The sequence below is a fragment of the Mauremys mutica genome, chromosome 12, assembly GCF_020497125.1.
Source record: "Mauremys mutica isolate MM-2020 ecotype Southern chromosome 12, ASM2049712v1, whole genome shotgun sequence".
NCBI lineage: Eukaryota > Metazoa > Chordata > Testudines > Geoemydidae > Mauremys > Mauremys mutica.
The window spans coordinates 1,450,819-1,507,621 of NC_059083.1; the positions used below are offsets into that span (position 1 = coordinate 1,450,819).

General features: G+C 60.7%; 6 protein-coding genes across 12 annotated transcripts; 5 read left to right on the top strand and 1 right to left on the bottom strand.

The window, feature by feature from the left end:
- Nucleotides 1–254: 254 nt before the first annotated feature.
- LOC123346552 (zinc finger and BTB domain-containing protein 22-like) lies at nucleotides 255–7,025 on the top strand. Its single transcript, XM_044984016.1, is given in 3 exon segments — nucleotides 255–356; nucleotides 3,742–4,508; nucleotides 4,511–7,025. Coding segments are annotated over 2 exon segments (1,527 nt in total). The 5' UTR covers nucleotides 255–356; nucleotides 3,742–3,760; the 3' UTR covers nucleotides 5,290–7,025.
- Nucleotides 7,026–8,200: 1,175 nt separating this feature from the next.
- On the top strand, nucleotides 8,201–13,152 carry LOC123345775 (heme-binding protein 2-like). The gene is made up of 6 exons (XM_044982823.1): nucleotides 8,201–8,265; nucleotides 8,450–8,525; nucleotides 8,776–8,893; nucleotides 9,410–9,543; nucleotides 10,176–10,339; nucleotides 12,956–13,152. The coding sequence occupies exons 1-6, from the start codon at nucleotides 8,201–8,203 to the stop codon at nucleotides 13,029–13,031; spliced, it is 633 nt and encodes a 210-aa protein (XP_044838758.1). The 3' UTR covers nucleotides 13,032–13,152.
- A 565-nt stretch (nucleotides 13,153–13,717) lies between these two features.
- On the top strand, nucleotides 13,718–20,227 carry LOC123346527 (TAP binding protein). 2 transcript variants are annotated; one of them, XM_044983978.1, is made up of 8 exons: nucleotides 13,718–13,862; nucleotides 14,825–15,031; nucleotides 15,868–16,143; nucleotides 16,932–17,276; nucleotides 17,808–18,143; nucleotides 18,306–18,395; nucleotides 19,652–19,683; nucleotides 19,803–20,227. In XM_044983978.1, the coding sequence occupies exons 1-8, from the start codon at nucleotides 13,817–13,819 to the stop codon at nucleotides 19,812–19,814; spliced, it is 1,344 nt and encodes a 447-aa protein (XP_044839913.1). In that variant the 5' UTR covers nucleotides 13,718–13,816; the 3' UTR covers nucleotides 19,815–20,227. The 2 variants fall into 2 exon arrangements, with proteins under 2 accessions (XP_044839913.1, XP_044839914.1); XM_044983979.1 differs by having other exon boundaries at nucleotides 13,738–13,862; nucleotides 14,849–15,031.
- Nucleotides 20,228–23,451: 3,224 nt separating this feature from the next.
- Nucleotides 23,452–41,068, top strand: RGL2 (ral guanine nucleotide dissociation stimulator like 2). Of its 5 annotated transcripts, none has more exons than XM_044983538.1 (19): nucleotides 23,455–23,640; nucleotides 24,145–24,358; nucleotides 26,339–26,407; nucleotides 26,784–26,959; nucleotides 27,464–27,526; nucleotides 27,600–27,781; nucleotides 28,014–28,153; nucleotides 34,180–34,521; nucleotides 34,777–34,880; nucleotides 35,005–35,089; nucleotides 35,491–35,568; nucleotides 36,959–37,033; nucleotides 37,415–37,447; nucleotides 37,746–37,867; nucleotides 38,434–38,526; nucleotides 38,682–38,814; nucleotides 39,087–39,332; nucleotides 40,088–40,202; nucleotides 40,336–41,068. In XM_044983538.1, the coding sequence occupies exons 2-19, from the start codon at nucleotides 24,242–24,244 to the stop codon at nucleotides 40,524–40,526; spliced, it is 2,364 nt and encodes a 787-aa protein (XP_044839473.1). In that variant the 5' UTR covers nucleotides 23,455–23,640; nucleotides 24,145–24,241; the 3' UTR covers nucleotides 40,527–41,068. The 5 variants fall into 5 exon arrangements, with proteins under 5 accessions (XP_044839478.1, XP_044839473.1, XP_044839475.1 ...); XM_044983540.1 differs by having other exon boundaries at nucleotides 27,636–27,781; XM_044983542.1 differs by having other exon boundaries at nucleotides 23,459–23,640; nucleotides 34,180–34,395.
- A 202-nt stretch (nucleotides 41,069–41,270) lies between these two features.
- On the bottom strand, nucleotides 41,271–44,802 carry PFDN6 (prefoldin subunit 6). 2 transcript variants are annotated; one of them, XM_044983544.1, is made up of 5 exons: nucleotides 44,658–44,802; nucleotides 44,480–44,573; nucleotides 41,959–42,029; nucleotides 41,752–41,876; nucleotides 41,271–41,461 (listed from the first exon to the last, which is right to left on the bottom strand). In XM_044983544.1, the coding sequence occupies exons 1-5, from the start codon at nucleotides 44,760–44,762 to the stop codon at nucleotides 41,341–41,343; spliced, it is 516 nt and encodes a 171-aa protein (XP_044839479.1). In that variant the 5' UTR covers nucleotides 44,763–44,802; the 3' UTR covers nucleotides 41,271–41,340. The 2 variants fall into 2 exon arrangements, with proteins under 2 accessions (XP_044839479.1, XP_044839480.1); XM_044983545.1 differs by having other exon boundaries at nucleotides 44,480–44,562; nucleotides 44,657–44,728.
- A 5,975-nt stretch (nucleotides 44,803–50,777) lies between these two features.
- B3GALT4 (beta-1,3-galactosyltransferase 4) lies at nucleotides 50,778–55,802 on the top strand. Its single transcript, XM_044984014.1, has one exon. It carries the CDS (start codon nucleotides 50,810–50,812, stop codon nucleotides 51,860–51,862), a length of 1,053 nt encoding a protein of 350 aa, XP_044839949.1. The 5' UTR covers nucleotides 50,778–50,809; the 3' UTR covers nucleotides 51,863–55,802.
- The last annotated feature ends 1,001 nt before the right edge of the window (nucleotides 55,803–56,803 follow it).

Consider the following 56,803-nt stretch of genomic DNA (forward strand, 5'->3'; position numbering starts at 1 on the left):
TGTGGGGGGGGGGTCTGGGCTGCGGGGGCACTAAGGGGGAGAGGCCTGGGGGCAGGTGGCTCTGTGGGGGGGGGTCTGGGCTGCGGGGGCACTAAGGGGGAGAGGCCTGGGGGGCAGGAGGCTCTGTGGGGGAGAGGCCTGGGGGGCAGGTGGCTCTGTGGGGGGGGAGGGGCTGGCCTGTCCCAGCCGGGCGGGTGGGGGCGGGGTTAGCTGCGGAGGCCCCGCCCCTTGCCGGCCCTGTCTGTCACGGAGGAGGGAGTTAAAGAGCAGGGGGAGCTGTCGAGGCCACTTTCTCCCAGGGAAGGAACAGAGCCTGCGCAACGATGGTTCCTTCAAGGCCCGCCCGGCATTTAAAGGCAAAATTGCGGTGTCGGTCGACGTTGGCGGAGCGGCGCCTGGGCCTGCCCCTTTAAGAGGACGGGGTTAATGAGCGCCACACCGCGCGCGGGGCGGGTTGGACCGCGTTAAAGGGGAGGCCCGGGTGTCGGCGGATAGTGTCCCCATGGCAGCCTGAGAGCGACGGCGCTTGCCCCTTTAAGCCAGGCAGGGGCGGGGCCGGGGGCTGGGGGGAGGAGGGTGAGGAACAAGATGGTGGCGGTGTCCTGAGAGCCCTGGAGCGCGAGCGGGCGGGTGAGCGCGGGGGGGCGAGGGCCTGGGGGAGCGGGGGTGGGGGGGGTGACATGGGGGAGGGGCCCGAGGGGTCTGTGGACAAAGGGGTGGGGGGATTTGAGGGGGTGACATGAGGGGGGAGGGGCCCGAGGGGTCTGTGGGGGGACACGTGGGGTGGCCCGAGGGGCGTCTGGGCAGAGAATCTGGGGGATCTGGGGGGGTGACGTGGGGGGAGGGGCGCGAGGGGTCTGTGGACAAAGGGGTGGGGGGATTTGAGGGGGTGACATGAGGGGGGAGGGGCCCGAGGGGTGGGGGGATCTGTGGGGGGACACGTGGGGTGGCCCGAGGGGTGTGTGGGCAGAGAATCTGGGGGATCTGTGGGGATGACATGAGGGGGGAGGGGCCCGAGGGGTCTGTGGGGGGACATGTGGGGTGGCCCGAGGGGTGTCTGGGCAGAGAATCTGGGGGATCTGGGGGGGTGACGTGGGGGGAGGGGCCCGAGGGGTCTGTGGACAAAGGGGTGGGGGGATGTGAGGGGGTGACATGAGGGGGAGGGGCCCGAGGGGTCTGTGGGGGGACAGGTGGGGTGGCCCGAGGGGTGTCTGGGCAGAGAATCTGGGGGATCTGGGGGGGGGACTTGGGGGGGGAGGGGCCCGAGGGGTCTGTGGACAAAGGGGCGGGGGGAGCTGGGGGGGTGACATGAGGGGGGAGGGGCCCGAGGGGTCTGTGGGGGGACACGTGGGGTGGCCCGAGGGGTGTGTGGGCAGAGAATCTGGGGGATCTGGGGGGGTGACGTGGGGGGAGGGGCACGAGGGGTCTGTGGACAAAGGGGTGGGGGGATTTGAGGGGGTGACATGAGGGGGGAGGGGCCCGAGGGGTGGGGGGATCTGTGGGGGGACACGTGGGGTGGCCCGAGGGGTGTGTGGGCAGAGAATCTGGGGGATCTGTGGGGATGACATGAGGGGGGAGGGGCCCGAGGGGTCTGTGGGGAAGGGGCAGGGGGATCTGGGGGGGACATGGGGGAGGGGCCTGAGGGGTCTGTGGGGGGAGGGGCAGGAGGAGCTGGGGAGGGACATGTGGGGGGAGGGGCCCGAGGGGTCTGTGGGGGGAGGGGCAGGGGGATCTGGGGGGGACATGTGGGGGGAGGGGCCAGAGGGGGCTGTGGGCAGACGGGCGGGGGATTGGGTCACTGTGCAGGAGGCTAGTTCCCTTTGAGGTTGCAGCGGGTTAGGGGCAGGGTAGGAGATGGAAGGAGGGCTGGACAGTGGGCGGCTGGGAAGTGAGCTGTGGGGGGGTATAAGGTGGGGGGTCTGTTGGGGAGGAGGCAGACCCTGAGTGGGGGGGAAGCAGCTCTGTGCGGGTTGAGATGGGCTGTGTGAAGTTTTCAGGAGGGAAGTATAAGGTTGGTCGGAGGTTGTGATCAGGTGGTGCCTGAGAGTTGCGGGATTGGGAGAGGTTATGACCTGAGGGGTGGGGGGGTGTCAGGGGCAGTTATGAGTTGGGGGCTGGGAGCCAGGCAGGGGCTCGGGGGTTACTTTATGATAAGGACATAAGAGCGACTACACTGGGTCCGACCAATTATCCATCTAGCCCGGTGGCCGGTGCCAGATGCTTCAGAGGGAATGAACGGAAAGGGACAGTTATCAAGTGATCCATCCCCTGTCGCCCACTCCCAGCTTATTCAATTTCTCCACCCCGTTCACGATTGAATAGACCTCTGCCGTACCCCCCCAGTCGTCTTTTTTCCAACGGTCCCAGTTGTTTTACTCTCTCCTCATACGGAAGCCGTTCCATCCCCCTGATCATTTTTGTAGCCCTTCTTTGTACTTTTTGCAATTCCAATATCTCTTGTTTGAGATGGGGCGACCAGATCTGCCTGCGCACCATGGATTTATAGAGAGGCAACATGACCTTTTCTGTCTGGTTATCTATCCCTTTCCTAACGGTTCCCAACATTCTTTACTGGTTTGGGCTGCCACTGCCCATTGAGTGGATGTTTTCAGAGAACTATCCACAACTCCAAGATCTCTCTCTTGAGGGGTAACAGCTAATTTAGACCCCATCATTTTATATGTATAGTTGAGATTATGTTTTCCAGTGTGCATTACTTCGCATTTATCAACATTGAATTTCACCTGCCATTTTGGTGCCCAGTCACCCAGTTTTGTGAGATCCCTTAGTAGCTTTGGATTTAACTATCTTGAGTAATTTTATATAATCTGCAGATTTGGCCCCATCACTGTTCACCCTTTTCCCCGAGGTTTGGGGCTGCAGGGATGTGTGGGGGTCATGGGCTGGGGCAGGGGCTGGTAGGGTTAGGCTGGGGGGGATATGGAGAGGTATGGGTGGGAAGGGGAGCTGGGCATGGGTTGGTTATATAGTAGGAGCAGGGATGGGTGGGAGATTGCGGTTTTTGGTTGGAGGGTTATAATGGGGGCTAAGGGGAGGGTGTGGAGGAGAAGCTGCAGTTTGGCAATAAGGGAGGTAGTGCTGAGGGAAGGGGGGCGGATTGTGATGGGGAAGAGGGGGGCTGGAGGGGGCTCAGTGTGTGTGTGATGGGTGCCCCACACACCCTAGTCTCTCTCAGAGTGCCCTGGTTCTGCTCCTACAACCTGGAAACCTCGTCTCTTTGCCTGGGGCTCCCCCTCCCTCACATTCCCAGACACACTTGTATTTCACTGTTCTTTTCAAACACGCTGGACAGCCCAGACAGACCTTGGCCAAGTGCTGGGGTGGGCTGCGGGTGGTGGTGCTGTGGAGGAGTTGGGGGAAGGTCTTGTCTGAGGGGCGGATGCCAAGAGGGGCCGGTATGGATTTGCAGGGGTTGGTTGGTCCCAGAGGCAGAGTTCATGGTGTTGTGTTGGGAATCGCTCTCCCCTGGGGGGTTGGGACTGGGGCACAATTGTCCCCTATGGTCCATTCCACAAAGGGTTAAATGTCTCAGTGAATCTCCTCAGATCCTGGGCCTGCCCTGCTCCCTGTGCTGGGGTGGGTCTGGATCACAGGATTTGGGGCGGGGGCCCACAGACAGAAGGCCCCCTCCCTGCCCCGGGGATCTTTGGAATGCAGCATATGAGGAAGGAGGGGGGGATCTCCCAGCACCCCACAGCTCTAATCCTCTGTCTCTTGCAGGCAGTGCATCCCCGGCACCATGGACCCGGCGTGCAGTGCCATTGTACACGTGGACTTCCCTGAGATCACCAGCGCCCTGCTGGAGAACCTGAACCAGCAGCGGGTGGAGGGCAAGCTGTGTGACATCTCCATCCACGTGCAGGGCCGGGTGTTCCGGGCCCACCGGGCCGTGCTGGCCGCCTCCTCGCCCTACTTCCACGACCAGGTGCTGCTGAAGAACATGACGTCCATCGTGCTGCCCAACGTCATGGACCCGGGTGCCTTCGAGACGGTGCTGGGGTCCGCGTATACCGGCAAGCTGAGCATGGCCTCAGATGAGATCGTCAACTTCCTCACCGTGGGCAGCGTGCTGCAGATGTGGCACATCGTGGACAAGTGCACGGAGCTGCTCAAGGAGGGGCGGGGCACCGCCGGCCCCTCACCTTCCTCCTCCTTCCGTGCCCACTCCAGCCGCACCAGCGAGAACCAGTCACCCAGCAGCAGTAACTACTTCAGCCCCCGGGAGACGGGTGAGGGGCCGGAGCACGGGCCTGCCAAGTATGCACTGCGAGGGGCGGCAGGTGGCATAGAGCGGGACGGATCGGAGGGGCCAGACGAGGAGGTGATCTTCCAGGCCGAGAAGGGTCCCTCCCGCTGCCCCGAGCCCTTCTCCGGCGGCAGCAAGTTCATCCTGGAGACGGATGATGACGTGAGTGACAGCGGCGGGGATGGGGGCAGTGGTGGGGGCGGGGGGCGGCGCCCAGCCTACGTGCAGCCTAGCATCATGCCCAGAAGCAGTGGGTGTACATCAAGAAGGAGCGGTCCCAGGAGGACTTGGTGCTGACATGCGAGGAGGACGAGGACCCGGTGGAGGTGGGGCCGGCCCCCGGTGAGCCCCCCCTCAGCATCAGTGATGTGCGTACGCTGACCGAGCCCTCCGGGGCCAAGCTGGAGGAGCAGGTCAACTTCTGCGAGTCCTCAGAGGACTTCCCCTCGCCCTACGAGGGGCTGGAGGAGGGCCCGGGCGGCGGCGGTGGCAGCTTTGCCCAGCGCTCCCTCATGCCCATGGACATGCAGGGCAACCAGATCCTGGTCTTCCCCCCGCAGGCCCCCGTGGAGCACGGGGCTGTGCAGCTGGCAGCCGGCTCGGGCGATGGCAACAAGATCTTCATGTGTCACTGTGGCAAGGCCTTCTCCCACAAGAGCATGCGTGACCGGCATGTCAACATGCACCTCAACCTGCGCCCCTTCGACTGCCCCGTCTGCAACAAGAAGTTCAAGATGAAGCACCACCTGACCGAGCACATGAAGACGCACACCGGCCTCAAGCCCTACGAGTGCGACGTCTGCGCCAAGAAGTTCATGTGGCGAGACAGCTTCATGCGCCACAAGGGGCACTGCGAGCGGCGCCACCGCCTGGCCGGGGCCGGCGGGGGACCCAAGAAGGAGCCCGTGGTGGCAGGCAGGGCAGGGGAGGGTGACTGGGCGGTGCTACGGGAGCCCCAGGCTGCCGGGAGGTCTCCGCGCAGTGAACTGGGCTTCGGCGGGGGGAGCGGGGCCAAGATGTGAAGTGGGGGAGCAGGTGGCGGATGGCCTCCCCCGCCCTGCACATGGACACCCCCTCCTCCCTGACAGACCCTGGGGCACAGACATGCCACCCCCATCCCAGATGCACAGACTCGCCAGTTACTGGATTCCCCACCTGGAGCGGCCCGGGCTTCCCAGGATGCTGTGGGGCAGGGACGGGGGAGCCGAGGAGCCAGGACACTCTGGGGGTGGGGTGAGACAGGAAGCAGTGATGATTGTACAGACTGAAGTCTCTGTCGGGGTCCCGGATAGTGAATTCTGTGCCCGCACCCCCCCTTCCGGGGCCAGGTGGGGGCTGGATTCCTGGGCCGTGGCGTTGTGGGTCCATAGCTGTGTACCCTCGGTGGGCCTGGACTCCTGGGTCCCTGAGGGACTCTTAACACTAGCCCACCCCCCCTTGTTGGGTGGGGGGTACCTCCCTCGCCCACTAAGGAGACTGGTGGGGGGGGTGTTTGTGAGGTGCGGTCCCTCTGTGCTGTGTGTAGCAGGCTGACCTGTGGGTCGGTGAGACTGTCCTGTCCCTGTCTGTCTGTCTGTGATTCTCTTTGGCTTTCTCGTATGTGTAATGACTGATGCTGAGCTGGAACCTGCAGCCCCCGTGCTCTATCCCTTCTGGAGGATGGGGCAACCCCCACTCTCTCCTCAGACCACCCTCACCCCTCCTCCCCGGGCCAGGTCCCCCTGGACCCCAATTTATGGCCAAAGGGCTAGTGTGATCCTTGGAGGTACAAACAGGGCAGTTGTGGGCAGGACGTGATTTTACCTTGTACCTGGCCCTGGGGCAGCCGCCACTGGGCTCCAGTGCCCAGGTCTGGGGCCCGCGCTCCCACACAGGTGGGGATATGTTGGAGAGGGGCTGGAGGAGAGCCCTACGAATGCTGAAAGCTGCAGGGAACAGGCCTTGCAGAGATGACGAAGGGGTGACTGGATCCCCACCTGGGAACAGAGCTGTGATGCAAGGGCCCTTTGGCCCAGCAGCTGGAGTCTGGAGACCAGGGAGGGGAATGAGGCTGGGAGCAGCTGCCAAGGGGGGCATGTTCCGACCAGGATGGGATGGCTGAGAGAGCTGCTCCAGTGCCGGGTGGGTCGCTGGGCTGTGTTCTGTGGGGGGCAGGCGAGACCTGGCCTGGGTATCTATGAATATCCCCTCCTGGGGGCAGGGCCAGTGTCCCTTCGCCCTATAGTAGGGGTGGGGTCCCCTGCGCCTCTGTCCTCCTTCCCCCCCACCCAGTCCCTCTCTGGGACAGCACCCCCCCCTTCCATCCCAACTGCCCTCAGGACAGCATCCTCTGCTCCCTTTCCTCCATCTCTCCCCTCCCTGGACAACATCCCTCTTTATCCCCCTCCAGGGACTGCTCCCCCTTCCTCCCTGGTACAACACCCTCCCCCCACTCCCTAAGCACAGAGCTAACCTGAATATAGGTACGACGCCCCCTTCCCTGCCAAGGGCTGGGGGTGAATGACCCCCGGCCCCACTGGGGGGGCATTCCAGGGGGAAGTGCAGGCCCCAGTGGTAGGAGCACCTGATGTTTGGTGTGTGATGTAGTAATTCCCCCATTACAAACTGAACGGGCATAGGGATCCCTCTAATGCACGGCACCCCCCACCCCAATGCTGGGCTAGTGGGGGAAGTCACTGGATTGGGCCTTAGGACTCCTGGGTTCTCTCCCCGGTGCTGGGAGGGGAGTGGGGTCTAGTGGGTTAGAGCAGGGGGAGGGGCTGGGAGCCAGGACTCCTGGGTTCTTTCCCCAGCTCTGGGAGGAGAGTGGGGGCTGGTGGGTTAGAGCAGGGGAGGGGGGCTGGGAGCCAGGACTCCTGGGTTCTTTCCCTAGCTCTGGGAAGGGGGTGGGGGCCGGTGGGTTAGAGCAGGGGGGAGGGGCTGGGAGTCGGGACCCCTGGGTTCTGTCCTGTTGTGGGAGTAAGCCCTTCCCCCACTCCACCTCTGTGCCTGTTTTCCCCACTGCAGCCTGGGGGTGAGGAACTGGGTGCGGCACTTCTGCCTCTGCTCAGAGTGGGGCTCCCCCATCCCCCTCAGTTCCTGTCTCGTTCAATTCTTTTGTAACTTGATTCTTTGTTGGTTTTTTAATGTCTATAAATATTTATTGGTCTGTTTGATGCCTGACTCCTGCTTCTCATTGTGTGCCAGTGCCCCCCAAATGGGCAGAGGGACCCTCGGGCAGTGCTCCTCCAGGAAAGCACCCCCCAAAATGGCATGAGGACCGCCCAGCGCCAGGCTTGCGAGATGGGGCACAACCAGGATCCCTCACACCACACTGCCCTCTGGTGCTGGGCTGGGGAGACTGCGTATTTGCACCCACAGCAGTCTCCCCTCCCCCCCCCACGAGGCTGGGGACAGTGGGTACAACAGGGCCCCCCACCGCACAGCGGCCCCTAGCACCAGGCTGGGTTTTGAGGTTCCGCTCTGTTCCCGTTGCTGGTTATATCACACACACACACACCCCGTTACACAACCCCAACCACATGCCTGATTCCCGGGCCAGAAGGGGCTGGGCATGGGGTTATGTAACCTGCCGTGGTGGGGGGGGTGAGGAGGGGGATAAAAGCAGCCCCGTCTCTGCCTAGTGCCCAGACGCATGAGAAGAGCTGGGCCACACCCCAAACTCTCCACGCAAGAGTCTGCAGGGTGATGTAGCAGCTGGGGGCATGGGGAGAGGGAGTGATGGGGGGGGTTCAGAGTCTGGGTGTCTCGGGATTTGGGGTGCACCTGGGAGCTGATCCTGATGGGCTGGGGGGACTGATGGGTGCAGGGACCTACAGGCTGGGCAGGTTGTGCCCCAGGCTCTCTGGTCTTGGCAGCAGGGGGTGGGGGTGTCGGGGGGGGGTTCATCACCAGCCTGATTCTCTCCCTGCAGCTTCTGCCACAGCGCCCCCCATGATGCTGCTGCTCCTGGTCCCGCTCCTGCTCCTGGCCCTGGCACGGGGGGTCTGGGGAGAAAGGTGAGTGGGGGTCTCTCCCCACACTGCAGAGGGTGGTAGAGGGAACATCCCCAAACCCCTTCCCCAATGCCTCAGGGGATGGAGATTGATCCTTGCACAAACCCCTGGGGGCAACAGCACCCCCAGTGTGATGGGGCCAATCCTAGGGGGGCTGTACGCCCTGACTCCCCATCTGGTTCTGCAGGGAGAAGCCTACGTTCTGCGGGGAAGTCACCGAATGTTTCACCTTTGATCTCATCTGCAACAGCTCTGACTACGAGGTGAGGGTCAGTTGTGGGGGGGAGGGGAAACCTGCTAAAATACCCCCTCCTGAGATGGCCAGTTCCCCCACCCTGGGGCTGGACTGGCGCCTGTGCCCCATAGCGGGAAAAGGACCCGCGTCTCATTCCCCACCCTCTGGAGCCAGCCAGTCCCCCTGAAGCTGGGAGGGAGGGGGTTGGAGGGATGGAGCAGGAAGCGTGGGAAGGAATTGACCCCCCGCATGCTCCTGTTGTCCCCTGCCCCCCCCAGGCCCGGCTATACCCCCCCTCGGCCTGGGTCAGCACCCGCGTGAACAACACGTACACAGCCGCCAAGACCACCGGCTTCTGGCGCCTCTTCCGCTACATCCAGGGCTGGAACCAGCTGGGTAAGGTGACCCCCATAACCCCTCTGCCCCCAGCCTCAGATCCCAACCCCTAGAGAGTCCACAGCTCCCTGACCCCCACATGTAACCCCCCTCCTAGAACCCCTAGAGCACCCACAGCCCTGCTCCACCCATAGCCCCCTCTCCCTCCCAAGTCCCCCAAACCCCACAGCCTTCTCCCATGGGGTCCCTACAGGCCCCCACCCTCATAGTGACTCCAAGAGCCCCCCTCAACTCCATTGCTCCAGATAGCCCATAATCCATCCCTCAGAGACCCCATAACAACCTGAGAAACTCCCTCCAAGGTCCCCAGGGGCTAAGGGGAGGGACGTAGGGGATTGGGCCACCCCCCGGATCTCTGGGGCTGCTTCATGTTTAATGAGCCCTGGTAGAACAGGGACAGAAGAAAAGGGGGGTGTCTACCCTTCCCCAGGAGCTGGCTGCAGTTGAGGGGGGCTGGGGATTGGTTCTGGGGTGGGGGGATGTGGATTCTGAGCAAACATGGCACAAACCCGGCAGGTGCGAAGATCCCGATGACGTCACCAGTTCTGACCCGGGTGGACCAGGCTGCTGGGGAGACGCAGGAGTTCACCATCTCCTTCCTGCTGCCGGCAGCGTGGCAGGGCGACCCCCCGCAGCCCACCCAGCCTGTTGTGAGTGACCCCACTCCCCCCACATTGCTCCCCACTGACCCTGCTGTGACCCCCCCACGGAACCCACTGAGTGACCCCACTCCCCCCACATTGCTCCCAACTGACCCTGCTGTGACACCCCCACCCCCACATTGCTCCCCACTGACCCTGCTGTGACCCCCCCACAGAACCCACTGAGTGACCCCACTCCCCCCACATTGCTCCCCACTGACCCTGCTGTGACCCCCCCCACACATATTGCTCCCTGCTGTGACCCCCCCACGGAACCCACTGAGTGACCCCACTCCCCCCACATTGCTCCCCACTGACTCTGCTGTGACCCCCCCACGGAACCCACTGAGTGACCCCACTCCCCCCACATTGCTCCCCACTGACCCTGCTGTGACACCCCCACAGAACCCACTGAGTGACCCCACTCCCCCCACATTGCTCCCCACTGACCCTGCTGTGACCCCCCCCCCACAGAATCCCCTGAGTGACCCCCCACCCCCACATTGCTCCCCACTGACCCCGCTGTGACCCGTCTACACACACACACGCACTCCTACCCCAGCCTGGCTGGGGCTGACACCCCCTCACACACACACCCTGGCCTGGTTGGGGCTGACACCCTCTCTCTGTGTCTGGCCCAGGTTTTCATCGAGCGGTTCCCTGCTCTGCCCACCTACGTTCGCTCCTTCGGGGGGTGGCTCACGGACGCCAATCGAGGGACCCACATCCGGGCCCTTGATGCCTCTCTGGGGCGGGACGCCCGGCACTTCGACCGCTCCTGGCACTACTCTGCCGGCTACAACAGGTGGGGGGAGACCTGTCTGCTGCCTCCCTGGGGTGCTGGGGCAGAGCAGGGGCCAGTGTTCCTTGGGGCGCAGCAGCAGGGAAAACCACGAGGGAGCAACTCAGTAGGGGGCGCTGTGCTGTGGGGAGCAGGAGGCTGGGCGCTTGGCCCCAAACCCAGGGCCTTTGCGAAGGGGTGGGCGGTTGGTGGGGTGAACAGATGTTCCGATTTTACAGGGACAGTCCTGATATTTGGGACTTTGGCTTATATAGGCACCTACTCCCCCCATCCCGATTTTTCACACTTGCTGTCTCATCACCCTAGGGGTTGGGGGCTGCCCTGAGCTCCCCCCACCATCCTGCTGGCACAGAATCATCCATGCCCCTAGATGTTACACCAGAAGCTGGGGTCCCTAGGGAGCAGGTTTACAGGGTACAAGCGGCAGCTGGGAGGAGTGTCAGTGTGGGGCCCAGTTTACCTGTTTACCACAGGGACAAGTTTAAGGGTTACACTGGGAGCTGGGGGGGGCCTAGGGGGCTGGGTTTGTCAGTTACCCCATGAGTTGTGAGTGGTGTCACTGGGGACACCAAGTTGACCTGTTATGCGAGGATCTGGGGGAAATGGGGTTCTGGGGGGTGGGGGTAGGTTTATTTGTTAATAGAGTTGTGGGGGGCACTAGAAGACAGGTTTACCTTTCACACCAGACTATGGGGATGGGATGGTTTCTGTGGGGAGGGGACAGGTTTCCCTGTCCGGGCAGGAGTTGGGAAAAGGGGTGACTAGGGGGACAGGTTTCCCTGTCTGGGCAGGAGCTGGGGAAAGGGGTGACTAGGGGACAGGTTTCCCTGTCCGGGCAGGAGCTGGGGAAAGGGGTGACTAGGGGGACAGGTTTCCCTGTCTGGGCAGGAGCTGGGGAAAGGGGTGACTAGGGAGACAGGTTTCCCAGGAGCTGGGGAAAGGGGTGACTAGGGGGACAGGTTTCCCTGTCTGGGCAGGAGCTGGGGGAAAGGGGTGACTAGGGGAACAGGTTTCCCTGTCCGGGCAGGAGCTGGGGGAAAGGGGTGACTAGGGGACAGGTTTCCCTGTCCAGGCAGGAGTTGGGAAAAGGGGTGACTAGGGGGACAGGTTTCCCTGTCTGGGCAGGAGCTGGGAGAAAGGGGTGACTAGGGGGACAGGTTTCCCTGTCCGGACAGGAGCTGGGGGAAAGGGGTGACTAGGGGGACAGGTTTCCCTGTCCGGGCAGGAGTTGGGGGAAGGGGTGACTAGGGGGACAGGTTTCCCTGTCTGGGCAGGAGCTGGGGAAAGGGGTGACTAGGGGGACAGGTTTCCCTGTCTGGGCAGGAGCTGGGGGAAAGAGGTGACTAGGGGGACAGGTTTCCCTGTCTGGGCAGGAGCTGGGGGAAAGGGGTGACTAGGGGACAGGTTTCCCTGTCCGGGCAGGAGCTGGGGAAAGGGGTGACTAGGGGGACAGGTTTCCCTGTCTGGGCAGGAGCTGGGGGAAAGGGGTGACTAGGGGGACAGGTTTCCCTGTCCGGGCAGGAGTTGGGGAAAGGGGTGACTAGGGGGACAGGTTTCCCTGTCTGGGCAGGAGCTGGGAGAAAGGGGTGACTAGGGGACAGGTTTCCCTGTCTGGGCAGGAGTTGGGGAAAGGGGTGACTAGGGGGACAGGTTTCCCTGTCTGGGCAGGAGTTGGGAAAAGGGGTGACTAGGGGGACAGGTTTCCCTGTCCGGGCAGGAGCTGGGGAAAGGGGTGACTAGGGGGACAGGTTTCCCTGTCCGGGCAGGAGCTGGGGGAAAGGGGTGACTAGGGGGACAGGTTTCCCTGTCCGGGCAGGAGTTGGGGAAAGGGGTGACTAGGGGACAGGTTTCCCTGTCCAGGCAGGAGCTGGGGAAAGGGGTGACTAGGGGACAGGTTTCCCTGGGAAAGGGGTGACTAGGGGGACAGGTTTCTCTGTTTCACTGGGAGATGGGGGCAGTGAACGGTCATTGTGGGACAAATCTACCTGTTACACGGGGTGTGTGTGTGTGTGTGTGTGTGTACATTTACCTGTCACAGCAGCAGCTGGCGGAGTGGGGGAGTGTTAGTAGGGGACCAAGTTGGGGGGAGGGTAGGAGAGCAGATTTCCCTGTTACACTGGGGTCTGTGGGGGAGGACAAGTTTGGAGGGGATATTAGAGAGGGTGCAGGTTTCCCTGTTACCCCAGGAGCTGGGGGGAGATTAGTGGGGGGCTGGTTTCCTATTACAGCATGTTCTGGGGGTGGGGAGGGATAGCTCAGTGGTTTGAGCATTGGCCTGCTAAACCCAGGATTGTGAGTTCAATCTTTGAGGGGGCCACTTAGGGCTCTGGGGGGTCAGGTTTCCCTATTACAGCAGGTTCTTGGGGACAGGTTTCCCTGTTACCCCTGGAGCCAGGGGAATTAATGGGGGCCTGGTTTCCCCCTTACAGCAGGTTCTGGGGTGGGTTGGGGGGGGGAGGTTTTCCTGTTACCCCAGAAGCTGGGGAGGGGGGATTGAGAGGGCAGGTTTCCCCCTTGTAGCTGGTTCTGGGAGGGAGTCGGGGGCAGATTTCCCTTTACAGTGGGTTCTGGGGGTCACCCCAAGCCCTGACCCACTCTATTGTTCCCATATCTCTGCAGCCCCATGAAGCTGTTCGACCGCCACAATGAGGTCTGGCGCCTGGCGTGGGGTGGCCTGGGCTGTGCCCCAGAGTGAGCCTCCCAAGTGTCACCCACTGTCATCGCGGCCCCACCAGGAATGAGAAATCGAGCTCTCTATTCTGCCCCCATGATAGCACTCCCAGTGAGCAGCCCCCCTCATCTCCCAATAAATCCAAGTGACCAAGGCTGGCCTGTGTATGAGGCATGAATTCTTGTTGCTCCCCTGGGGGGTGGGGGTGCCCCCGGCAGCTTCCCTAGTGGGTCGCCAGAAGGGGTCACGCACTAGGGTCTGTGGTAGCCCTGAGCCCCAAAGAGTCTGACCTGGGTGAGCAGAGAACCGGACCTGGCCTGGGAGGAGAGAAGAAATGGGGTATGGGGTGGGGGGAGACAGCAGATGGAGGACCTAGAGGGGATGGGAGGAGGGGCAGGGTGCATACAGAGGGACTGGCCAGGGAGGGGCAGAGGAAGATGGGGGACAGTGGAGAGGGAGGGGGCGAGGGCAGAGAGTTGGGGGCGGGAAAGGAGGCGCTGGGGGGTGGGGCAGAGGAAAATGGGGGCAGTGGACGGAGGGGGCGGGGGAGAGGGAGCTGGGGGGCGGGGCAGAGGAAGATGGGGGGCGGGGCAGGAGGCGCTGGGGGGCGGGGGAGAGGGAGCTGGGGGCGGGGCAGTGGAAGGAGGGGCGGGGCATAGGAAGGGGCGGGGCGGGGCCAGGGCAGCTGGGCTCCAGCCGGGGGGGGGCGGGGCCGGGCTGGGTCTGTCTGACCCGCCCGCTCCCCGAAAGTGAAAGTGGAAGCGCGGGGCGGGGTGTCGGGTATTTCCACCCCTGCCTCGCCAGCCGCCATGACTTCGCTCGCCCCCGTGGGGGCCCTGGCCCTGCTCCTGCCCGGTGAGTGGGGGGGGGCTCTCGGAGCGACCCCCCGTCGGTCCTCAGACCCCCCCCCTCTGCCCGTCTGTCCTCAGGGCACACCTGTCCCCCCCCCCCCCGCAAGGGCAAACTGCCCCCTCCGGGACACAGCTCCCCCCGCCCAGGGACCGTGAAACCCCCCCCGAGACATGGGACCCCCGCCCAGGGACCGTGAACCCCCCCCGAGACATGGGTCCCCCCCGGGACACAGCTCCCCCCGCCCAGGGACCGTGAAACCCCCCCAGACAATGGGACCCCCGCCCAGGGACCATGAACCCCCCCGAGACATGGGTCCCCCCGCCCAGGGACCATGAACCCCCCCCGAAACATGGGTCCCCCCGCCCAGGGACCATGAACCCCCCCCGAAACATGGGTCCCCCCCGGGACACAGCTCCCCCCGCCCAGGGACCGTTATCCCCCCCCCCCCCGAGACATGGGTCCCCCCCGGGACACAGCTCCCCCCGCCCAGGGACCGTGAACCCCCCCCCCCCCTCCAACACGGTTCTTTCCCAGTCCTGGCCTTCAACTCCCCCCCACCACCCAGTGACCAGATGTCCTGGTTTTATAGGGACAGTCCTGATATTTGGGGCTTTTTCTTACATAGGTGCCTATTACCCCCCCCCCGTCCCGATGTCTCACACTTGCTGTCTGGTCACCCTGCTGCCCCTGAGCTGGGGGGCGGGGGGGCTGTGCTCCCACAGGGTGTTCGGGAGGAGGGGGTGATGGGGCTGCTCAGGGCCTCGGTGGGATGTAGAGACACCTGCTGATTATTGGGGGTGGGGGGCAGGGGAGAAATCAGACCCTGAGAGGATGAGGGGTCATCCCTGGGGAGGGGCGTCTCTCGAGGGTCCTGCCCTGGGGAGGGGGCAATCTGGAGCAGTCCGGTGTCCCAGGGAGCTTTGGGGGTCCTGGTGTCCCCACTAACCCCGGGCCCTGGCCCTTAGGGTTCACTCTGTGTCTGGCTGCAGCGGGGCCCCCCCGGCTGAGCTGCTGGTTCGTGGAGGAGGCCGGGGGGGGCGTGGGGGTGATGCCGAGTTCCGTGACCCAGCGCAGGGCTCTGCTGCTGCTGCGGGGGGCGAGAGGGGGGCACCCCGAGATGGAGCCTGAGCTGCCCCCTGACCTGGAGCCAGGCATGGTTTTTGATATCGCAGGTATGTCCTTCCCCCCTCCCCCCCCAGGCTCCCACACCCTGCTCCTCCAGTGCCTGCCCCCACTACCACCCTGCTGCCCGCTCCTGCCCCCCCAGGACAACCCCTACATCTCACCTGTCCCCAGTGTTACCCCACCTGTTCGCCACACCCTGCTCCTCCAGTGCCTGCCCCCACTACCACCCTGCTGCCCGCTCCTGCCCCCCCAGGACAACCCCTACATCTCACCTGTCCCCAGTGTTACCCCACCTGTTCACCACACCCTGCTCCTCCAGTGCCTGCCCCCACTACCACCCTGCTGCCCGCTCCTGCCCCCCCAGGACAACCCCTACATCTCACCTGTCCCCAGTGTTACCCCACCTGTTCGCCACACCCTGCTCCTCCAGTGCCTGCCCCCACTACCACCCTGCTGCCCGCTCCTGCCCCCCCAGGACAACCCCTACATCTCACCTGTCCCCAGTGTTACCCCACCTGTTCACCACACCCTGCTCCTCCAGTGCCTGCCCCCACTACCACCCTGCTGCCCGCTCCTGCCCCCCCAGGACAACCCCTACATCTCACCTGTCCCCAGTGTTACCCCACCTGTTCACCACAGCCTGCTCCTCCCCTCTGCTCCCCCATCCCGCTTCTTACAGCCCCCTCCTTTCCCCATCCTCCCCAAGCGCTCCCCCACCCCCCAGTGCCCCCCACTCCCCTCTCTGGCGTGTCCCTCATTCTCCTTCCCATGCCCCACAACCGCCCCCCATCTCTCTCCCCCCAGATTCTGGGGGGCCCTGCGTTGTATCCCCCTCCTGGCAAGGGTGGGCATTGGGGTGCCCTGATTTCTTTCTCCTCTCCAGACCCTGCAGGGGCCCTGCACCGTGTCCCCCTCCCAGCAGGGGGGCGCCCCAAGGAGGGGGAGCTGCCGGCCTGTGAGATCAACGCCTACACGCCGCAGGAGGCCCACGTGCCCTGGGCGGCCGGCCTGACTCCCGAGCACCGCAGCCCCCTGGGCCTGGGGGGCCCCTGGTTCATCAGCAGCATCCAGGCCCCAGCCAGGGGCTACGGGGTCAGCGCTGTCCTCAAGAGCGAGGAGGCTGCAATGTCCCTGCAACCGGCAGTCACCATGGCAACTGGTAACCAGGGCAACTGGGAATGTAGGGTGGAAGCGGCCTCCTCCCAAAACCCTGCTATGGGGACCCCCGCTCTCCTTGGGGCCCCGAGCTCCTTCCCTTTCTCCTGCATCCTGCTGTGCTGCTCACAGCACTACCCCTCCCAGGGCACTGTCCATGTGGTGATCACAGCCCTGCCCTCCTCCAAGGCACTGCTCCCATGGTGCTCACAGCCCTGCCTTGTGCCACTGTTCCCGTAGTGCTCAAAGCACTACCTCTGAGGCATCACGCTCACAGTCCTAACTGTTCCCCATGGCACTGCCCACCCCCGTGGCACTGTTCCTGTGGTGCTCACAACACTGTGCCCCTGTGGCACTGCTCCCATGGTGCTCACAGCAGTAACCCCCCACCTCTGTGGCACTGTCCCTGTGGTGCTCACAACCCTGCCCTTCCCTCGGTGGCACTGCTCCCATGGTGCTCACAGCAGTTACCTCCCACCCCAGGGCACTGTCCATGTGGTGCTCACAGTCCTAACCGTTCCCCATGGCACTGCTCCCATGGTGCTCACAGCAGTAACCTCCCACCCCCCATAGCACTGTCCATGTGGTGCTCACAACCCTGCCCCTCCCTCAGTGGCACTGCTCCCATGGTGCTCACAGCAGTAACCCCCCACCTCTGTGGCACTGTCCATGTGGTGCTCACAACCCTGCCCCTCCCTCAGTGGCACTGCTCCCATGGTGCTCACAGCAGTAACCCCGTAGCACTGTCCCTGTGGTGCTCACAGCAGTAACCCCTTCCTCTCCCCCTTGCAGCGGTGTTGTCCGTGTTCTCCCGCACCCCACACCTGCACTCCCGCCTGGGCCGGGACGTGCTGCTGGACTGTGGCTTCACAGCACCACCTGGCCCCTTCTCGGTGGAGTGGCGGTACCAGTACCGGGGTGCTGGACGCGTGGTGCTGGCTTACGATGGGGTGTCAGGCCGGGCCCATGTGGCCGAGGAGGGGGCGCAGCTGTTCCTGGAGGAGGGGAGGGCGGGCGCAGACACCAACGTCTCGCTGCGACTGCCCCGGGTGGGGGTGCGGCACGAAGGAACCTACATCTGCACCATCTACCTGCCCCACCTCCACGCCCAGCAGGCCCTGGAGCTGCGCATCACCAGTGAGTCTGGGGGAGGCCCCCTGAACTCCTGCCTCTGCTCCCAGCCTGGGGGGAGGTGGGTATGAGACGATCTTTGCACCCCACGGGTATCTTCCCCCCGCCCCAGGCTAGTGATACACGACTGATTCTAGGGAGGGCCCCTGAACTGATGCTCCCACAGCCTGGGCTGTGAACCCCAATATTTCCTCCCTGAGTTGGAGGGGTCCCAGAGTTCCCCACATTGAGCCAGCGCCCCCTAGAAACAACAGACTTTGGGGATGCTTAGCTGGGCTATACAGGGCTGTATGGGACTGGTCTCTAATCCCTCCTTCCTCCCAGAGCCCCAGGTGGTGGCACTGTACCCCGTGGCCCCAGGAGATGAGGGAGGCCAGACTAGGACATAAATCATCTCTTCCTCTGAACCCGCTTCCCCCCACCCCCATGGTTACGCTGCACCCCAGCCCTCTGTCTATGCCTCCTAGCAGAGGAGGGACACCAGGCTGGGCTGTACAGGCCCATATGGGACCAGTCTGTAACCCCCTCTCCCCTCAGAGCCCCCTGTGGTGACGCTGCGCCCTGACCCCCTATCGGTGGCCCCTGGGGCACCAGCCGAGCTGGTCTGTGAGATCTCTGGCTATTACCCGTTGGACGTGACGGTGAGCTGGCTGCGCCGCGGCCCCGGGGAGGCGGGGGGCGACCTGCTGGAGTACGTGACTGAGACCTGGGAGTCAGGGCACCGGCGTGGCCCCGACGGCACCTACAGCCTGAGCAGCTTCGCCCGCCTGGCGCCCGTCCAGCCCCGCGACCATGGAGCCACCTACAGCTGCCACGTGACCCACGCCGCCCTGGCCACCCCTGCCCGGAGGAGTGTCCGGCTCCGTGTGGCAGGTGGGGACAGGCCAGGGGTCAATGGGAGAGGAGTGCAGGGACTCGGGGGAGGGGGAGCGGAGTGGGGGGGCGGAGGGGAGAAAGGGGAGGGGGTAACACAGGGGTGTGGGGCAGAGGGTGGAATGGGGAGTGTCTCTCGGTCTCATTCCCCCTCTGCCCCAGGTGCCACGGGCCCCTCCCTGGAGGACGCCATTGGGATGTTCCTGGCCGCGTTCCTGCTCTATGGGCTCTTCCGCCTCCTCGGAAACAAAGGTGTGTGCCCCCCCGTGTCACTTCCCCTCCCCCCACTGCCCCCCGTGTGTCACCCCCACCGTGCCCCTGTGCCACTTCCCCTCCCCCCACTGCCCCCTGTGCGTCACCCCCACCGCGCCCCTGTGCCACTTCCCCTCCCCCCATACATCCCTATCCCCACCGCCTCCTCTGGGACAAGGATGTGTGCCCCCCCGTGTCACTTCCCCTCCCCCACTGCCCCCCGTGTGTCACCCCCACCCCCCACAGCGCCCCTGTGTCACTTCCCCTCCCCCCACTGCCCCCCATGTGTCACCCCCACCCCCCACAGCGCCCCTGTGTCACTTCCCCTCCCCCCATACACCCCTATCCCCACTGCCTCCTCTGGGACAAGGATGTGTGTCCCCCCGTGTCACTTCCCCTCCCCCACTGCCCCCCTGTGTCACCTCCACCGTGCCCCTGTGTCACTTCCCCTCCCCCCATACACCCCTATCCCCACTGCCTCCTCTGGGACAAGGATGTGTGCCCCCCCGTGTCACTTCCCCTCCCCCACTGCCCCCCTGTGTCACCCCCACTGCCTCCCTGTGTCACTTCCCCTCCCCCCATACACCCCTATCCCCACTGCCTCCTCTGGGACAAGGATGTGTGCCCCCGTGTCACTTCCCCTCCCCCCACTGCCCCCCGTGTGTCACCCCCACCCCCCACAGCGCCCCTGTGTCACTTCCCCTCCCCCCATACACCCCTATCCCCACCGCTGCCTCTGGGACAAGGATTTGTGCCCCCCTGTGTCACTTCCCCTCCCCCCACTGCCCGTCATGTTACCCCCTCTCCCCATATGCCCCAATCCCCAGTGCTTCCTCCGGGACAAGGGTAGGTGCTGCCCTGCCACCATTCACCCCATTGCCTCCCATACAGCCCCCAACCCTCCCACTGCCCCCATATCCCCCCCGTCCCTATCCCCCCATACCACCCTCCATTGCACTCCCAACCATCCAGAGTCCTCTGCAATACCCCCTTATACTGCCACCCCATACACCCCTCAGCCCCCAGGTACCCCCGAACCAGCCCTCTGCCTCCCAGGCCACATCTGTTCCCCTTCACTACATCTCCTTGGGAAGGATGTGTACCCCCAGACCTCCGCTGCCCCCGCTCCCCTCGGACCCCCTCTTCCGCTTTGCACCCCCTGACCTTCCCCTGTATCCTCATGGACAGGCCTATATACCACCTCCCCCCCACTCCTGAGCCAGGGTCTCACTCCTCTGTCTTGGTTCCTTTTTCAGTCTGTCCATCCAGAACCGAAGAGAAAAGCAAGGTAAATACCCCCCCACACCCCACCAGTGCTCCTGCCCTGCCCCCCCAGCCCCCCTTGCTGGGAGAGGCTGGGGCTGGAGTACTTGGGGTGATTCTTACCTGACTCTCTTCTCCCCACAGAAATCAGAGTGAGACGTGCCCAGGGAAGCTGAGATTTTGGGGTCTGATCTGTGATCCCCATAATAAGATTGTGAACCTCAGGACAGGAACCAGAGTTGGGGGGCTTAATGGTCAATAAAGGGTTAACTTCCTCTCCAGTCCCCCTTCCGTGCTGCCAGAATCATGCCTCAACCCGCCCCCCCCCGCCTCCCCTGCTGCTTCCCCACCCCCTCTTGGCCTGCTCTGCCCACAACACCCACCTCCCCTGCTGCTGGGGTTCCTCTGCCTGAGCCCCCCACCCCCACCTGTGCTCCCCCTGCTGCCTGCCTCTCCTTGGAGGGTCGGGCAAATGGCCTGTTCTGTTTAAGGTTGGGGGGCTGTTGGTCTGCACTGCTATATGGGGGCTTTGGCCCCAGAAATAAAAATGTTTTGCTGTGACCACCTAACTTCTGAATGGGCGTCGTCATCTCTCAACACCCCACCCCTCCCCGGAGCCCCCCACAGCAGAGGCCTCCTCTCCCCACCCAGCCCCACAGGCCCTGCCCAGGGCCTGCTCCAGGTTTTCTGCCGCCCCAAGCGGCACAAAAAACAAAGAAAAAACAAACAAACAAACAAACAAAAAAAGCCAAGACCCGGACCTGATGCCCCAATAGCAGCTGGAGGGCTGCCCCTTGGTATTGGTCGTCCCAAGCACCTGCTTCCTTAGCTGGTGCCTGGATCCCTGCCCAAACTGCCCCCCCCCGTGCCCCCATCTCCTGCCTCAGCAGGAGACCTCCCCATCCCCTCACCCCGCCCCCAGCTTCCCCATCCCTGGGACCCTCATAGCCCGGGCCAGTTGGGTTCAGAGAGTTGCCTCTCCCTAAGACCCAGGGCACACGGTCCCAAGGCTGAATGCCCAGCACTCCCAGCTATCTTCGAGACACCACTGACTTCCTGAGGAAACTACAATCCATCAGTGATCTTCCAGAAAACACCATTCTGGCCACTATGGATGTGGAAGCCCTCTACACTAACATTCCACACAAAGATGGACTACAAGCCGTCAGGAACAGTATCCCCGATAATATCACGGCTAACCTGGTGGCTGAACTTTGTGACTTTGTCCTCACCCACAACTATTTCACATTTGGGGACAATATATATCTTCAAGTCAGTGGCACTGCTATGGGTACCCGCATGGCCCCTCAGTATGCCAACATCTTTATGGCTGACTTAGAACAACACTTCCTTAACTCTCGTTCCCTAACACCCCTACTCTACTTGCGCTACATTGATGACATCTTCATCATCTGGACTCATGGAAAAGAAGCCCTCGAGGAATTCCACCGTGATTTTAACAATTTCCATCCCACCATCAACCTCAGCCTAGACCAATCCACACAAGCGGTCCATTTCCTAGACACTACTGTGCTAATAAACAATGGTCACATAAATACCACCCTATACCGGAAACCCACTGACCGCTATACTTACTTACATGCCTCCAGCTTCCATCCCGGACACACCACACGATCCATTGTCTACAGCCAAGCTCTAAGATACAACCGTATTTGCTCCAATCCCTCAGGACAGAGATAAACACCTACAAGATCTCTATCAAGCATTCTTAAACCTACAATACCCACCTGCTGAAGTGAAAAAACAGATTGACAGAGCCAGAAGAGTACCCAGAAGCCACCTACTACAGGACAGGCCTAAAAAAGAAAATAACAGAACACCACTAGCCATCACCTACAGCCCCCAACTAAAACCTCTCCAGCGCATCATCAAAGATTTACAACCTATCCTTAAAGATGATCCCTCACTCTCACAGATCTTGGGAGACAGGCCAGTCCTCGCTTATAGACAGCCTCCCAACCTGAAGCAAATACTCACCAGCAACCGCACACCATACAACATAAACACTAACCCAGGAACCTATCCTTGCAACAAAGCCCGATGCCAGCTCTGTCCACATATCCATTCAAGTGACACCATCATAGGACCTAATCACATCAGACACGCCATCAGGGGCTCGTACACCTGCACATCTACCAACGTGATATATGCCATCATGTGCCAGCAATGCCCCTCTGCCATGTACATTGGCCAAACCGGACAGTCTCTATGCAAAAGAATAAATGGACACAAATCTGACATCAGGAATCATAACATTCAAAAACCAGTGGGAGAACACTTCAACCTCTCTAACCACTCAGTGACAGACTTGAAGGTGGCAATTTTGCAACAAAAAAACTTCAAAAACAGACTCCAAAGAGAAACTGCTGAACTTGAATTAATATGCAAACTAGATACTATTAACTGTGGCCTAAACAAAGACTGGGAATGGTTGGGTCATTACACCAATTGAATCTATTTCCCTATGTTAAGTTCTCCTCACACTTTCTATGGGCCATCTTAATTATCACTTCAAAAAGTTTTTTTTCCTCCTGCTAACGATAGCTCATCTCAATTGATTAGACTCTGCCTGTTGGTATGCATACTTCCACCTTTTCATGTTCTCTGTATGTATAAATATCCCCTGTCTGTGTGTTCCATTCTATGCATCCGAAGAAGTGAGCTGCAGCTCACGAAAGCTCATGCTAAAATAAATTTGTTAGTCTTTAAGGTGCCACAAGTACTCCTGTTCTTTTTTCAGTAGCAGAGAGTTTCACAGGCTCAGAGAGACAAAGCCTTTCCTGCCATCCTTGCTACCCTGGGTTGCTCCCATTCCCCCCCTTATGTTACAGGGTCCTGTATGTCCTGGTCTTCACTTCCCCGCTCTCCTTGCTCTCTAAGCATTGCCCATGCTGGGTTCATACCCAGACGGCAGGCACTGGAGGGGGGACTTCCTGGCCGGAGGGAGACAGGAAGGGAATCCCCATTGTTCAGCTTCCTCCTGTGGAGAGAGGGGAGAATATAGGGACCAGAGGTTCCAGACCCCACTGGAGGGGGGAATATATGGACTGGAGAGATGGGAAACACGGAACTGGATGCGGGGAGGAATGTAGAGACTGGAGAGCTGGAAAACGTGGATCCAGCTCCTAAGGGGAGTGGGAGAATATACAAACAAGGGGAGGGGGGAGCATATATACAGACTGGAGCGCTGGGAAACATGGAGCTGGATCCCGAGGGGAATAGGAGTGGAGAACTGGCAACATGGAGCTGGATGAGGATCCCAGGGGAGGGGGAAATATGCAGCCATGGGACAGAGCCACACAGCGTGTCTGTTCCAGGTTCTGGGTCTCTCTGGCCTTGGCTCTGTTCCCAGGTGGATCCGGTCTGGGCTTTAACGCTCCTGTCTGGGCCTTGCAGCTCTGCTCGGGGTTTCATGTCACTTCCTTTCCAGACTTCTTACACTCCAGGATTTCGATCTCCCCGGTAGGCTCTGCTCCAGGCTGTGCGGTTCTGGCTCCAATCCACCCCCTTTTAGTCTTGCCGGCTTTACTGTTCCCTGGAACAGTAAGTCCAGGCTGATACAGCTCCAGGCTTTGTGCCTCTCCACTGGCTCCAGCTCCGGACTTTCCGTCCTTCCCCACTTCCGGCCCCTCCCTAGTTCCAGCTCCAGATTTTCTGTCCTGCCCCCACTTCCTGCCCCTCCTTGGCTCCAGCTCCGGGCTTTCTGTCTATCTGGCCCCGGGCTCTGTTCGTAGACTCCGTCCAGCTCTGGATTTCTCTCTCTCCAGCCCCTAACTCCACTCCGTCCTGCCCCTCCAACCAGCTCCGGGCTTTGACTCTCCCCGGCCCCTGGCTCCGTTCCCAAGCCGGCTCCGGGTTTCCGCCCAGCCCCGCCCAGCGCGCTCAGCCTGGCCCCGGGGCGCAGCAGGGAGCCGGTGCCCGAGGGGCGAAGGGACCTTCCCGCCCCCAGCCTGGCACCCAGGTGGGTGTGCACGGGGGGAGCAGGGGGTGCAATGGAGGATACGAGGTGTGGGAAGAGGTGGAGGGGGCAGTGGGGAATATGGGGGAGGAGGGTGGGGAGCAGGGCGGGGGGGCAGTGAGAGAGCAGGGGGGGCAGTGGGGAATATGGGGGTGTAGGGTGGGGAGCAGGGCGGGGGGGCAGTGAGAGAGCAGGGGGGGCAGTGGGGAATATGGGGGTGTAGGGTGGGGAGCAGGGCGGGGGTGCAGTGAGAGAGCAGGGGGGGCAGTGGGGAATATGGGGGTGTAGGGTGGGGAGCAGGGCGGGGGTGCAGTGAGAGAGCAGGGGGGGCAGTGGGGAATATGGGGGTGTAGGGAGGGGGAGGGGTGCAGTGGGGGTGTTAGGAGTGAAGTGGGGAGCAGGGGGCTGCAGGAGGGAGGGGGACCAAGCCCCCCAAATATTTCCTGCTCCTGGAGAAGTCCTAACTTCCCTCCCATGTCCTTCCGTTCCCGCCCCCCTCTTTCTCAGTCCTGGACCTCGCCCGACACCCCCCTCCCCCGGCAGTAGGGGGCAGCCCATGACTCCTCCGTGGGGCTGAGAAGTCCCCTCCCCCCACGGCCCCCCCATGCTGCCCCGCTCGCTGCGCCAGCTGCTGGAGGGGGCCCGGCTGGAGCTGGGGGAGGAGCAGGGGGTCACTCTGAGCGGGTACCGGAGCTGGTCCCCCGACCCCCCGCAGCCACAGGTGAGCTGAGCTGGGGGGATGTGGGGAGGGGGGTGCAGGGGGAGGGGTCCCAGGGAGGTGTGCGCTGAGGGGGACATGGGGGAAGGGGTGGCAGCCCCGTGGGGTTGTGTTGTGGGGGTGGCGTGGGGGGGGGTCAGCTCGGGTGTTGCTGGCAGCAGTCGGGATGTGGGGTCACGCCCTTGTGTGTGGTTGGGGGAGGAGATTGTGTGGTGTTGGGTCACGCAGGTGTGAAGGGGGGTGTTGAGGGTTCACACCATTGTGGGTGTATGTGGTGCAAGGGGGGGGCTGTGGAGCTGTGTGTTGTGTGGTGGTGTCACACCCATGAGGGTTTGTGGAGCCGTGTGTTGGGAGGGGCAAGTTGTACTGTTACACCCTTAGTGTATGTGGTATATGGTGTGTGTGTGTGGTGGGGTCACATAGTTGCATGTGAAGCGTCATGGGGGTGCGCCTCGTTGGTAGTTGAGGTGTGTGTGGTTGTGTTGGCTTTGCTGGTAGTTATGCAGCTCACTCGGTGTGGTTGTGTGAATGGGTGGGTGTGGAGTGGTGGGGTGTTTAGGGGGTGTCTGTGCTGTGGGCTATTTGTGAGGCGTGGGGGGCTGGGGCTGTGGTGAGGGGCAGTGTGGGGCTTGGGTGTCAGTGGGTCTGAGATGTCCCTTCACTTCCTGTCCCAAATTCCCCTTGGTCCCCTGCCGCTCCCTGGGGTCATAGGGCTCAGGTGAGCGCCCCCTCCCAAGGACACACCCAGTCTCTGCGCTGGGGGGCAGGGCAGGTAACCTGGCAGCTACTGGGTTTGGCGGGGCAGGTTTGGGGAAGTGCCTGGGGGGGCAGGGCGGCAGGGGGTGGGGCTGGAGCAGACAGAGAAGGCGGAAGCAGGGGAGGGAGACAGAAAGAGAGAAACAGGGACAGACAGACGGGGAGGAGTGTAGGGAGAACGGACAGACAGACAGACGGGGGGAGGGGAGCGGAGACAGACAGACGGGGGAGGGGAGCGGGGAGAACAGGACAGACAGACGGGGGAGGGGAGCGGAGACAGACAGACAGACGGGGGAGGGGAGTGGGGAGAACAGGACAGACAGACTGACGGGGGAGGGGAGCAGAGACAGACAGACGGACAGATGGGGAAGGGGAAGGGGACAGACAGGGGAGTGTAGGAGGGGTTTCTTGTTGGCGAGTGTGTGACTGGGGAGGCGGGAAGGGTGTCTGGCTGGCTGCCCTGGCCTGCATGTTTGGGAGCTTCACTGGGTCCCACTGCGCCCCCTCCCCTTTCCCCTGCACCCCCTTTCCCCCCTCTCTACTGTCTGTGCCCCTGAACCCCCGCTGTGCCCCCTAACTTTCCCACCCTGACCCCCAGCCCTATGCACCCCGAACTCCTCTGCCCAGGTCCACAGGCCCAGGCCTGTCCCATAGGGCTGCGGGGGGGGGCTCAGCTGGGCGATTCCCTCCCCCCGACACCCCACCCCAGTGAGAGTCGCGCCCCCAGGTTGGGCTGAGCAGGACCCAGTGAACCTCTTCAGCATACACGGACCTTGGGGTGGGGGTGGTGACGGCCGTCTGTCCCCCCCACGTACCCAGATGTCCCCCAGAGTGCTCCCTCTGCCTGAGGGGAGGGGGCAGTTCTGGGGGGGGCCTGCGGGGGCCACGCCCCAGTAGGCAGCAGGAGGGGGGGGTCTCTGTCCGGGGGGGAGGGGGAGCTGATGAAGGTTTTCCTGCGTCTGGGGGCGTGCCTGGGGCCGGGAGGTCAGGAGGGAGGGGGGCTGTCCCGGACTCAGTGGTACTGTCTGCCTGTCAAGGTGAGTTGGGTGTGTGTGTGGGGTGGGACGGGACAGTGACAACTCCTGGGGGGGTGTGGGGCCGCTCATATACAGCTGGCCAGGGGAAATCCAGGGGGGTGGCTGGAGTAGGGGGAGGGGGGATGAGACTCCTGCAGATGGAGGGGGTGGGGGGCAGTGATACCCGGGGTAATCCTCCGCTCTCCCCCAGCCCCCAGTGACTCTGACTGAGGAGGCTGAGGAGGGAGTGATCTACACAGTGACCACGCGCCAGCCAGGGGTGAGTGTGGGGGGCAGGTTGGCTCTGGTGCCCTCTCTTCCCCGGGCCCCCAGCGGTATGGGGGGGGCTGTCACTGAGAGGGGATGGTGGGGGGGGGTCTAGGATGGCTCTGACGTTCTCCCCACAGGCCTCAGGCAGGCGGGGAGCCAGGCCGGGTCACTGGGGGAGCGTGCCAGGCTGGGGGGGGGTCCAGGCTGACTGGTGCTCTCCCCATAGCGGTGGGGGGGGCAGGGAAGCCAGGCCGGGTCACTGGGTGGGAGTGGGGTGCCCAGGCTGACTGGTGCTCTCCCCACAGGTCCTGGGGCGGGGGCAGGGAGCCAGGCTGGGTCACTGGGTGGGAGTGGGGGGCCCAGGCTGACTGGTGCTCTCCCCACAGGCCCCGGGGGGGGCGGGGAGCCAGGCCCGCTCGCTGAAGGCCGGGTCGCTGGTCCGGCTGGTTCGGCACCTGCTGGAGGCCCAGACGCTGGGCGATGCCACCTACATCCCTGCCTTCCTGGTCACCTACCGGGTGTTTGCCCGCCCCCCCATGGTGCTGGGGCTGCTGCTCGACAGGTGATGGGGCTCGGGGTGGAGAGGGCGCAGGATGGGGGGGGAGAGGGCACAGGATGCTGGGGTAAGTGGGGGGGAGGAGAGGGTGCAGGACATGGGGTAAGTAAGGGGAGGGGGTGCAGGACATGGGGTAAGTAAGGGGAGGGGGTGCAGGACACGGGGTAGGTAGGGGGAAGGGGGGCACAACGCTGGGGGAAAGTGGGGCGTGACTAGAATTGGGATTATGGGGGGAACGTGGGGGGCAGAGGGGATGGGGGGACACAAGGGGAGAGCCAGGCCCCATGGGGGGATGAGAGGGGAGGTCTGGAACCCGGAGCGGAGGGTTAGGGGGCATGCGGGTGTGGGGAGGGGAGCGCAGGGGCCATGGCCCATGGGGGCATGAGAGGGGAGGGCTGGGACACGGTGGGGGGGGGGGTAGGGGGCATGCACGTAGGGAAAGGAGCCCCCCGGTGTGGGGAGGGGAGCGCAGGGGCCATGGCAGCCCCCCTGACCCGGTCTCTCCCTCAGGCTGGAGGAGGTCGGGGCGCTGGAGCCAGGGCCCGTCTCCCCAGAGACAGCTGAGCTGCAGCGGTGAGTGACGCCCCCACAGCCTCCCCCTCCCTTCCCCTGGCCGTGTCCCCCATTCACCCCCATCTCCCCCCAGGGCCTTCTCCTCGGTGATGTGCTCCTGGCTGGACAGGTACCCCGAGGATTTCGGAGGGGCCTTGGACTCGGGCCTGGTGGAGCGACTGGGCCGGAGCCTGCAATGTGCCCTGGGCCAGGGCTCCGAGGCCGAGAGACGCCTGCTCGCCCTACGGGGGGTGCCGGGGGGGCCCAGCAATGGAGGTGAGGGGGGCTGGGGGTGGGGGTGGGGGAAGCCTGCAGACTGGGGAGGGGGGCAGATGGATGGGGGAAGGGTCTGGTTGGAGAGGAGTTGTGGGGCCAGGAGGCAGGCAGATGAGGGTGGGGGGCAGATCTGGGGGGTGGGGAGATAGGAGGGGGTACTGGGGTTGTGGGGAGGGTCTGTCTGTGGGGCAGGCTCTCCCCCACTGGGTCTAACACTGCCCCCCCCTTGCAGGGGAGCTGGAGGAAGAAGAATGGGGGGCGGGGGAAGATGGCCCTGAGGGGGGTGTGACCCCCAGGGGGGACCCTGACCCCCTCGACATCCTGATCTTCCAAGCCGACCATGTGGCTTCTCAGCTGACGCTGGTGGAGGCGGTGAGTGTGGGTGTGGGGCGGCTGTACCCAACGGGTCCCCACGTCAGGGTATTTGCGGGGTGGGGGTAGGTAATGGGGGTGGGGACTCAGTGTTTAGGTTACAGGGTGTGGGGGTTCAGGACACCCCAGGAGATGTTCCTGTGGGTAAGTGAGGGGTGGGGGTCAGGGTGCAGTGGGTGGGGGTTGGGGTGCAGCCTCCCATTAACCCTGCCCCCCCCAGGCGCTGTTCCCAGGGGCAGTAGGTGGGAGGGTGTGACGGAGCGATTCTGGCGGGACCCAACTGAGAGTGCCAAATCAGGACCAATTGCTTAAACTGGGCAGTCACAGCCCTAGGCTGGGGTTTTTCCACCTCTAAGGCAAACCAAACCAGCCAGACAAAAAGGACTTTGGTCTCACCCCACTGGCTAACCACAAGTCACACAAGCAATTTCCTTAGACACTCCAGTCTCCCAGCATCACCACCAGTGCACTCGTCCTGGGGATGAATGGTTATGAAAACCAACACCCCAATAAAAGAAAAAGGTTCCCTCGATCCCAAAGGACCAAGCCCCAGACCCAGGTCAATATACACATCAGATCTTACCCACAAATCACGCTGTTGCCAATCCTTTAGAATCTAAAATCTAAAGGTTTATTTACAAAGGGAAAAAGGTAGAGATGAGAGGTAGAATTGGTTAAATGGAATCAATTACATACAGTAATGGCAAAGTTCTTAGTTTAGGCTTGCAGCAGAGATGGAGTAAACTGCAGGTTCAAATTGAGTCTCTGGAACATCCCCCGCTGGGATGGGTCATTCAGTCCCTTGTGTAGAGCTTCAGTTTGTAGCAAAATCCCTCCAGAGGTCAGAAGCAGGATTGAAGACAAGATGGAGATGAAGCATCAGCCTTATATAGGCCTTTCCAGGTGTAAGAATCTCTTTGTCTTCACTGTGGAAATTTACAGCAAGATGGAGCCTGGAGTCACATGGGCCAGTCCCTGCATACTTTGCTGAGTCACAAGGCGTGTCTGCCTTCTCTCCATGGGTCCATTGTGTCCTTAATGGTCCTTAATGGGCCATCAAACAGGCTAGGCAGAGCTAACACCAGCTTGTCTGGGAGGCTTCCCCCAGAAGCACAGCACAAACTTGAAATACAGACAGCATAGAGCCAACATTCATAACTTCAACTAAAAATGATACAGACATATAGACAGCATAATTATAATCAGCAACCCAGAACCTGGTCTTAGACACCTTATATGACCCCCTTTACTTAGGATTTGGTGCCACTACAGGACCTTGGTTGCAACCCATGTTCTATATGGTCCCCATTTATATCAATAACGTCACACCCCCAACGCAAAATTGATGCAGGAAGGGATGACAAAACATCGCTGACTGCATCCCAAGAGCCCCCTTTCCTTGGGTCTGTCTCACTACAGCTAGTGTTGGGCTAGAGGCCGTACCAGTGTATAACCGAAATGGTTTATCAAAGTCATGTTCAATAACATGAATGAATCTTTTTACAAACTTAAGGTATAACTTGGTTAGCTTTTGCAGCATGGTTCCTGTATGTTTCAGGTGATCTTGCCAAGAGCTAAAGAAAACAGCTACTTTATCCATACCAGCTTTGGCCAATGTTTTGAACCCAATTAACATTAAACCAATGTAGATATTGATGTTGTTCATAGTACAGGACTTTCGGCATTTAGCCATGAACGCAATATGGTAGTGTGCCTCAGTTTCCCCTTTCATACAGCACATCAGGTCTGGAATGTATTTTCCCCTGTGAAAAGTTCCAACACTGTTTACAGGCATTAACTGTGAAACATCTGTATAGCAAGGCCCTTTAACATAAAGTGGGTTCTCATGTATTCCTTTCAACATGTTCAAGGGATTTTCCAAAAGATTAGGCACATTATACATTGTTACAGTTAGCATTAGCAATAACAACAAATTGATTGCAAGTGTCCATCTACAAACATGTTTGTCATGCCACATCCTTGGCTCAATACCATTGGAGTTTGGGCCTTTTAGGGTTAACCTGTGAGTTCCCTTTGCAAAATTCAGTCTTCTCTTTCCTTCTTGTCCTTTAGGATTAAACCCTGATTTCTCTTGCTTAACAGAGATCACTGCCTGATGGGGTGGGCCCTCTGTGCTAACAGCTATTAGCAAGTCTTTCTTCTCCCTGCCAGCCAAGTAATTCGCATCAACACAGACACTAGCTTTTAACTTCTTAGCTGCTATGGATTCCACGGCTGGACTTTGTCTAACAGAGATACCACACAAATCCAAAGAGTCTGAGGGTGAGAGCTGGCTTGCTCTCCCCTGCCTCCTCAAGCATTCAGCCATAAAACTGTTCTGCTTTGAAAAACCAGTAACTGAATCTGTCCTCAGATCCTGAAGCACAGACTGCTCACTTACCGATTCAGCATGGAGACATTCCTGTCCCAACAGCATTGTCTCCCCAACAAGCTGGCTACACACAGCCAGGTGGTTATAGGGCTGCTCAACTTCCTTAACAGCTTCTACTCCACCTGAGACCTTTTCAAAGCTGCCCACACTGGATCTTTCAAAAGGAAAGTCAGTGGATCCATTCACAACAGAAAATTTCTGGCTGTTAGGAACTGAAACTTCCCTGATTAAATCACTTTTACACCCTTCAGTTGCAGTAAACTGCTTGCACAGGCTACCATGAGGATTCCTTTCCCTAGGAGCTTCTCTAAGCAGCAATTCACCCCTCACAGAAATTCTGCCCTTCCCCTCTCCACCTAGGGCTTGCTTTACAGGAACACTTCCCTGAGCAACCACAGCCGCTTTCTGGGTCTCACCTACACTTAGACTCACTTCAGGCCCCACAGGCGGATTTCTACACAATCCCCTTTTAGGCACACCTACAGACTTTCTAGATAACAGGTCAGAAGCAGTCTCCTTCCCTTGGCCATGAACAAGTTCAGGAATCTTTTCCTTCTTGCTACAAGTTGTCAAACTGTCAGTAAGTAACACCATTAAATCACCTTCATGCTCTCCTTGTGCCCTGGCTAGGGTATCACCCTGATCAGACAGAGTTGCTACACCCTTTTCCAACCACACATTAGCAACTGGCAAACTACAAGCACCAGAATTGTCTGTTCTCTGGGATTTTGCTAAGACACTAACTGGATGCAACCTAGTCACAGTGCCATTTCCCCAGCAGACACAAACTCAGGACCATTCCCTTCCTGGGCTTTAGCTGTATTTACAACCAACTTCGAGACAACTGAATCACCCTCAACCATCACAGGCTGAAAGGCCCCTTCTGTTTGCTCCCCAGACACAGAAGAGCCGGAGACACATTCTCCTTCACCAGACACACAGCTTGGGATTTCATTTCCCTCGTCCCAGCACACAGGGCTGTTCACAGACAACTGCTTGGAGACTGGGGTAGCTTCCTTCATAGGCAAGTCAATACTCCTGACAGAGACAGGCACATTCCCTCCACTGTCACATTTCTCCACACAGGAAACAGGTAAGGGATATGGACACTCATCTTCCACTATCCCTCCCTTCCCAAACTGCTGATTAGACAAAGCCATCAGCTCACAAGGCTGCCTAGGCTCCTCCAAACTTTCCCTACCAGGCACATTGCCACTCCCAACAGATAAGCTGCTGCTCTTTTCACTACACTGAGCTACTTTTAGCAAATCACAGTTACCCATTTCAGGTTTACTTCTACAAGCTGCACTAGCCACCAATCCATTACCCATTACAAATTTACCCTCTCCTTCCTTAGTTAGGGCTTTAACCTGACCATCTACTTTAATCTGCTCCTGAGAAACATTTTCCTCCCCAACGAGATCTTTCTGCTCTTGATCTAACTCCAGATTAACTTCTGAGACATTAGACAGACATTCAGAAACTTCATTTCCAGACACACTGCTTTTTTCCACAGACAAACCTTTGGAGCAACCCACCTCAGGCAAATTATTGCTCACAATAGACACAGGTTTAAGATTATTCCTCTCCTGTGACTGGCTACCTGGATTGAACAAAGCTTTAACATTTTCCCCAATTAAAAGATCTTTAGGCAATAACTTCCTGACGCCAGCTATCACCTCATGCTGAGCCCCATTCCACTCAAGGTGGATTCTGGCTAAAGGCACACGGACAGTAAACTCACAGAGGATTACAACATTCACACTCTGATTTGGTAAATAATCTTCCTCTTTGACCAGATCTGCTCTAACAAGAGTGATGTTAGAAGCCATAATTTGCCCTAAACAGCTTTTACCATTGACTTCTACACTCTCTATGAATTTTCCATTACCATTCCCATCCATAGCACTGGCACAATTTATGGGGCCACCCCCTACTGAACACACAGTAACAGCATTGACATAAAAGGTGGCATTGTTGGGGTACATTTGGTTACCCCCAGACAACTGCTCAGAGTTATACAACATACCAACATTGTTACAAACTGGACTTTCAAGAGGATACAGTCTCTGCTGTTCTTCCATTGCTTTTTTGACTTGGATTTGGAGTCTAGCTGTCTCCTGTTGCATCTGTCGAGTTTTCTCCTCAGCAGCCAGCAGCTCCAGACGCCTCTTACGAGCTTTTTCTTCTCTCTTAGCAACTTCTTTCTTTCTCTCATCAGCCTCTTTCTCCATTCGAATTTCTGCCAGTTCTTGCTCATAATCAAACTGCAGGCTGTCTCTCAAGGCTTGCAGTTTCCTTGCTTTTCCTGATGCTCTCTGTCTCATGGTCACTGATCTTTAACCAACCAAACTCTCAATCCCAAAGTTAAAATTTGGATAGCGTGGGGTTCTGACCCAAAACTTAATTGACCTGGTTCTGTGGATCCAAGCACGACTACGCCACTGTGACGGAGCGATTCTGGCGGACCCAACTGAGAGTGCCAAATCAGGACCAATTGCTTAAACTGGGCAGTCACAGCCCTAGGCTGGGGTTTTTTCCACCTCTAAGGCAAACCAAACCAGCCAGACAAAAAGGACTTTGGTCTCACCCCACTGGCTAACCACAAGTCACACAAGCAATTTCCTTAGACACTCCAGTCTCCCAGCATCACCACCAGTGCACTCGTCCTGGGGATGAATGGTTATGAAAACCAACACCCAATAAAAGAAAAAGGTTCCCTCGATCCCAAAGGACCAAGCCCCAGACCCAGGTCAATATACACATCAGATCTTACCCACAAATCACGCTGTTGCCAATCCTTTAGAATCTAAAATCTAAAGGTTTATTTACAAAGGGAAAAAGGTAGAGATGAGAGGTAGAATTGGTTAAATGGAATCAATTACATACAGTAATGGCAAAGTTCTTAGTTTAGGCTTGCAGCAGAGATGGAGTAAACTGCAGGTTCAAATTGAGTCTCTGGAACATCCCCCGCTGGGATGGGTCATTCAGTCCCTTGTGTAGAGCTTCAGTTTGTAGCAAAATCCCTCCAGAGGTCAGAAGCAGGATTGAAGACAAGATGGAGATGAAGCATCAGCCTTATATAGGCCTTTCCAGGTGTAAGAATCTCTTTGTCTTCACTGTGGAAATTTACAGCAAGATGGAGCCTGGAGTCACATGGGCCAGTCCCTGCATACTTTGCTGAGTCACAAGGCGTGTCTGCCTTCTCTCCATGGGTCCATTGTGTCCTTAATGGTCCTTAATGGGCCATCAAACAGGCTAGGCAGAGCTAACACCAGCTTGTCTGGGAGGCTTCCCCCAGAAGCACAGCACAAACTTGAAATACAGACAGCATAGAGCCAACATTCATAACTTCAACTAAAAATGATACAGACATATAGACAGCATAATTATAATCAGCAACCCAGAACCTGGTCTTAGACACCTTATATGACCCCCTTTACTTAGGATTTGGTGCCACTACAGGACCTTGGTTGCAACCCATGTTCTATATGGTCCCCATTTATATCAATAACGTCACAGAGGGATTGTGGTGCAGCCTCCCATTAACCCTGCCCCCCAGGCGCTGTTCCCAGGGGTGATGGGTGCGGGGGTCAGGGAGCAGCCCCCATTTAAGCCCTGCCCCTCCCCCCAGGCGCTGTTCCTGCGGGTCGTGCCCTACCAGTGCCTGGGCTCGCTCTGGTCTCAGCGGGAGAAGAAGGGGCGGGAGCGGGATTGCCCCAGCGTCCGTGCCACGGTGCGCCAGTTCAACCGCCTGGCGGGGGCCGTGATCCGCTCCTGCCTGGCGAGGCCGGGGCTGCGCCCCCAGCAGCGGGCCCGCATCCTGGAGAAATGGATCCACGTGGCCGAGGTGAGTGTGGGGCTGGAGCTCAACCCTCTGGGGTCGTCACACTGCATCGGGCCCCCAAACTCCAGTCGCGTCCCTGGCCCCCAGCACCGGGCCCGCATCCTGGAGAAATGGATCCACGTGGCCGAGGTGAGTGTGGGGCCGGAGCTCAGCCCCCTGGGGTCGGGGTCACCACACTGCGTCTGGCCCCAGAGCCCCCCCCGGCCCCCTCCCAGCAATGGCCCCTGGCTCATGGGAAAAGGATCCACCCAGTGGAAGTGAGAGCGACCTCTGACCTCAGCTCTGCCCCCAGTACCAGCCAGGCCCCCCGACCCCTCACCCCCAAGCCAGCCCAGTCCCCGCCCTGCAGCTGGCCCCCCGTGACCCCGACTGCTGTGCCCCCAGGAGTGCCGCACCCTGAGGAATTTCTCGTCTCTCTGCGCCATCATCTCTGCCCTGCAGTCCAGCCCCGTGCACCGGCTCAAGCGGACCTGGGACGAGACCGCCAGGTGGGGCTGGGCCGGGGTGTGTGTGTGTGTGTGTGTGGAACTGGGTGGTTGGGATGGTGGGGGGACATCGGGGGGGGCAACGTCTCAGGGGTCACTCACCCCCCCCCCCCGATCCTCCTGCCAGGGACGCGCTGCGCAGCTACGAGGAGCTCAGCACCATCTGTTCTGAACAGGATAACTACAACCTGAGTCGGCAGCTGCTGTTCCAGGTGAGGGGCCGCCTGCCCCCCGGCTCCTGGGCCCCACCCCCATCCGGCCCCACACCTTCCCCCCAGCCACCCCGGCTCCTGTGCACTCCCCATCCTGCCCCCCAGCTCCCTGCCCCCCATCCGGCCTCCCAGGCCCCTGGCTCCTGTGCCCCCATCCTGCCCCCCGGTTCCCTGCCCCCCATACTGCCTCCTACCCACCTCCTCGCCACAGCCCCCTAATGTCCTCCTCTCCCATCCTGCCCCCCACTCCCTCCCTCTGCCCCCTCCCTACCCAACTGGCCCAACCCCTGTGCCTCACCACGTCTCCTGTATCCGCCCTCATCCCCGACACCTTCCCATGTCTCATTGTTCCTCCTCGCACTCGCACCCTGTGCCCCTCTCACATTCCTTTGCCCCCCCAGGAGGGCACCTCCAAACCGTCTGGCACCGACCCAGCCCCACGCCGGCAGCTGCGGAGACCCCAGGAGCAGCGCCCAGTGGTGAGTGGGGGAGGGGCGGGGCACAGGATAGGAGGGGCTGACCCCGTCCCTGTTCTCCCCCTCCAGGGTCCAGGAGGGCAGAGGTGGGGGGGATACTAGGGCGTGGTGGGCTTGGGCAGCCCTGGTTGGGGTATATGGGGGGCTGGGCAGAGGCACAATAGGGTGGGGAATATGTGGGGGGCCCAGTAGCTTGGGTTGGCAGTGTGCTTTGTGTGGGGCTATGTGGGGGCTGGAGGGTGCATGGTGGGTGTGGGAGGGGTAGGCGGGTGTCACAGGGTCCCCGGACGATGCTCTGGAACTGCTCCCCACAAAGCCAGGCAGGACTCTGGGGAGCCTCCTCTCCCTCGGAGCAGCCTGTCTGCAGGGCAAGAAGCTCCCACGGCTTCAGCCTTCCTGGGTCTGACCTTGGAGCATTCAGCCTCCCCTGCCCCTCCGTGCGCTTCCCCCAGCGAGTCTGCCCGGGCGGGGTCCTGGGGGAGCCACAGGGTCCTGCACCCCAACTCCGCAGTCAGACGTGACTCTCAGCCAGCCGGTGAAAGAGGTTTATTAGTTGACAGGAACATGGCGTAGAACAGAGCTTGTTAGCACAGAAATCAGTGACTTCCAGCCAAGTCCATCTTGGGGAGTCCTGGGCCAGGCGGCTTGGACTCCCCCTATTCCAGTCCCCCCAAGCAGACTGCCAGCTTCCAGCGACCCCACCGCAGACACCCCCATTGCTCCTCCTCCTCGTCTGTGTCTCGCTTCCCAGGCCAAGAGTCACCTGGTTGCCAAGAGCGACAGAGTCCTGTGGCACCTTACGGACTCTCAGACGCATTGGAGCATAAGCACGTCTGCAAGGTGCCACAGGACTCTGTCGCTCTTTACAGCTACAGACTAACACAGCTCTCCTCTGAGAAGTCACCTGGTTCTCAGGTTACAAAGGGCACCGGCCATAGCACATGTGCAGGCAGCTGGAGCAGCCTCACCTGCCCCAGAGGGTCTCAGCCAAAATCACACACCCCTGTTCCCACCACCGAGGTATTGGTGCAGCACACAGGGAAACTGAGGCACACATTCATGCAAAACAGTAAAACTCACATAGGCTCAACAGTAAGACTCACATACAACATAACAAAGGCTGGAGGGTTCATGGCAGGCGTGGGGGGGGGTCTAGGCGGGTGCTGCGGGGCAGGGGGGTTTGTGGGGGGCTAGAGGGTGCATGGTGGGCGTGGGGGGGCTAGGCAGAGTGCTGTGGGGTGGAGGGGTTGTGGGGGGCTGAAGGGTGCATGGTGGGCATGGGAGGGGCTAGGCGGGGTGCAGGGGTTGGCGGGGTGGTTTGTGCAGGCCGGAGGGCGCACAGCTGGGCGGGGGGAGGGTTGACTGCCCGTTCTCTGACCCTTGCTCCCCCCAGGGCGTGGTTCCGTACCTGGGCACCTTCCTGCGAGACCTGGTGATGCTGGACACGGCCATGAAGGACGAGCTGGAGGTGAGACCGGGAGGCGGGGGTGATCCAGCACCCTGTTAGGCGTGAGGGGCTGGGTTAGGGTTAGGCATGAGGCGGGGTGGGGACAGCCAGGGAGTGGGGCCGGGGGGGCATGTGTGCCAGGGAGGGGCCAGGCAAGGAGACAGTGGGGGTCAGGAGAGCAGTGGGGGCGTGGCGGGTGATGAGGGGGCTGGGCAGTGGGAGCAGGGGAGCAATGGGGGAACTGGGGGGCCAGGCAAGGAGGCAGCAGGGGAGCAATGGGCCAGGCAGTGGGGGCTGGGCAGCAGGGGGAGGGGAGCAATGGGGGGTTGGGGAGTGATGAGGGGGCCGGGCACATGTGTGGGTCAGTTGTGGGGCTCATGGCACCTCTCGTTTCTCTGGCAGAACGGATACATCAACTTCGAGAAGCGGCGCAAGGTACCAGGCTGTGCCAGGGCCGCTGGGCTCCCTCCATGTCTGGCTTGGGGCTCCCCTCTGTCGCTCTCCCCCCGGTACAGCCCCCCTCTATCGCTCTCTGCCCCCCACCCCATACAGCCTCCTGGGCTCTCTGTGCAGTTCCCTCCCCCGCTGGTTACAGCCCCTGGGCTCTGGGCCCCCCCTTCCGCCCCGCAGTATAGCCCCCCCCTCCCCCCGCTCTCTGCCCTGCTGCCCTGTCATAGCCCTGCTGTCGGCAGTGCCCCCCCCCATGTAACCGCCCCACTCTCCCCCCCCCCAGGAGTTTGAGGTGCTGGCCCAGCTGCGTCTCCTGCAGTCCGTGTGCCGCAACTACAGTGTCCAGCCCAGTCCCCCCTTCCAGCGCTGGCTGCGGGCGCTGCCCCCCCTCTCCGAGGCACAGAGGTAGCGGGGGGGGAAGCGCCCCTGTGGCTGGTGGTGGTGGCGGGGGGTATGGTGCTTGTAGGAGCTGCGTGAAGTGGGTTGCTGCATGTAGGGTTGTATGGTGTGGGGGTTGTGTAGGCAGTTTGTGGGGGGGTTGTGTAGGGTTTTGGGGGTTGTGTTGCATGTATATGGGAGTTTGTGGGGGGTTGTGTAAGGAGTGTTGCATGTAGGAGGGGTGTGGGTTGAGGAGTTTGGGGTGTGTGTGTAGGGTTTTGGGGTTTGTGGTGTCGCATGTGCGTGTGTGTAGGGAGTGTTGCATGTAGGAGGGTGTGTGTGTGTGTAGAGGAGGTTGGGGGGTTGTGGTGGTGCGTGTGTGTAGGGAGTGTGGCATGTAGGAGGGGGGTGAGTGTGTGTGTGTAGAGGAGTTTGGGGGGTTGTGGTGGTGCCTGTGTGTAGGGAGTGTGGCATGTAGGAGAGGTATGTGTGTGTAGAGGAGTTTGGGGGGTTGTGGTGGTGCGTGTGGGTGTGTGTATGGAAGTTTGGGGGGTTGTGTGTATTGTGAAATTCTAATCCCCCTCTCCCCACAGTCACAGTCTCTCCTGTGAGATCGAACCCCCTGGGGAGGCCCCAATCCCCCAGCGGCCCCTGAAGCCCACCCTGGTCATCACCCACTGCACAGAGTGAGCATGGGCGGGGGGCAGGGCTGAGCAGTGATTGAGGGAGGCGGGCTCTGGGGCATTGAGGGGCTGGAGGGATGGGGAAGGGGGCTGGAGGCTGGTGGGGCTGAAGGTAGCATCCCCCCCTCGCTCCATCTGTTACCTCCCCTATCTCCCAGGCTGCTGAGCTCCGTGGGGAACCCCCTGGTCTCCTGGGAGGGGCCCAGCTCCCATGAGGGGCCCTCCGGCTGCAGCCCTGACCTGCTGCCGCCCCCCCATGGCCCCACGCAGCTGCTGTCTCGCCTGGCACAGGTGAGAGACCCCCCCCCCACCGCTTCCTCCCCCTGCCCCCACCTCCCCGCCTGATATCTCTCCCCCCCAAGTCCTGGACCCCCATCCCCTGTCCCATTCCTCCCCCACCCCACCCCCCTTTCCCCCTCGGTCCCCTGCCCCTTGTCCCATTCCTCCCCCACCCCACCCCCCTTTCCCCCTCGGTCCCCTGCCCCTTGTCCCATTCCTCCCCCTCCCTCAATCCCAGCACTGTACCCTTTGCTGCTCCCATCACCCCCTCTGCGTCCCCGCAGCACATGAAGTGGCCGTCAGTCTCCACGCTAGACACAGCTCCTGAGAACGTGGGTTCCTCGGCCGGGGGCCTCTCGCCCCCCACCCCCACCGGGGGGGGCTTTCCCCGGGGGCACCGGCGCTCAGCTTCATGCGGCTCTGCCTTCCCTGCCCCTCCCAACCTGGAGCCTGGGGCTCCCCCCTCCGACTGCTGCATCATCCGCGCCCGCATGGCCCTGCACAATGGCAGCCTCTACAAAAGCATCCTGGTGAGCACCTGGACACCTGGGTCCTGTCTCCAGAGTGGGGGCTGGGAGCCAGGACTCCTGGGTTCTATTCCAGCTGGGGGGGAGTGGGGGCTGGTGAGTTAGAGCAGGGGGGCTGGGAGCCAGGACTCCTGGGTTCTATCCCAGCTGGGGGGGAGTGGGGGCTGGTGAGTTAGGACTCCTGGGTTCTATCCTGGGCTCTGGGAGGGGAGTGGGCAGCTGGGAGTCAGGACACCTGGGTTCTATCCCAGCTGGGGGGAGTGAGGGTTGGTGAGTTAGAGCAGGGTGGGCTGGGAGCCAGGACTCCTGGGTTCTCAACCCTGCCCTGTCTGTTTTGCTGTGACACTTTCTGCTGCAGTCTGTGTGTTGCGGGGGGTGGGCCAGGCTATTAGTTTAGCCTGGGAACCTCCCTTTTCCCCAAGGTGACCCCAATCCCACAGCTGCTATGGGGAGGGGGCAGCTGGTCCCCTGACTCACTGTCTCTCCCTGTGGGGAGGGGCTGCCCCATTGTGTGTGTCTGGTATGAACAGGTTGGACCTGCACATGTGCGTGCATTGTTGGGGGAGGGGGGGTGTTGACTGGGTGGGGGTGAGGCTTTCTGGGATGTCTGGCAGGATTTGCTGTGTTCTCCCAGCTTTGCATGGGGTGTGTGTGTTATCTCTGGGGGGTGATCACTTCCCTGTATGTGGTGGTGCTCTCTGGGGTGCCTGGCCTGGCTCTCTTGTGCACAGTGGGAGTTGTGTGTTGTGTTGCTGTAGGTGACCAGCCAGGACAAGACCCCGTCGGTCATCGCCAAGGTGCTGGAGAAGCACGGCCAGGAGCGGGCGGCTGCCCCCCAATTCCAGCTGGTCCAGCTGCTGCCTGAGGGGAAAGGTGAGGGGGGTAGGGATTGGGGGAGCAGGGAGCACCCACAGCAATGGGGTCTCCCTAGGGAGCTGGGGTCCCATGAGTGGGTGGGGGGACCCTATTCCCTAACCCCCCTCACACCCTCTCGCTTCCCCTGCAGAGCTGACCTTCCCGCCTACAGCCAACGTCTTCTACGCCATGAATGGCTCCAGCCTGGACTTTGTGCTGCGCCCCAAGAGCGCCGGGGAGCCTGCCCTGCCCCCCAGCGCCGCCCCCCGCAGGGCTGAGCTCAGCGCCACCTTCCCCAAGATCAAGGCCACCGGCCGCAAGCTGGCCAGGGCCCTCTTCTGACGGCGAACCCCACAACCGCCCTGGAGGAACGGAAGTGACCTGCACCCTCCCGGGCTGTGAGGAAGGGAATTGGAGCTGCCTGGGGCTGTCCTCATCTCTCCCGGCATCAGGGGCTGGTCTGCCCAGCAGCCTCAGGGCCATGACCTAAGTGCCTTGAAATGGGTGATGTCCTGACAGCCCCTCCCCCCAGAGGCCAGGACCTACTTCCTGTCCACCCAGGAGGCACAGCTGGGGGTGGGCTGCCCCCATGGGGAGCAGGGGCAGTGACCCCCCACAGCATGGTCGCACCCTGCCAGGACTCTGTGGGGAGGCCAGCGTGGTAATGTCCTGCTAGACACAGGTGGGACATGGGGTGCCCCCACTGGTGCCGAGATGGCAGCGTCTCAGGGACTTGTCCCAACTGGAGGTGGGGGGGAAGGACTCTGTGATCCAAGCCCTGCAGGGGCAGCTGATTTCCCCCCCCACATAATCACTGTACAGGGGGCTTGTGGCCCCAGCCCTCTTTGCTGTAACACTAATGCAATAAAGACACTAGAAGCAGCTGGCAGAGAGCTGTGCCTGCGGGGGGGAGAGTGAGCCATGCAAGGCACAGCCAGAGAAAGCAGAGGGGCCAAAGCTCAGCGTGCTCTGCCCTGCCCTGCCAGCAGGCAGCCAGGGGCACAGAGACGAGCCCAGCTGGCAGCCAGGGCTGGTGAGTGGGTACCAAGGGGTGGGGAGGAAGCACAGAGGGCCTGGTGCCATCAGTTTGCACATCACCTCTTTATTTCAAACAGTGAAAAACTTAAATACAGCCCCTGCCCCCCCCAGCACCGTCTCATGCCTTGGCTGCCCCCTTGCCCTGGGCTCGCTGATACTCCTGCTGCAGCCGGGCCAGCACCTCCCGCTGCTGTTCTGCCTTCTTCTCAGACTCCTGCATCTGCAGCTCGTAGCGCTTGCTGTGGGGGGGAAAAGGGAGAGTGAGCTGGGCCTAGAACCCTCCCTCCAGACCAAAAACAAGAGGCTCCAGAGCTCAGGCCCCTCCCCACCAAGGGGCTGGATTGGGGAAAGGCCCATTTCCCCCCCCTCCCCCATGAGCGAGCCAGGGCTCCTGCCTGGGAGTGGATCATAACCAGTGCCCCCTAGGGGGGAAGGGCCCATCCTGTGAGCCAGCCAGTGCCCCTGCCTGGGGGCTGGAGGGGCAGGGAGCCAGCCCTCCACACAGGAAACCCCCCTCCCCCCCACGTACATCTCCCCAGCAATATAGTCCAGCCGCTTGCTGACGGTGGCTTTAGCCTCGTCCATGTCCTGTTTCACCAACACCGGGCCAATCAGCTTGTAGATGGTGTTGGTCACATCCAGCAGCCCCAGCTCCTGTAGGGGAGCAGAACAAGGGGAGGTGAGGGGCAGCTGAGGGGGGGTGGGGGAGTACAGAATTGAGGAGTGGGGAACTCACCTCCTTGACAATGTTGTTCTCAGTCAACTGTGCCTCCAGTTTCTGCCGCGCTGCCATGGACTTGCTGAGATCTGAGGGGCACACACGGAGGGACCCCATGAGCTGCAGGGCTGCAGTCCCATAGGGGACAGCTGGGACCCCTGCCCACATCACAGCCGCCCAGAAATCAACCTGTTGTCTCCTATAGTGCAGCACAGGTGAATAACCCCCGGGTCTGCAGGAGGAGATTGGGGGGGTGGGGCAGGACATGGAGACCCAGCTTCACTCTGCCCGCAGTGGGGCTCTGTGCCAGTACTCAGGCGGCAGGGAGACCCCAGGGCAGGGATGCTCTCCCCACTGGGATCAGAGACCTCACCCTGCCAAGCAGCCCCTTCCCCAGCCTGTGTATTCACATTAGGAGTAACTGGGGGAAGAGGGCAGAAGTGGGGTTCAGGGATGTAGGGGGAGGGAACGTGGAGGGTGCAATGAAGGTGGGGAGGGAATCTGAGGAACTGGGGGCAGTTTGCAGCAGGGACCCTGGGAGGTCAATGGGCTGCAGGGACCCCAGAGGGTGGAAAGGGGCAGAGAGAGTTATGGGGAGGAGGTGCAGGGATGGATTATAGGGCACAGTAGGCTATAGGACACAAGCAAGTTATTGGGGGTGGGACAGAGTGCAGGGTCCTCAGAGGCAGGCACTGGGGCAGGGCCCAAGGTGGCAGTGGGTTAAGGGCAGGAATTAGTGGGGAGGTGGAAGGTGATGGGGAAAGGGGAGGCCCAGGATTATGGCATAGACGCTTAGGGTTATGGGGCAATGGGGGAAGGGGAAGCCCTGGGCTTATGGGGCAATGAAGGGGGGAGGGAGGGAGATGATAGGGCAGAGCCGTGTAGTGGGGAAGGGGTGAGAGACAGGTTATGAGGTAACGCAGGGAGGGGACTGATGGAGGAATAGGGGCCCAGGGGTTGGGGGGGGCAAGAAGATGATGGGGGAGAGGAAGGGGGTTGAGGCAGGTTATGGGCCGATGGGGGAGCGGGTAATGGGCCGGGGTTATGGGGCAGCGGGAGGGGGCGGGGGGGGATGGTGACAGGCAGGCGGGGAGGGGGCGGGGCGGGGCCGGGCCTGATGGGGGAGAGGAAGGGGGCTGAGGCGGGTTATGGGCCAGAGGGGGATGGGGCGGGAGGAGGAGGTTATGGGGGTCCAGGGGTTATAGGGCGGGCGGGGAGGCCCGGGGGAATGGCGGGGGCAGGGAGATGATGGGGGGGGGGAGGAAGGGGGCCGAGGCCGGGTATGGGGCGGGGGGGTTATAGGGAGGGCGGGTTAGAGGGCGGGCGGGGAGGCCCGGGGGAATGGCGGGGGCAGGGAGATGATGGGGGGGAAGGAAGGGGGCCGAGGCCGGTTATGGGGCGGGGGGCATGGGGTGGCAAGGGGGGGTTATGGGGGTCCAGGGGTTATAGGGCGGGAGGGGTCCGAGGCCGGTTATGGGGGTCCAGGGGTTATGGGGCAGGCGGGGAGGCCTGGGGGAATGGCGGGGGCAGGGAGATGATGGGGAGGAAGGAAGGGGGCCGATGCCGGTTATGGGGCGGGGGGGATGGGGTGGCAAGGGGGGGTTATGGGGGTCCAGGGGTTATAGGGCGGGAGGGGGCCGAGGCCGGTTATGGGGCGGCGGGGGGGGGTTATGGGGGTCCAGGGGTTATGGGGCGGGCGGGGAGGCCCGGGGGAATGGCGGGGGCAGGGAGATGATGGGGCTGAGGCAGGTTATGGGGCGGGGGGGGATGGGGCGGCAGGAGGGGGTTATGGGGCGGGCGGGGAGGCCCGGGGGAATGGCGGGGGCAGAGAGATGGGGGGGGAAGGAACGGGGCCGAGGCCGGTTATGGGGCGGGGGGGATGGGGTGGCAAGGGGGGGTTATGGGGGTCCAGGGGTTATAGGGCGGGAGGGGTCCGAGGCCGGTTATGGGGGTCCAGGGGTTATGGGGCAGGCGGGGAGGCCCGGGGGAATGGCGGGGGCAAGGAGATGATGGGGGGGAAGGAAGGGGGCCGATGCCGGTTATGGGGCGGGGGGGATGGGGTGGCAAGGGGGGGTTATGGGGGTCCAGGGGTTATGGGGCGGCGGGGAGGCCCGGGGGAATGGCGGGGGCAGGGAGATGATGGGGGGGGGAGGAAGGGGGCCGATGCCGGTTATGGGGCGGGGAGGATGGGGTGGCAAGGGGGGGTTATGGGGGTCCAGGGGTTATAGGGCGGGAGGGGAGGCCCGGGAGAATGGCGGGGGCAGGGAGATGATGGGGCGGCGGGAGGGGGCCGAGGCCGGTTATGGGGCGGCGGGGGGGGGTGGCAAGGGGGGGTTATGGGGGTCCAGGGGTTATGGCGCGGGTGGGGAGGCCCGGGAGAATGACGGGGGCAGAGAGATGGGGGGGAGAAGGAAGGGGGCCGAGGCCGGTTATGGGGCGGGCGGGGAGGCCCGGGGGAATGGCGGGGGCAGGGAGATGATGGGGGGGGGAGGAAGGGGGCCGAGGCCGGTTATGGGGCGGCGGAGGGGGGGGGCGGTACCTTTCTGCAGCTGCTGGTATTTCTCCAGCTCGCCCTGCAGCTTCTTCTGGATCAGGTCCGCCATGAGGGTCCGGTGCGGTCCGGTCCGGTCCGCCTGCGGGGGGAGGGGGGTTAGAGCGGGGGGGGCACATGGTCCCTTCCCCCCTCCCGGGCGCCCCCCACCCGCACCGGCACCTACCGCTCCCCGCTGCTCCGGCGCCGAGCCCCGCCCCGCTCCGAGCATGCGACCTCGCCACCCGGCTTCCGGTATAGTCCACTTCCGCCGCGCGCCGCGGTGCACCATGGGATTTGTAGTCCTGCCTCTGAGCCCGTCCCCTTCCTCCCCCTGCGGGATCAAGGCCAATTGCGCCTCCTGGGTTGGTGGAAAGGGAAGGCGACAAATAGCCTTTCTCTTCCGCCCGCTTCCAATATGGCCGCCGGATGGGGTCCCTGAAGGGCAGCTCACTTCCGCCTCTTTCTCGCGGGCTCATGCGAGAAGCAGATTAAGACACTTCCGCCTTTTTCCAATATGGCAGCATCGCTAGCCGGGGAAAGGGGAATGCGCCTACTTCCGCCCTGTTCCAAGATGGTGGCCACTCGTGCCTGAATGGGAAGGAAGCTATTTCCGCTCCGTTCAAAGATGGCGGAGCCTGGGTCATGGAGGGAAGTTAGTTACCTGCCTGGGCGCATGTAATTAAATCCCAGAGCCCCCCTCCTCTCTCCCCAGGCCCACAGCAGGAGCATGAGAGCCATGAGATTCATATGTTACCCAAACTGTGTTAATGACATCACATCCCGTAACGCAGCGCATCGCTGACACGGCATTAATGACATTGTTGCCGGCTCAAAGAGCCCAAGGCGGAGCAACAGCGGGATTCGTTGCCCGGTGTGCGTCGCACTAATTATCACACCAGGGTGGAGAAGCAAAACCAGGTTTATTTGAGTCCCAAATAAGGTGTCAGGGAGAAAAGCATTCTCAAATCCTGCACGCCCGCGCGCAGGCGGGGTCCCAGCATTTATACCCCACTTGTTTGTGTAAGCCTTTTGTTCGGTTTTCCCCCTCACCCCTCCCTTCCCAGCAGCAGCTACATTAGGTATTACATTTCAGCGTGTTAGAAAAGGTTCTCATGCACAAGCTTATCTATGGCCTTCACAGAACAAACGCATACAGATTTTCCTTCCCCCTCTCCCCCTCCTCCCCGCCGCTTCTGCTATTCCAAACTCCTACATTTGCAAGCGGAGATTGCTGACAGCTACACATTTTGCTTGCAGTCTGTTAGCATCTTAGGCTGGTTAAAGTTCACAGCATGTAAGAACTTTGGTTCACTTCAGGCCCAAAGTCACAACTTTGGTTTACTCAGGCCTAGTGGCACCAACAACATCATACCCAGCACGTGGCCAACACACAATGACATCACATCCAGAGTTACAGCACGTTGCTGACACACAATGACATTATACCCAGCATCATAGCGCATCGCCAAGAGGGCATTAATGACATCACACCCAGCGTCACAGCACGTTGACAAAACACAATGACGTCACAGCACGTTGCTGACATGGCATTAATGACATCATACCCAGCATCATAGGTCATCCCGGACACAGCGTTTGTGATGTCATATCTTGTGCAGTACCATGAGGCTAATTAATATTATCCCAGCTACGTCCTAGCCCTCCTGCTAGCACGTTGTTATGTGGTCATTATATGGTATCCCATGCAATGCTGTATACGTGAATACTATTCAGACCTGTCCTAATTTGGTCATTCTTGTATTAGAGACAACCTAATGCCAGGCCAGTCATCGTAATTATATCCCGTGCTCAGCTCAAAGGGGTGCCAGATGACACCGAGCGGCAGCCTCCCACGGGCTGGGGCAGCCCTGGGTCTGCCGACATCCGCCCTACTATGTGTGGCTGGGTGAGCTGCAGGGGCAGGAACTGTGAGCTGGCCTGGGACCCCCCCGCCCCCGGCCTGACACCGCCAGCGCTGTCCAGGACCTAACCACCTGGAAGAGCAGCTGGGGGTTAAATGCTTCCCCACTACCCCGATTCTGGGGGGTCCCTGAGTCCTGTCTCCAGACCCCAGCAAGCACAGCCCTTGGGGGTCCCAGATGTGAGCTCTTGTTTGGTCTGTCCAGCACCACCGGGGGGGTGGGGGGATGATTCAAATCACAGGCCATGTTTGGGCATTTTCTAGGGGACCAGCAGGTGCAGCTCAGAAAGTGCCGGCTCTGCACCCCGACTGGTCCCTCCCTTGCAGCTGCTGGATCCTGCCCGCCCCAGCCCGCCAGGTGAGCGCAGCCGCCAAGCCCTGCCCGGGGCCTCAGAGGGGTGACAGGCCAGGCCCTGGCTCCCGACCCTGAGGAGCGGGAGAGGCCCACAGGGAGGTGCTGAGTGACAGGCCACCGACAGGAGTGACACTTGAGTGAGAGGTTGCAGGTACCCCCTCCCACGCCCCCTCAATGCCCCCCACACCTCCCTCACTGCACCCCTCTCTGCCCCATCCCCTCAGCAGTGGCCTCTAGAAGTGTGGGATCCCTCGGTGCCAGGGGTGCTCCCACTGGTGGGGGCGGGGAAGGACCCTTGGGAGTTTTCTCCTTCCTCGCACACATCCAGCAGGGATGGTGCCAGTCCTGACCCCCTGGGCTGCCCCACCCCAGGGGTCACTGCTCTCATGGTGAGGGGCACCTGGCCACATCCTGGGTGCAGGGGGGTGCTGGATGTGTTGGGATATGCTGGGGAGCAGCTGCTTTGGGGACCCCAAGTTTCACCCTCCATCCAGGGGGCAGGCACCCTAGACAGCCATCGTCCTGCCTCTTACACATTCCTGTGGGGGGGCTCCCCAGGGCTGGGGGCTCCCTGGGGGACTCTTTCCCCTCCCTGACTCTCCCGGGGCTGGGGGGGGGGCAAATCTCTCTCGGCTGCTGCCCTGCGGGTTTGGTGGCCAAACGAGGCCCAGGGCCCTTGGGAGGTAGGTGCTGCCTGCATAGAACCAGGGGGTGTCTTTGTTCAGGGGGTGCAGCTCTCCTGCTGTAACTGGGGGGCGGGGGGAGGATGGGACATGTGTTGTACTTAAAGTGCTGCACAGGATCTTTTCAGGGGGGATAAGGCAAAGTGCCACATTTCTTGGTAAAACACGTATCAATCAACACTGTATCATCTGCATATGATCTAGATCACACTCCGGCTTGTTGTTACCAACAAGCTGCTCCCCTTCCCTGCACTGGCCAGGTGAGTTAGATGGGGGTGGGGTGGAGCTGGGGGTCCTCTGCAAGACACCTCACATTTATAGCAGCTTCCCTCTCATGCAAATCTGTACCAGATTCAGAATCTGTCCGTGGCCCTTGGTCATCTGTGGCGCCTCCTTCTGGGTGTTGTCCCAGTGCTGCACAGAGGCTGTTTCCAAGGGAAGGTCCTCGCTTCTAACCCCCGAGGCCATCAGTGAGCCCACTTGACATGTTTTATTGTCCTTGGGTCTGGCTTCTATTCTGAGCAAAGAGACATTTTTCTTCGACTTTAACTATCCTGAGGGGCGATAACATTATACCAGGCTCAGTACAAAGTTTCTATCTAAGGACTCGATACAAAGTTGTATGAAGGTAGAGGTTGTATATGGAACTAGTGAACACAAGGGTCTATGAAGCGGCACAATACAAAGTCATCTGAAAATGATACACAGTTATGCAAAGCTGCTTATTGCAGCAATCTATCTACACCTGGGGCATCTGGGCCCAGTGTGCCTGGCTCTGGTTTGGGCAGAGGGTCTGTCAGTGGGGTGGGGGTGGGGGGGCCAGGTATGTTCATGGCCAACGTGGGACGGAGAGATGTTCAGTGTCACAGGGGCTGCCTGCCCCTAAGGGGATCCGGGGAGAGGTGGGAACAGTCCCCAGCCCCCTTGGAGCTGCCCTGGAAGGAAGGGAGCGAGAGGGGGAGAGAGGCTCCCTTCTTCTCTGGCCTTGTGGGGGCAGGGGGCTATCCCAGTCTCCAGAGCCCACGTCCCCCTGGAGAGAATCCCCACATGCCATGGGGAGAATCCCCACAGGCTATGGAGTGGCCTCAATATGGCAGCAGCTCAGGTGCCCCCAGGCCTGGACAGGAGCTGGGTAGATGGAACAGGAGCCGCTAGCTCCTTTCTGGGCTTCGGGCTGGTATCTGCGCCTCACAGCCCCCTCCCTGGCTGGGAGCCCGGGGTGGGGGGGTTCTTGTCCGACTGTGACTGCTGCGGGGTGGGGGGCTGGGAGCCAGGACACCTGGGTTCTCTCCCCGGCTCTGGGCGGGGAGTGGGGGCTGGTGGTTAGAGCAAAGGGGGGGCTGGGAGCCAGGAATCCTGGGTTCTGTCCTTCCCATCCACCCCAGCCCCAGAGCTCCATGCTCAGTGCAGGGATGGGGCAGAGATGGCTCTGTCCTGCTGGCAGTGCCTCTGGTACCTCCACAGGCAAGGGGGCAGGGGCCGGGGCCATGGCTGGTTTGAATGCCCCATCTCTGAGCACCGTCGCCTACTCCGCGTGGGCCTGCCGCATGTCAGGCTAATCCCGTGGGCAGTGCCGCTAGCAACACGCCGGCTCTCAGCACAGTGGTGGGGCAGCGCAATGCAATGAGACACCCGTGCCCTGGCCCTGCCTATCCAGCCCCTCTCAGCGACGCTCAGCCCAGCTCGGGGACCGGCTGTTGGGATGGCTGGGGGTGAGCATAGCCTGAGGGGTGAGGGTGGTGTACTGGAGTCGCCCCATAGCACCATACACCGTGGGGTTCCCTGGCTTGGGGTGGGGGGATTCTCACCGAGCAGGAGGGATTGCCCTGTCCCTGAGAGCTCCCAGGCCGTGTGTGTGTGTGTGTGGGGGGGGCTCAGTTCATGGGCTATGGAGGGGGAAGAGGCAGTGCTGTGGGGAGCGCTGCAGGCCCATGGTCCCACCCCAGGTGGGGGCTAATGGCACCCCATTGGTGGGGAGCGCTTTGTCCCCCATTGCTACGGATCCCAGCGGCCGATTGGTATCCCTTCCCCACCGGCCCCTCTTCCCAGCAGCCCTGGCTCTCAGCCTACAGGTGCCAGCAGTTCCTGTGGGGGCGATGGACCCCCCAAGTGGGGCGTGTTCCTGGGGGCCCTGGCTGGTGAGCCGGTCCTGCCGGGTGCTGTGCAGCCCGATGCCCCGTCCCAGGCATCCCCCCTCCTGCCTGGGCTGACTCCAGCTCTAGCAGCCCCAGGTTTGCTGGGGGGGGGGGGCTGGCTTCGGGAACCCCCCAGGGCCCCCACCCCTACACCCTGGCGGGCTGGAGGGCAGAGCTGGGGAGAAGAGGAGGGTTGAGGGTGACTGGGGGGGGGGCTGGTGGATGGTCTGTGCACACAGACACCATTAACCCCCCCCCCCCCCGCCCCAAGGGTTTGTATTTTCCTGGGTGCCGCTCCCCTGGTGAAATCCGGTCAGCGAGGCAGGGCAGCTCGCGTGACAGGGGAGCTGGGTTTGCCCACGGCAGGTGCGGGATTCACTGTGCACACGCACGGTCCTTGCACACATCCGTGCACACCGCTCACGAGCTACCACCGGGGGGCGGGGGCGGGGCGGGGCGAGGCGAAGGAGAAGAGTGACGCGACTCGGAGCGGAGCCGGGAGGTGAGTGCGGCTCCCCGGGCCCCCCTCTCGCCCCCTGCCCCCTCCCCTGCCACGTACCCGCCCCAGCACCTGCCCCCCTTCCTCCCGCCTCCGCCTCTGCGTCCCCCCGGCTCCTGCCCCCCTTCCTCTCCTCGCCCCTCCCCCGCCATGACCCCCTGGGGCCCTGCCCCCCCCTCCGCGTTCCCCTGGCTCCTGCCCCTCGCCCCTCCAGCTCGGCGCCGGCCTCCCTTCCCCTCCTCGCCCCTCCCCCGCCATGACCCCCTGAGGCCCTGCCCCCTTCCCCCCTCCGCGTCCCACCCCCTTCCCCTCCTCGCCCCTCCCCCGCCATGACCCCCTGAGGCCCTGCCCCCCTTCCCCTCCCCCGTCACGCCCCCCCCCGGCTCCTGCCCCTCGCCCCCTTCCATGTCCCCCTGGCTCCTGCCCCCTTCCCCCCTCCGCGTCCCACCCCCAGGCTCCTCGCCCCTCCCCCGCCATGACCCCCTGAGGCCCTGCCCCCTTCCTCTCCACGCCCCCCCACGGCTCCTGTCTCCTCTTCCTCTGCTTGCCCCACCCATCCCCCCAAATTTCCATACCCCCATCCACTGCGCTGCCTGCCCGAGGGTAGCTGTGGGCCGAGGTAGTGGGGGGCTCATACTGGGGGGCTGCAGGGGCACTGGGGAGCTGTTCTGTGCGAGATCCCCCATCTCTCTCTCTCTCTCTTGCAGGCGACCTCCTCCACCTGCTGACCCCCGTTACCCCGTATGGCCCCCCGGCTCTGCCCCCCCCGGCGCCCCTCTGCCTGGCTTCTGCGGGGCCTGCTGGCAGGGCTGGGGGGGCTGGCACTTGTGAGCCTCCTGGTTGGGGGCACAGGAGAGGAGCTGCTATCGTGGTCACTGGCCCCCTTCCTGGGAGGCAGGGGAGGTTTCCTGCACGCAGACCCCCACTTGCCCGGCTCCGACTCCTTCCTGCTGCCCAACGTGGACGGCTGCGAGCCCCGGGCCCCCTTCCTGCTGGTGCTGGTGGCCAGCGCGCCAGGGCACACGGCCCAGCGCCAGGCAGTGCGTGCCAGCTGGGGGGGCACCCGCTGGGCCGGGGGGTACCCAGTGCGGACGTTCTTTGCCCTGGGGGCGCCGGGCTCGAGCGAGGAGCAGGCCCGGCTGGAGGAGGAGTCCCAGCGCCATGGAGACCTGGTGCAGGGCCGCTTCGCCGACACCTACGCCAACCTGACCCTCAAGACCATGATGCTGCTGGGCTGGGCAGCCGCCCACTGCCCTGGCGCCGCCTTTGTGGTGAAGGTCGACGACGACGTCTTCCTCAACCTGCCTGCCCTGGCCCGCCACCTGGGGGCGCTGCCCAGCCCTCGCCGGCTCTACCTGGGCCGCATCCACTGGCGGGTGCAGCCCAACCGCGACCCCGGACATCGGCACCACGTCCCGGTCTCCGCCTACCCGGCCGGGGCCTTCCCCCCCTACTGCAGCGGCACGGCCTACGTGCTGTCTGGTGACGCTGCCCTGGGGGTGCTGGGGGCCGCCCCCCACGTGCCTTCCGTGCCCCTGGAGGACGTCTACGTGGGGCTGTGCGCTCGCTGGGCCGGCTTGGCCCCCACCCACACAGCCCGCATGGCTGGATCCACCCACTACCCCATGGACCCCTGCTGCTACGGGGAGGTGCTGTACAGCGTGCACCAGGTGGGCCCTCAGGCGATGGGGGCAGCCTGGGCTATGGTGGGGGGAGAAGGGAGAGCCTGTACCCCACTGCATAGGGGGCTGGGGGTGCTGAGGTGCAAGGTGCTAGCCCTGCTGGAGGGTCTGTGAGGGACACGGGGGCTGGGAGCCAGGACTCCTGGGTTCTCTCCCAGCTCTGGGAGGGAAGTGGGGTATAGTCCAGTGGTTCTCAACGAGGGGCACGTGTACCATTGGGGTACACCAAGGTCTTCCAGGGGGTGCATTGTCACATCTAGAGCTTTGCCTAATTTTACAACAGGCTACACAAAAAGCACTAGCCAAGTCAAACTAAAATTTCATACAGACAATGACGTCTTCACACTGGATTGTGTACTATACACTGAAATGCAAGTGCAATATTTATATTCCAATCAATGTATGTTACAATTGTATGGTGAAAATGAGAAAGCAGCAATTTGTCAGTAATAGTGGCTGTGACACTTTTGTATTTTTATGGCTGAGTTAAGAAAGCAAGTTGATTTTAACTTAAGTGAAACTTGAGGGTACGCAAGACAAATCAGACTTCTGAAAGGGGCACAGTCGTCTGGAAAGGTTGAGAGCCACGGGCCGGGGGGGACTGGGAGCCAGGACTCCTGGGTTCTAACCCCAGCTGTTAGTGCAGTGATGCTCAATGGCGGCCCCTGGGCCAAATGTGACCCACCAGCTCACCTTAAAAAAATGTTTGTAACTAAATTCATGCCCAGCAATGTGCTGCCTATGGCTTCCTTAGTAAGTAACGTACTGGAGCTTAGGTTCTGCGATAGTATCGGCTACGACTGAGTTGGGACGCCGCCTGTTTGATCATTGGTGATGTAAATTGAGCCGGAAACCAATGCGAGTGGCGGAGTAAACGTTGCAAAGTCGCCAGCGAATACCGAGCATTTAACCCAAGCTGCACAGCGGATTTTCTCTTTATTATGCCACCTCATTTAAAGGCAAAGCCAAACCACTGGATCTGTCTGTAAGGTCACCACAGGGAGGTGCCACTTTGACTCAAAGCACAGTCACTTCCACGCAGCCTGGCCACCGGGTGGTGCTGCAAAATGTGACAAAATGGAAAATCGGAAGTCTTTGTGTCACACTTGAAATGGTCTCATGAGATCAGCAACTGTACAGGGGAAAGCAACAGCTGCCGCTCGTTGGAGAACGTGGGCACTCGCTAAAAGGAAAAGGCCTTTCCTGGATGCCAAGCTTGTGAAGTAGCACACACTGGAAACGCTGGAGGAGCTCTTTGCCGGGGGTAAAAACAAAGCTGACATTGTGACCCGTGTGACGCAGGTTCCCCTGTCTGATTCCACGGCAGTGCAAAGAGTGGCTGATGTTTGTAATTTATGTGGATTGACTATCAGCACTGCTTTCAGATTTAAAAATACCAAACACATGGCTCCTGCGGTGGACGAATCAAGTGATTTAAGTGACCCCCCCGCCAGCCAGTGCTACTTGTTAGATTTTTATGATGGTGAAATTTTCAAGTTAGAATTTTTATGCTTAATACCATTAGAAACCTACCCCACAGGAAGGAGCATTTTTGTAAAGGTAAAAGGCTTTTTGGAAAAAAAAATGGGTTTAGGTCTGCAGAAAGTAAACTTGCTTGTTACAGATGGAGGTCCCTCAGTGAGAGGGAAAGAGACACCATCCCTGCCCATCCGCTCAACTTCTAGCCTGCGACATTGTCTTTATAAAACTGTCTTACAAGACATTTCAGCCGAATTCAGTGACCTGTTGCAGCATGACTTTTGCTGGTTAAGTAGTGGGATGCATGATACAGGTGTTGTGTGCTTAGAAAAGGAATAATAGAATCCTTTCAAACCACAAGACCAATAAGGTTTCAAGTTCCTGGAATTTACGAACGATGTCACAAGTAGCTTTTCTGTGCGATATTACTGGTCACTTGAATTCCTTCAGCTTGCAGCTCCACGGTCGTGCAAGCAGTGCCAGGGATCTGTTTGAAAAAGTGTGTGCCTGTCAGAGGAATCTTGAAATCTTTCAGGCAGACTTAACAGGAAAGATGTTGCACTTTCCCACATTGCATGTTGTTGCTACAGATGAAACCTCAATGGAAATGCTGCACGAATTCCTAAACAATCTGATCAAAAATTTTAAAATGGGATTTGAGAATTTTAAAATTCCCAAGGATTTGATTTTATTTGTTGTCTCTGCCGGTGGACCTTACCCTTCTGAAGCAAAGAACACTCTTGATTCAATCAATGAAGGGGCCTTTCTATTAGAAAGTGTAAGGCTCCAGAGCTCAGCTGTCTTGAAGGCAGAATCCAGAGACGCGGGACTTTGCGAGTTCTGGACGCAGTCTGCTGACCAGTTTCAGAATAGCCAGCATCTGGCTTTTAACCGTTTTCGGACCAATGTAACTCAGCGAAACTGAGTTTTCTGCCATGAACATTAGCAAAAACCCAATCACCTGAGGGACGAGCATCTTCATACATGCATGGGCCTTGGCCTGACCGCCTACAACCCACTCGTCATGCTTGTCGCTGTCACCTCTCCCATTAGCGAGTGCTACAAACACAGGTAATAATGTTGATAAAGCTGATGAAGTGGGCTGTAGCCCACGAAAGCTTATGCGCAAATAAATCTTAGAGACCTTAGTCTCTAAGGTGCTACAAGTCCTCCTGTTCTTTGTGCGGATACAGACTAACACGGCTGCTACTCTGAAACCTGTTAGAAGACAGAATCACTAATACTTACCTTGCACTCAAGGGCTGTATTTGTTGGCAGCGCAAGTGTTTTTTGTCAGACGTGTGCCAATGGGCTCCCCAAAGAGTGGGGCGCTCTCACTGAATATCACTGGGCTAGCGGGTTAGAGTTGGAAGGGGAGGGGGGGACCAGGACTCCTGTATTGTGCCCTGGCTCTGTGTGAGACACCTTTGTGCCTCAGTTTCCCATCAGTTAAATGAGGCTCTTGCCTTTGTCTGTCTTGTCTAGTAAACCGTGAGTGTCAGTGTGGGTCTGTGCAGGGCTCAGCCAAACCGGGCCCCTGATCTTGGTCAGTGGAGGGGAGGGGGGGGCTTGCTCTCACTTATGGGTCTTGCCACGCAATGAGGGCTGTCAGAAACCTAGAGATAAGGGCAGCTGTACTGAATCACTTTACCTGTAAGGGGTTACGAAGCTCAAATAACCTGGCTGGCACCTGACCAGAAGGACCAATAAGGAAAACAGATACCTTCAAATCCGGTGTGTGTGTTGTTTATGCTCCGGCCAGAGAGGGAAGCCAGGCAGGGACATCATCTCCTGAAAACATACCTGGCAGAAGCCATCTAAGAATTACACGTGAGGCAAGGCGATGTGTTCGATGATCTTTTGTTTTAGCTTGTGAATTTTCCCTGTGCTAAGAGGTAGTTTTATTCCTGTTTTTGTAACTGTAAAGCTGAGTCCAGAGGGTGAATTCTGTTTTAAATCTTTTTATTACTCTGTAAAGTTACCTTCCATCCTGATTTTGCAGGTGTGATGCTTTTACTTTTTTCTTTATAATAAAAAGTTCTTCTTTTAAGAACCTGATTGATTTTAGTGTCCTAAAGATAAAAGGTGTGGTCTGTGCTCACCAGTTGGTTGGTCGATTATTCTGAAGCCTCCCCAGGAAAGGGGGTGAAGGGGGAATATTTTGGGGGCACAGAGATGCTAAGTGACCCTTTTCCTGAATTTTTGTGTAAATCACTTGGTGGTGGCAGCGATACAGTCCAAGGACAAGGAAAGGAATTTGTGCCTTGGGGAAGTTTTTAACCTAAGCTGGTAGAAATAAGCTTAGAGGGTTTTTCATGTGGGTTCCCACGAATGTACCCCCGAGTTCGGAGTAGAGAGGGAACAGGGCCCTGTGCTGCACCCAGCTCTGGGGAGGCGCCGGGACATAGACTGAATGGGATGGGGTGTGGTGGTGGGAACAGACTCTGTAATTAGCAGGGAGGGGACAGGCGCCCCCCCTGTCCCTCAAGGAGCTGGTACCTGCCCCTTGGGGTCCCTGGCAGTGGGTGGGGACGGCAGGCTTGGCGAGCCCTGTCCGTTGTCAGCATTAACGCTGGCCAGTCCTCAGAGCCAGAGAAACATCCGAGCCCTTTGAGACGTGGGCTCAGCACCAACCCATGGGTTAATGTGCCCCAAGCCCCTCAGTGCCAAGGGGCAGGGATCACCGCCGGCTCCTGCTGGGCCAGGCCAGGCCTAGCACTGTGCCAGGGACGTACAGATGCCAGCTGAGGTGTTACGGCGAGCGACGCTAACAACGGGGGTTGGGGATTTGTCACCAGCCAAAGGGAACCCGGGCTTCCCGCCAGCCAGGGGGTGAGCCCCACACAGCAGGTGAGGTCTAAGTCCTTAGCGTATGCACGAGCCTCAGCTGGCCCATGAGGGGCCGGTGGGTGGATCACTAGCTTCCCTGGGCCGGGCACTGCTGGACGTGGGATGTGAACATTGATGCATGGCCCCCAGGATGTGAGTTTCCCCCCTGTGCTGCATGCTTAACAAGGGGCGGGGGGATTAAGTGTGGGCTGCTGGAGGCAGGAAAGAAGCTTCTGGACTGGGATTAAAGAGGAGTTAGAGGGCTCTGGACAGATCCAGATCCACCTGGCTGTAACTTTCCGTTGCCTGTGTTAACTAAAGACTTGCTACGTGGTGTTCCAGACATCTAATAAACCTTTCTGCTTTTACACTGCTGGTTGAGAGTCACCTTTGGGGGTGCAAGTCTTCCCCGGGTCACTGAGGGGCGCGCTCAGCCTGAAGGAGGGATGCTGAAGGCTTTGAGGGTCAGCCCCAGGAGCTGACGCCCAATGAGAGCTCAGGGGGCTGATAGCCTGAAGGGGTCCCCCAGGACAGTCCCAGAGCCGTGCGAGAGCACTAGGCCTGCACAGCCGTGTCTCAGAGCCCAGCCAGTGGCCGTTGAGGGGCATTGCTAGGAGGCAAAGCCAGCAGTCGCCCAACCTGCGGCGAGGAAGTGAACGGGCAGCGTGTCGCCATTCCTGAAGGCGGGCTCTCAGCCAGCCCGGGGACTCCCTGTGATAAACGGCTCCAGCTCCACCGTGTGGTCCC

Bases quoted from the DNA above. Each gene is read 5' to 3' on its own strand.
- LOC123345775 (XM_044982823.1), top strand. From the start codon at position 8,201: ATGATGCTGCTGCTCCTGGTCCCGCTCCTGCTCCTGGCCCTGGCACGG. The intron at 8,526-8,775 runs GTGAGGGTCAGT...TGCCCCCCCCAG, and splicing joins GCAACAGCTCTGACTACGAG to GCCCGGCTATACCCCCCCTC. The intron at 10,340-12,955 runs GTGGGGGGAGAC...ATATCTCTGCAG, and splicing joins TACTCTGCCGGCTACAACAG to CCCCATGAAGCTGTTCGACC.
- LOC123346527 (XM_044983978.1), top strand. From the start codon at position 13,817: ATGACTTCGCTCGCCCCCGTGGGGGCCCTGGCCCTGCTCCTGCCCG. The intron at 13,863-14,824 runs GTGAGTGGGGGG...CCTGGCCCTTAG, and splicing joins CCTGGCCCTGCTCCTGCCCG to GGTTCACTCTGTGTCTGGCT. The intron at 15,032-15,867 runs GTATGTCCTTCC...TCTCCTCTCCAG, and splicing joins CATGGTTTTTGATATCGCAG to ACCCTGCAGGGGCCCTGCAC.
- RGL2 (XM_044983538.1), top strand. From the start codon at position 24,242: ATGCTGCCCCGCTCGCTGCGCCAGCTGCTGGAGGGGGCCCGGCTGGAG. The intron at 37,034-37,414 runs GTGAGACCGGGA...TTTCTCTGGCAG, and splicing joins CCATGAAGGACGAGCTGGAG to AACGGATACATCAACTTCGA. The intron at 39,333-40,087 runs GTGAGCACCTGG...GTGTTGCTGTAG, and splicing joins GCCTCTACAAAAGCATCCTG to GTGACCAGCCAGGACAAGAC.
- PFDN6 (XM_044983544.1), bottom strand. From the start codon at position 44,762: ATGGTGCACCGCGGCGCGCGGCGGAAGTGGACTATACCGGAAGCCGGG. The intron at 44,574-44,657 runs GTAGGTGCCGGT...CTCCCCCCGCAG, and splicing joins CGCCGGAGCAGCGGGGAGCG to GCGGACCGGACCGGACCGCA. The intron at 41,462-41,751 runs GTACGTGGGGGG...TCCCCCCCACAG, and splicing joins GACTATATTGCTGGGGAGAT to CAAGCGCTACGAGCTGCAGA.
- B3GALT4 (XM_044984014.1), top strand. From the start codon at position 50,810: ATGGCCCCCCGGCTCTGCCCCCCCCGGCGCCCCTCTGCCTGGCTTCTG.